Here is a 72,089-nt window from a genome sequence, read left to right on the forward strand (position 1 = left end):
AGAGGGCGGAGTCGAGGATGATCCCCAGGTTGTGTGCGTGGTCGGTGGGTTCTGGAGCTGTACCTAGCACTGTTGGCCACCAGGAGTCGTCCCAGGCTGATGGAGTGGGGCTGAGGATGAGGACCTCCGTCTTGTCTGAGTTCAGCTTCAGCCTGCTGTCCTTCATCCATTCGGCGACGGCCTTCATTCCTCTGTGGAGGTTGATTTTGGCGGTGTGGGGGTCTTCGGTGAGGGATATGATCAGCTGGGTGTCGTCGGCGTAGGAGATGATGTTGAGGTTATGTTGTCGTGCGACGTGGGCGAGTGGTGCCATGTAGATATTGAATAGCGTCGGGCTGAGGGAAGATCCTTGTGGGACGCCGCAGATGATCTCGGTGGCCTTGGGGCGGAAGGGTGGGAGGCGGACGCTCTTGTTTCAGCCGGAGAGGAAGGATGTGGTCCAGGTCAGGGCCTTCTCTTGGATTCCGGCATTATGGAGGCGTGCTGTTAGGGTGCGGTGGCAGACCGTGTCGAAGGCTGCTGATAGGTCCAGAAGGATGAGGGTGACTGTTTCTCCTTTGTCCATCAGGATCCTGATGTCGTCGGTGGCGGCGATGAGGGCGGTCTCGGTGCTGTGGTTGCTGCGGAAGCCGGACTGGGATGGGTCCAAGATGTTGTAGTCTTCAAGGTAGCGGGTCAGCTGTCTGTTGACAATCTTCTCTGTGACTTTCTACAGGAAAGGGAGCAGAGATGGGCCGGAGGTTCTTGAGGTCCTTGGGGTCCGTCTTGGGTTTCTTCAGTAGGGCGTTGATCTCGGCGTGCTTCCAGCTCTCCGGGAAGGTTGCTGTCTCGAAGGAGGTGTTGATTGTTTTCCGGAGATGGGGTGCGATGGCTGTGCTGGCTTTCTTGAAGACGTGGTGGGGGCATGGGTCAGATGGGGATCCGGAGTGGATAGAGTACATGGTCTTGATGGTGTCTTCGTCACTGACGTTGGACCATTCGGTCAAGCGACCGGTGTGGGTGGAGGTTGCAGGGGTGGTGGCCTTGGTGGTGGGTGTGGGGGTGTCGGAGTTGAAGCTGTCGTGGATGTCAGTGATCTTGCGGTGAAAGAAGGTGGCCAGTGAGTCGCACAGGTCTTGTGATGGGGAATGTCGTTGGTGTTGAACCTGGGGTTGGAGAGTTCTTTCACGATGCTGAAGAGCTCTTTGGTGTTGTGTGCGTTGTTGTCTAGGCGGTCCTTGAAGGCGGTCCTCTTGGCGGTCCTGATAAGTTGGTGGTGTCTGCGGGTGGCGTTCTTGTGGGCTGCGTAGCTGTCTCGAGTTCGGTCGTGGAGCCATCTCTTCTCCAGCTTCCGACAGGAGCTCTTGGAGGTCCGGAGGTCTTTGGTGAACCATGCGGCTTTCTTGTTGGTGTGGTTGGTAGCGGAGGTCTTGAGTGGGGCGAGGGTGTTGGTGCAGTCGCTGATCCACTGTTTGAGGTTGATGGCTGCGGTGTCGGGATCGGTGGGGTCGGCGGGTGGTCTCAGGGCGAGGGTGGTGATCAGTTGGTACTTGGTGACCTTGCCCCAGCAGCGGCGTGGCAGCTGTTGGGTGCGGTGGTGTGTGGTGGGTTTCTTGAAGGTGAAGTGAACGCATCTGTGGTCGGTCCAGTGGGGTTCGGTGGTGTGGTTGAAGGCGACGTGGGGGCTTGCGGAGAAGATGGGGTCCAGTGTGTGTCCAGCGGCGTGGGTGGGTGCCGTCACAAGCTGTTTGAGTCTGAGGTTGTCAATCAAGGCGGTGGAGTTGGCGTCGTTGTTGTTCTCAAGGTTGAAGTTCAGGTCCCCGGGGAGGATGTAGTCCGTGGAGGCGAAGGCGTGGGTGCTGATGAGGTCGGTGATGGCGTCGCTGAACGGTGGTTGAGGTCCGGGTGGTCTGTAGACGAGTGTTCCTCCGGGGGTGGTGTTGGGGTCAGTGTGGATCTGGAAGTGCATGTGCTCGGCGGCGGTGAGGGTGTCGTCAGTGTTGGTCGAGACTCTCAGGGTGTCCTTGTGGACGATGGCGTTTCCCCCTCCCACTCCGTTGGTGCGGTCTCTGCGGGAGATCTTGTAGTCCTCGGGGATGGCTATGGCGATGTCTGGTGCCCAGGTGGCGTTCAGCCAGGTCTCCGTCAGGAAGGCGACGTCAGCGGTGGTTGAGTCTAGGAGGTCCCAGAGTTCGATGGCGGTTTTGCGCGCGGAGCGGGTGTTGAGGAGGATGCACCGGAGGTGGTTGGGTTCTCTGGTTGATGGTTTGGCGGGCTGGATGCTGGTGAAGCTGCAGTTCCGGCAGGTGAAGGGCCCTTGGGTGTGCTTCGGGGTGGCCCGGTAGCAGGAGTGGTCTTGTCCGGTGTTGAGTGCGTGGAGGGTGCTGGGGTTGTAGTGCAGTCTGATGTTTTGGCAGCTTCGGGGTCCAGGGGTTCTGGCGCTGGGCGCGGCTCAGGCGCGGACGGGCGCAGACGGGCTTGTCTTTGGCGCGCCTTCGGCGTACAATCCGCGCGTCCGCTGCACGTCCGGGCGGCGGACGCCATTTAAGGGGTGGGAGGAGGCACGGCTGGGAGGCGGGATCGGGGCGGCGAGGGGGCGTGGCCACGGGGAAATGGTGGGAAGCGAGTGGCACAGAAGGCAAGAGGGAGGGGTGGGGGGCGGCGGAGTGCTGTGGTGGTAAATTTAACAACAGAAAAACAAAAATGGCAAAAGTAACAACAGTTGTAGAACAGGCAATGAGAAACAATCAAACCCACAAGCAGAGCGCTGGCGAGGCTCAGGGGGCTCGAACCCTGCAGGAGGCAGCAGCAGAGCCGAGCGCGATCAGAAAGAGCAGCCAGTGGCAATGGGCGTGACTCAGCCCTTGGACAAGGTCGAGGTCACCCAGAAGACCGGGGGAAGCCGCTTTTAAGAGGCGGGAGCGGGGCAGCGAGGGGGCATGGCCGCGCGGAAGCGGCAGGAAGCGAGCGGCACAGAAGGCAAGAGGCGGGGGTGGGGGGGGTGGCGGAGGTCTGTGGCAGTAAATTTAACAACAGAAAAATGAAAAAGGCAAAAGTAACAACAGTTGTAGAACAGGCAATGAGAAACAATCAAACCCCCAAGCAGAGCGCTGGCGAGACTCAGGGGGCTCGAACCCTGCAGGAGGCAGCAGTAGAGCCGAGCGCGATCAGAAGGAGCAGCTGGTGGCAATGGGAGTGACTCAGCCCTTGGACAAGGTCGAGGTCACCCAGAAGACGACGGCGAGGGGGCGTGGCCGCGGGGAAGCGACAGGAAGCGAATGGCCAGAAGGCAAGTGGGGACAGGGGGGGGGGGGCGTTGTGGAGGGCTGTGGCAGTAAATTTAACAACAGAAAAACGAAAATGACAAAAGTAACAACAGTTGTAGAACAGGCAATGAGAAACAATCAAACCCACAAGCAGAGAGCTGGCGAGGCTCAGGGGGCTCGAACCCTGCAGGAGGCAGCAGCAGAGCCGAGCGTGATTAGAAGGAGCAGCAGGTGTCAATGGGAGTGACTCTGCTCTTGGACAAGGTCGAGGTGAGTCTCTTGCTCACATTGCCACTGGATTCAAGCTAGTCTGGATGATGAGGGATGCTACCCTGAAACCGGTACCAGGATGTTTGTTTTCGGTCCAGTGAGAACTTGGCTTGGCAGTTCAGGCTGAACTGTTCCCATGAGGAATAGGGCCAAGACTGATTTGCACATGGATGGGTCTGAACTGGGGTGGTGGAGTGAGCTAAAGAACGATGATGGATTCAACCCAGATCTGTGACTTGGGGTGAGTATCAGAAAAGCATCAGCGCTCCGTCCATCATTTCCTTGTGTTTGCTTTGTTCTCTCTAAGTTGGCAGGGTATGCCCAGATATGGGTACTGGATTCAAGCTAGCCATGCTGATGAGGGATGCTACCCCAAAACTGAGTTCAAGGATGCTTGTTTCCAGTCCAGGGAAGACCTGGCTTGACATTTCGGGATGGACTGTTTCCATAAGAAATAGTGCCAAGACTGATTTGCATATGGCTGGTTGTGAACTGGGAGGCGAAGTGAGCTAAGAATAATGATTGATTAAAACCAGATCTGTGCCTGGGGGTGAGTGACTGAAAAGTTTCAGCACTCCGGCCATCATCTCTGTGTGTTTGCTTTGGTCATCCTAAGTTGTCAGGGCATGCCCAGACGTGGGTCTCTTGCTCACTTTGCTACTGGATTCAAGCTAGCATGGCTGATGTTATGTTATATGTTATAAAATATTTTGTAGCGCGCTCTGCTACTGCAAAGTATCCTGGCGCGATATGTGAGATTAACCAGAGGCACCAATCCAAGGGAGAAATTAAATACTGAGATTAAATAGATGGGTTTTGAGCCCTTTTTTGAATCCCGCCAGTGTGGGTGCTGTTCTCAAAGAAAGCGGCAGGGATGGGGGTGTTACCCCGAAACCGGTCCCAGGATGCTTGTTTCCGGTCGACAGAAGACCTGGCTTGGCAGTTCAGGCTGGACTGTTCCCATGAGGGAATAGGTTTAAGACTGATTTGCATATGGCTGGGTCTGAACTGGGGTGAAAAAGTGAGCTAAAGAACAATGATGGATTCAACCCAGATCTGTGACTAGGGGTGAGTGTCTGAAAAGTTTCAGCACTTTGTCCATCATCTCCTTGTGTTTGTGTGGCACCCTTGTAGAACAGCAGGCGTCCGCACCAGTCTGGGGTGACCTGCCTCATGTCCTTGAGTCGGTGCGGCACTCTTCCCCATGCGCCCGCACCATTAAAATGCTGGTCTTCCTGCTTAGGAAGTGTTTAAAAAAATGCACCCTGACGTCCCACAACGCACTGCGCATACGTGTCGGCCACCATTTTAGCTATTTAGGAAAAGTGGGGTTTCCTTAATGAGAGTGGCCACTTTATGCGTTGGGCAGACTTGTTGCGAAGACCGTTGGCAGTTGTAGTGCCCTCATTTGCAAGAATTCTTTATCATGGAAAGCTGCCTTTTCATTGACTTGTTGTCATTTGGTTATCTAGTCAGTCTTAGACGAAGTGTTTGCTCAGATGCAGGTTAACCCTATTACCTCTCATATGATTGATACTTCACTCTAGCAAAATGTCTGATAAACAGTTAGATGACAAAATTGATGGAAAGTTGGAAGATATGAAAAATAGGGCAATAGAGAAATTGATGGGGTTGCTGGATGACACCATCAATAGAAGCTAGAGGCATTTACCAGGAAAGAGAAGTGCTTTGATACCTCTGATTAGCCCCATTGCCCTGGATGGGTAGATAAGACCCAAATAAAAAGAGCTTCAGGCGACAGTCCTTCTGAAAAAGTGAAGAAGTCATGGGTATCATGGGAGGATTTGATACCGGAGAGAGCCGGTGATGGAATCAGTTCTACTGGCACTGAGGATGGGTAAGGAAAAGGCCAAATTGTCCCAATATCTATTAATAGCGACAATGAGGTTTATGAACCTGAAATTGACCTTTCTTATTCCTCTGAATTCGACTTTGACCATGAAGATATTGAGGTCAGAAGAAAAGGGACATCAGAAGAGGCATCCAAGTCCTCAGGATCGTAGATGGGCATTGTTGACCCACTTGGTGAGGATATGCTCGATCCCCTTCTGATTAAGCACCCCTTGTCCCCATAGTAGGCACCTTCACAGTATGTCGCTGAGTACATTACATTTTGGTTGAGAAGGGAGATCCCCAAGAAGGTGAGATCTCACCTTAGATAAGAGTGCCCAACAAAGTCACAGTGACCCCTGAATTGGACCCTAAGGTGGCACTATTTATTAACAAGGGGTTACGGACCCTAGAAAAGGGCTTGAGAGGGGCTTGCAATTATCCCAAGATCACCTACTAGACATCATTGGACCTTTGACCAAGATGTTTGAAATGGCAGAGGTTGCCTACCATAATGAGGCTTTAGTTGATCCCAAAGAATTGCGCCAGTGATCTTAAAGAGCTGTCTGCCTCCTGGGAAATTCAAACACAACCCTCTTTAACGAGAGGATAAAGAGCATCATCCCTAAAATCGAACTCTAAATTGATTGAGTCAGCAAGAAAGGAAGGGGGCCCTTCCTCATAGGGCCATCACTTCGGAAATGACTTCATTAAAGACATGGTTATGTACGAAGAGGTTTTCAGCTCGATACAAAAATCCCAAAGGATATTAAGAGAGCATTTCAGCACAAGGTTTTTGTTAGGGCCGGTAGAATGAGGGGATGGTTCCTAGACCGACTTCAGCCTTCATTCTGACCCTTTATGGGACTTGGCAGCAGATTCGCCCAGATGAGCTTTGGGTCCTGCCAAGGCTTCTACCGCCAGAGATTCCGTGGCAGGGCCTCCGCAGGAGATCGGAGGCAAAGAGGATTTTCCGGAGGTAAGAGCTTTGAGAAACTCTTCAGATACCCCTTTAAGGTTGGGGGCAGGTTGGCCCAGTTTTGGATAAGGGTGATGCAGGAACCTTTGGTCCTGGATACTCTCAGGGAAGACAAGCTGAGGTTCATAGATACTCTGGTTCAAATGAAAAGTCCCCAGGAAATAACATTCTCACTGGAAGATTAAAAATTGGTTACACAGGAGGTAGAGGACTTGCTGGCAAAAGGGACTATCTGGGAGGGCTCCGGCTCTGTGGTAGGTTTCGTCAACAATATTTGTATGGTCGAAAAGAAAGACAAAGGAATGAACCAGTGATAAATTTGGAGGAGCTAAACGCATGGGTGGTCTATCGCCACTTCAAAATGGAGTGGGCCTGAGCGGTAAATTCCGTTCCGCTTGCGTAATTTGCAGAATTTGGGAAATTTCGTGTTCACGCTTTCAAAATGCATGTTCGCGAGATATTTTCCCCCGAGCACGCAAACAGCATTTGCAAACAAGATAAAAACATCGCAAACGGGCACAACAAGCAATTCCGCGTGTTAACGGAACTCTGCATGCTCGCTGAGTTTTTTTACCGTTTCGCGGAGCTTTGCATAGCGCGAGTATGCAAATTCCGCCCACTTCTAAAATGGATGGGGGTTACTTGTTAAGGGACATTCTCAGAAAAGGTTACTTGCTAACAAGACTAGATCTCAAGGATGCATATTTGACTATCCCGATTTGGACTCAACATCAGAGGTACCTTTGCTTTACTTGGAAGGGCTAGTTTTGCAAGTTTTGTAGTTTCCCCTTTGGCCTCTCCTGAGCACCTTGGTGCTGTACCAAAGTCCTATGCCCAGTAGGGGGTTGGCTCCAGGCAAGGGGAGTAAGGCTTATAATTTACCTGGATGATATTCTAATAAAGGGGTAGTCCAGGGAACTTATGTTGAAACACACCGATTGGACGATTCAGTTACTAGAGAAGGTAGGCTTTATTATAAACCTGAAGAAGTCTTGCTTAGTACCAGGTCACGACACACAGGGGCATATTTACAATAAAGTGGCGAAGTGTGTTTTTAAGCCAAGACGGCTATCAACACGCTTCGTCACTTTAGAAACACAGGGCTGCTCCATATATACTAGAATATGGCGCAGCCCTGCGTTTCCCCTTGTGCTGGCGCTAATTTTAGCTGCCTAGCGCCAATGCAGGCACACTTGTACCATAGTGCAAGGGTGCCTGTGTTAAGGTGAAGATTATTTATGTGCAGGAGGGTCCCCCTTATAAACATAAACAATCTTTAAAAGCCATTTTGTAACTTCTATGTGTGCTGCTTAATGCACCTCACATAGAAGTTGCAAAATGGCATTTTTTATAAAGGGGAACGGTCCTGCACATAAACAATTTTAGGTAATTTGCTGTTTCTATGTGTTCTTCACAAGGCAGCACACATGGAAACAGCAAAAACAAGGAGAAACAAAGTATTTCTCCTCGTTTCGCCTGTTTAAGACCAGGTTTTCCCTGGTCTTAATGTTGGTGCTGCCTCCTATTTACGCTGCCCTTGTAAATAGGAGGTAACATCAAAATCAATAGGTGTTTTGGTGGAACGCCCACTGCAACACCCATTTCCCTCCCCTTTCACGCTAAATACAGCATGAAAGGGTGCCTTATTTGCAAGGCAGCATTAAGCCATGTTAAGAGGCTTAACCCTGCCTTGTAAATAAGGCAAGGCCCCTATCGCCATCAAAACATCCCTGAAAGTGACGCTGTGTGGCGATAGGGGCTTGTAAAAATGCTACCTAGGGAAAAGTACCCAAAGTATTGCAAAGAGTTAAAGAAGGTGTTAAAGAAAGAGGAGATATCATTGCGGGTTTTAGCAAGGATTCCGGGCCTGTTATCTTCCACAATTCAGCCAACATTCCCAGGCCCCCTGTACTACTGGGCTCCCCAAAGACTCAAAACAAGGTGCCTATGAACCAATCAGTCGTAGTCACAAATGCTGTCTTTAGATCAGTAATCAAGGAAGGAGCTGTTATGGTGGCTTATGAAAGCAGAAGCATGGAACTGAAGGACCATATTCGGGGAGCAGCCGAACTGGTGATAGAATCGGATATGAGTTTTTAATAGGACGGGGAGAAAGATGTAGGAAATCTTCCACCGGGGGTCGCTGGACAGCTCAAGAAAGGAAGGTAACCATCAACTGCTTAGAATTGTTAACAGGTTCATTTGCGGTACGCTGCTTTACTCAGGGAATGATGAGATGCTGTGTGATGTTGGGATGTTAACATTGGAACCTCATGAGGCACAGCCGGGAGTAGGAGCTATTTTACTCGCATAATTTTTAAAGTTTATTGGTTTATTGTGATAATGTGTTTTTAAGCACTTACTTGCCCTTTCCTATTCCTGAGCGGCTTGGCACAGAGGGCGTCGCACAGCGGATCCAGCGCTGACGCGGGGAGTCTCCCTCAAACTTTCTCGCCGCCATTGCCCACGCCCAGCCACGGGACACGCCCACGCTGAGGCCACACCCCCTGCAATCGCTACTCAAAGCTCGCTGACTACGAGCGCACTACTTAACATTGGAACCTCCTGAGGCACAGCCGGGAGTAGGAGCTATTTTACTCGCATAATTTTAAAGTTTATTGTGATAACGTGTTTTTAAGCACTTACTTGCCCTTTCCTATTCCTGAGCGGCTTGGCACAGAGGGCCCCGCACAGCGGATCCAGCGCTGACACGGGGAGTCTCCCTCAAACTTTCTCGCCGCCATTGCCCACGCCCAGCCACGGGACACGCCCACGCTGAGGCCACGCCCCCTGCAATCGCTACTTAAAGCGCGCTTACTACGAGCGCCATACTTAACATTGGAACCTCCTGAGGCACAGCCGGGAGTAGGAGCTATTTTACTCGCATAATTTTTAAAGTTTATTGTGATAACGTGTTTTTAAGCACTTACTTGCCCTTTCCTATTCCTGAGCGGCTTGGCACAGAGGGCCTCGCACAGCGGATCTAACGCTGATGCGGGGAGTCTCCCTCAAACTTTCTCGCCGCCATTGCCCACGCCCAGCCACGGGACATGCCCACGCTGAGGCCACGCCCCCTCCCTCTCCCCTACTATAAACATGTGCATTTACCGGAGGCGCAGCGGACGAGCGCAGCGGGCGCGACGATTGCGCGCCGAAGGCGCGCTTAAGGCAAGCTCGTCTGCGCTCGTCCGCGCCGAGTCCGGGCCTGGGGCCATACCCCCTATATTCCAGTCGCAGGAGCTTAAGCAGTATAGTGCCGAAACCCTGCACAGCCTCAGACCCCCTACCACAGACTGCTCTGTGCACCCCTACTATGCGGAAGATATTCCACAAATTTGTCCTAAATGCAAATCTTCCCTTAAACCGAAACCGGCCCCAGACCTAACTCATGAGTACTCTATGTTCCTGCTAAATTGCAGATCCCTGCCCAAACATATATCGGAACTTGCACTACTACTCGAAGATCGCAAGCCGGATATAGCATTTTTGACGGAAAAGTGGCTTGCCACAGACTCCGATCCTGCCCTAGCAACCGCCCTCCCTCCAGGCTTTCAAATCATTCGGCAGGACCGACCTGTGGGGAGAGGAGGAGGCATAGCAATAATTTATAGTGAACAATTTCATTGTCGAGTTATCGCAGAAACCATCCCTGACTGTGAGAGCCTAGCCTTCAGTATCGAACTTTCCCCTAACCTTTGCCTTTCAGGAACGCTAATCTACCGCCCCCCAGGCCCCCCTAAGCAGTTCCATAACCAGCTCCCCCCGATTATGGCTGACCGCGTTAGCACCTCCTCCAATTTCACTCTGTTAGGAGATTTTAACTTTCACTTCGACGCCGCATCAGATCACACAGTCACTACCCTGTCAGATGACTTAGCTGCTCTGCAACTTACTCAACACGTTAAAACGCCAACTCACGTTAAAGGCCATTTGCTGGACCGCGTGTTCAGCAACTGCGCAGACTTGGTAACTGGACCTTCTGTTCCCCTCCCTTGGACGGATCATTTTCTTGTGCCCCTCACCTGGACCGTACTTAAGCCCCCTCCAACCGGGCCTACGACAAGACTCGGCAGAGCCTGGTCTCGTCTTCCAGTTGATGAATGGTCCTTTAATCTTGTTAGCAACCAACCTCCCCAGAATGAGGACCCCTGTCTAGCCAATCAGGCCTATGAAAATTGGATCACGCAAACTCTTGATGCTACCCTCCCTAAAAGTAAAATCACGCTGAAACGCCCCCAGAAATCCGCTCCCTGGTATTCAGAGGCTCTCAGGGAAAAGAAACGCCAATGCAGAAAAACAGAAAGACGATGGCGTTCAGATTACTCTCCAGGAAATAAAATTCTCTACCGAGAGTCAATCAATGATTACAAAGCTGAAATCAAAGCTGCCCAAACCGCATATTTTTCGAACAGAATCATTCTTGCCAAATCAAAACCGAAAGAAATCTTTCAGATTGTAAAAAAACTCACCAAACCCCCACCCAGTCTGCACGATACCAAATCCATAGCCCACTGCAATAATGTAGCAGAGTTTTTTCATCAAAAGGTAAACAAAATTTACTCATCTTTCCCCCCTCTACCACCACCCCCCCTGACCAAACCAACACAGCCTTGGCAAACCTCTCTTCTCAACCACTACCCACTTTGGATCACTTCCCCCTTCTTGATCCGGTATCCCTAGAAACTACAGCCCGAAAAGTGAAATCGGGATCCCCCGATGACCCAGCTCCGCCAGATGTCCTAATGTCAGCATCCCAGATCATACTGCCAACTATCATGGACGTCCTAAACGCATCCATCACCTCCGGCATTGTCCCGCCTGGGTGGAAACGGGCTATGGTCCGAGCACTATTGAAAAAGCCCAATCTGGACCCCTCCGACTTTGGCAACTATCGGCCCATTTCCCTACTCCCCTGGGTGAGTAAAGTCCTGGAAAGATTTATCAACCTCCATTTGATAAATTTCCTAGAAAGCAATCAACTATTAGACCCCACCCAGACAGGGTTCAGACCCAAACACGGAACCGAAGCCGCCCTTCTCATGGTCACCGAGGAATCCAGAAAAATCCTGGATCAGGGAGGATCAGTGGCAGTGATCCTCCTTGATCTCAGTGCGGCATTTGACACGGTCAGCCACGACATCTTGCTGAACCGTCTGTCTAGTGTCGGAATCAAGGATAAGGCTTGGCTCTGGTTCCAATCCTTCCTGATGGACCGCTCCTTCCGAGTTTTCGATGGGGAGTCAGTGTCCACCAGCAGACCATTAAAGTGCGGGGTTCCACAGGGTTCCTCTTTAAGCCTGGCACTTTTCAACGACTATATGAGGCCATTGGCTGAGGTCGTCCGTCCTTTTGGGGTTAAGATCATTTCTTACGCGGACGACACTCAGCTGGTGGTCTCATTGGCACAGGAAGCCGGCACGCCAACATCAGGCGGACTCAGGGAGTGCCTAGTGGAGGTAAAGAGATGGATGTCTTCATCATCTCTCAAACTAAATGGAGACAAAACGGAGCTTATGCTCCTGGGACCCTCCGACCCCAGTTTCTTCAACTCACTATGGCCCCCCTGTCTAGGCACCCCTCCAGCACCTAAGGACAACATCAAGAGCCTCGGGGTGTGGCTAGACAGCTCCCTCTCATTTAACACCCAGGCCACAAAACTCTCGGCCACCTGTTTTGGCCTAGTTAGAATGTTAAAAAACATTCTGCCAATTCTTCCTTTTGAGGCCAAACAGGTGGTTGTTCAGGCCCTCATACAGTCTCGCCTTGACTTCAATAACGTTCTCTATCTCGGCGCCCCTGAGTACACCCTACGCAGACTGCAGACAGTGCAGAACTGTGCGGCTCGCACACTGCTCCAGCTTCCCCGCAGGCAATCAGTAAGATCTGGACTGATTAGCCTGCACTGGCTGCCAGTGCGTCAGCGAATCCTTTTTAAGGCCATGTGTATCGCCCATCAGGCCTTCTGGGACTCGGGTCCTATGATCACCCGCGACTTAGTCACTCATTATCATCCCAGCAGAAACCTCCGATCAATCCAGGCCTTTATGGCCTCGACCCCAAGAATAAAAAAATCTAGGTCTGGCGGCAGGACGTTCACCTACATTGCCTCCAGGACCTGGAACACCCTCCCCCTTCATCTCAGAGCTGACCCCAACCTTTCCTCCTTCCGCAAGCAGTTAAAAACATTCCTATTTCACTCCCCTCAGTAAATTTCCCTGTTGATTTAGCCATTCTTTCAGGCTACCTCTGCCGGTTCCTCAGCGCTTGGACGCCCCTGGGCAACAATTCGCGCTCTACAAATCCACCAAATACAAATACAAATACAAATGTTCCGCAAGGACAACATGTCAGCAATAAGGTATGTCAGCAAGATGGATGGACCTCATTCCAGGGGTCTTGCAGACTTAGCAATGAATCTTTGGGGCTACTGTCTGAGCTAATGAATACCTGTTGTGGCAGAACATATTCCTGGGTTAAGCAATGGTGTGGCAGACTAGTTTTCATAGAATTCCGGGGACTCCAGCAACTTGAGATTGAACAGGGAGGTCTTTCTCACTATTCAGGAGAGGTGGAGTCCCTTTGGAGTGGACCTCTTTGCAGAGAAGTTGAACATGCAGTTGACGAAATTCTTCAGCTGGAATCCATACCAGCAGGCTTGTGGAGTAAGATTCTATTCTGCTGGATTGGAAGGGTAAAGTACCCTATCCCTTCCTGCCGTTTGCCATGCTGCCAAGAGTCCTTCTGCAAACAGGCAGATGCAGGGAAACACTAGTGGTGACAACCCCACTTCGGAGATCACAGGTTTGGTTTCCAATAGACTTTACTATCCTAGTACCAACTTTCAGGGCTGTAATGCTGGGACCAAGTGGAGAATTTCATCCTCTAGTGGAACAGTGTCAACTTGTGCTGATGGCTTGGAGGATTTGAGGAAACTGTGGGAAATCCCAGGGTTTTCAGAAGATGCTTTCCGGCTCATTTCAGAGTCAAGAGTCTCTGAAACAAGGAAAGCAGATCGACTGGTTTGGAATAAATGGGTTTGTTGGTGTGTTTGATGGGATTTTGATCCTGTTTCAACTGATTTAGTGCATGTAATGAACTACCTAACAGAGTTGTTTAGATCATGTTTATTCTACAGAACAGTGAATGTCTATAGGTCAGCTATAGCAGACGGACACTGTAGGAGAGTAGGATCTACTTACTATGGTTTCCCCCACTTTTTGCTGATGTTTCACTGTTTTTCGTCTTTAGTCTGGGTGGGGCCCTGCTAACCAGGACCCCAGCCTAGCTGCTTCCTCTCTAAATCGATTGAATGTACATTAGGTACACTCCCGATTGGTTACTGGGGTACCCTTGCGAATCCCTAGTATATGGTACCTTAGGTACTAAGGGCATAGGTACCCCAGAGGCCTACCAGGGGCTGATTATGCTACCATGGGAAGCCTTCCAGAATGGCACCACAGGTCTGCTACTGCAGCCTGGGTAAGGTGGTGCATGCACCCCTTACTGAGATATAGGTTACCTATATCTACCTTTATCACTGACACATATAAACCTATAAGTAACTTCTATGGCAGGCCTTATCAATCCTGAAGGCAGAGTGCTTGGTTTTGTTTGAGAGGGTGCCCATGCATGCGCAGGACCCCTCTGCAGTTTTCGGAATCTATTCACTGAGGCTGTTCTGTGATGCAGCCAGACCATGTACGCTTACGTGCATTATAACCTCGCGGTAAATGCTAACTTTGGAATGGCTGCATGGAAACATGTCGTGTTTGGTGTCAAACACTTTGCAATCCTACCCCCCTCCAGTCCTGGCGGTGGGGGTAGAATTCCACCCTTCTAGAGGGAGAGACATGTACACCCTGACCTAACTGGTAACAGTTAAAAAGAGCCCCATCATCACAAAACGGATGCCTCAGCCACAGACACGGGTCTGGCCTCCTGCTGCTGGATGAAACTCTGGCAGGGGAGGCCTGGACAATAGGTTTCCTGTCACAGGGAGGTGTAACCACCTCCCAGACAGGCTTTAGTGTATTGGGGCTGGGTGGGTGCATTCATAGAATGCTTTTCAGACAGTGCTGGGGCACACTTGGTGTCCCTGTGCATATCCCAATTCTAACTGGTTGCAGGTGCACTCAGCCCCTGCTCTGGCATGAAACTGGACAAAGGGAAAGGGGTGTAGCCCGCCCCCTCCCTGAATCCTCCCATAGGTGGGTCCCCAGAGTATGTCCAACCCCCTAACTTAGTATAAGTATGGGACCCCAGTGCTTAGGACTTCAGATTACACCTGGACGAAACTCTGCAACATATTTCCTGTAACTTCAACATTCTACATCGACTAGAAGATGGAAGAAACTCCCTTGGGGTCAAGGAGTGACCCCTCTGTTCAAACAGGCACCAAAGAATCATTTTGCCGGTCTACATTTCCAAGGCTCCCGCCAGATACCAATGGATTTGCGACTCAGGACATAGACTTCCAGACTTCACAGAGGCCAACACGAGATCCCAACAAAGCTGAGATCCGTAGCCCTCAAGCGTTCCGTGGCACCGGAACTCCTGGACACCGTGCACCTTTGCTAGTGTATCAACTTCCCAAGTTTTTCCGAAGTTGTGCATTGGGCTACTTGTAGTCCAAGCCCTGAGCACCATCTGCACTGAAGATTGTTGGCCTACACTCCACGAGTGTTCCATGAGCCCGCTTCTAGCATTTCTGCTTGAGGCCCCTTTGCGATCCCTGGTCCATCAACTGGTGGGTCTCCACAAAGGTAACTCTTCTGTTATCTGGGCTTTCCTGGTTGCTCCAGACGTTCCCTGAGTCCCCTCCAAAGGGTGAGTCCCTCAGACCTTGCTGGTCTGCACCGAAGCCAATCGTTGCTTTCTTCCTGGGTTACTGTTGCCAAGGCTTGTTTGGTCCAATCCAGAAACCAATACTGCAGCACTCGACATCTATTGTGGGACAGCTCGAATCCAGCTCCTGGTTATCCTCAACACCTCCTGGTCCTTGTGGCTGAAGAGTCAAACTTCACCTTCTTCACCTGAAATCACCCGACATTGGTTGGCATCTTCTCATCGCCTTCCTGGTCACTGGCTAGTGACCCAGACTCTGTCCCCTCTGCTCTCAGGTTCTTCAGATCTCCGATCCACCCTTGGATCTACCCGGACACTTTCGACTTGGTCGCCTGCAGCACTTTTCAGCAGCTAACCATTGAAATCGACGACAAAACGGAAAAAACACTCATGCACCGGGCTTCCCTGGGTGAGATAACTCAAGTACTCTGGTGCTCCCGTGGGTGTTGACTCTAGAACCTCCTAGTTCTAAAGGGGTTTTCTCCAAGTCCTCTTCTAAGTGTCCTTAATCTGTAATTTTCCAACCACGACTTGCCCCATAGAAGTTAATGGTGATTTGCGGCTGTGTTTAGACACTGCACGCGTCCCCCGTGGGTCCCCTGTGTCACTACCTTGGGTGGTTCCCGGTGGCCCCAGCGGTTCTAAAGTCTCTAGGCCTTCGTTTATGTCAGTCGTGGTTCTTATAACACTTTCTTAGTATATGATTTGGTACGCCCCTAGGGATCAACATATATTGTGCTAATTTACTGTTTGCTAAATAAGTTTACTGAATGTACTTTTGCCTCTAGCCTCATAAAGAGACTAGGGTATGTGTTTAGAATAAATACATATATTTTATATATACCTGGTGTGGTTCTCCTTTCATTTGGTCATTCATGAGATTATAGACTGGTAAAACAAGCTGCTTTACATTCCTTCAAGACTTAGCCTGAAGGCTGCTCTCCACGGCTACCACTAGGATAGTTTTCTATATAGGTTGTCTTTAAAACTACCATCAATAAGGGTCGTTTGGACTGGTGCAAGGTGCCAAGTAGAATAGTGGACAGCATATGCCCGGCCAACTTCTCACAGACACTGTTTGGCAGATGGCATATTTGTTGGCCAGAACTTATTGGACAATCATGCTTAGCATGCAAGTTGTAAACCCACCTTTTGCGAACTATACTTCCTTGTTGGATGTTAGGGATGTTTTTCAGGTTTTAGAGAAGTGGGGTGAGAACTCTACTCTATTGTGGAAAAACACATTTCTTACAACTTGATGGTCTTACTCTGACTGGTGTCATTTAGGCGGACTTCGGACGTAAGAGCTTTGGATGTTACCAGCAAAGCATATCAACCTGAGAGAGTCTATTGTTACATTAAAAGGAGGACAAAGACATTGTCTGCAACTATTCTCTATGCTTACTTTGAGGGGAATCAAAGGCTTTGGGTGGTTAAGTGTCTGAAAGAGTACAAGAAAAGAACGGAAGGTTTGAGGAATGTTGTTGCGCAATTGTTAATTTCACACAGATGGCCTCATAGAGCGATGTGTTCCCCACACCTTGGCAAGATGGGTGAAAGATGTAATGAGAGAGGCTGGTATGGATGTCTATAGATTTGGAGCGCATCCCCTTAATGGTGCGTCAGTGTCAAAAGCTTTTGTCTTAGGGGCTGGATTGCAAGAGCGGCAGATTTGTCCCATGATAATATGTTTAAAAATTGCTATTTCAGACTTTTTGCAATGCAAGTTATAATGTCTTAACATCACTATAAACCTGCATAATGTTAGCCTCCATGTCCTGACATAAAATGTAGATTTTTCACAGTGTGATGGGCAGAAAATCTGGATTTTATTAGAGACAGGGAGGTTAATATTATACCAATACATAGATACCCACCCAGATGGAGTAAATGGAAATTATTTGTATTTTCATTCAGATTACTAGGAGCCCGGATAATATCTGGTGTAACTTTTGGGGAACATTCGCCTTTGGAGTTTAATTCATTGTTTGGATTTATCTTGTTCGCAACGCTGGAGAAAGGAAAATGGCTGCATGTTGATGTATTTACACTTTACTGGAATGATTAGAAAAGATTGAAAACACCATGAATAATGCTAAAGAATTGTTTGCCATAGTCTTACAACTCAGTCAAGTGCAAGTCCACAAAGAAAATTCACCGGATCAAGCCTTCTGTGATACCTTAGCTTCCAAAGGGTGATTTTAAGATTGATCCATAGATTATGGACTTACTTCATAGCCCATGAGATATTGATAGTTATACCCAAACCCCCTACCTCTTTTCTTTCCACAGTGATCGACACAGACTGTAAGGGCACTCGGATTATTCAGGTGACTGCAAGCACTTGTTTTACATTTACTTGTGTCACTCTTTTCACTTCACTTATTATTAGTTCACGTTGTGCAGTAGCTCTAATTGTTTAGTTCTGGTCCTGATGAATGCAAGGACGTAATAGTCCCTATATTGCAGAAACATGTCGACCACCCTTACCTCAGGCAGTCTACATAATTAGACTGCTTAAGGTCGCACATATTTTTAATCTTGGTATTTAAGGCACACATAGAATAAATATTATCTTGTGCTTTTTCTAAACCAATTTTAATACACATTTTGTCTTGGTTTTCTTTCTCACTCACTTTTTCTTGCACTGCACACCCCAGTCCCATTTCTTAGTCCACTCATTAACATCGAGTGGTAGACCACACTGTTAGTGTCTACACTTTCTGAGGGACCCCTTTTCCACCGGGTTGACCTCTGATTGTGGCACTGATTTTCTCAGACGGGTGGTCCGGATAAAATCCCAAATGATGAAGGGCGGATCCGTATGGTGACTGATGGGTAATTTCCTCATCCTTTGAGAGCCTCCTGTGCCTTAACAATTTAGAGGTGCGGGTGCCTTGGGTAACTTCTTTATACTTCTGGGCGCTTTTTTTGAGACCCTCTGGTACCTTTTGTTGTTTATACCTTAGCTTCCACCTTTTGCAATAAGGTTCGCTGCATATATGATAAATTTACTAAGGTCCCAAATCTTGGTGCAGGAAGCCTGGATCCCTATGCTTCCATGAACCCCAGCAGTCCTGACTTTGCGTATCCTTCTGAGTTTCTACCTATAACACAGGAGCAGGTCACTAAACTGATTTCCATCACCAAATCTGGCTCACCGCTGGACCCTTGTCCTCCTAAGATTATTCTCCCTGCAATCAAGCCAATAGAAGAACATCTCACAGAAGTATTCAATTTAGTTCCTAAAACTGGCATTTTCCCCCAAAATAGAAAAAGACCTCAATTCTTCCACTACCAAAAAAATCAATTTGGATAAATCTGACCCAAGCAACTATCGTCCCATTGCCCGTTCGCCGTTACCTGCACAAATTCTGGAAAAATATGTTAACCTAGTATTATCCTATTTTATCCTTAATAATAACATATTGGATCCATCACAATACTTTTTCCGACATGGTCATAGCATCGAGATTGCACTAATCATGGCGTCTGAAGAAATTAGGCACTCTGTAGATAAGGGAGGCATGGCTGCATTGATCTTGCTGGATCTTTCGGCAGCGTTTGATAAGGTGGACCATGGCCTCCGACTACATCGCCTGCAAGAGATAGGGATTACTGGTACTGCACTATCATTGTTTAAAACTTTCCTCTCGGACCGGGAACAATTTATTGAGATGGACGGTCTCAGTTCTCAGAGCTTCAATCTTCCCTGTGGGGTTACACAGGGTTCGTCTTTAAGCCCGACTCTTTTTAATCTCTACGTAGTCCCCCTGGCCAGGCTTATCAAATCCTACGGATTTGCTTTGGTGTAATACGCTGACGACACCCAGATTATATTATTCATCTCAGATGACTTCCGAAACACAGCCCAGAACTTTCATGCCTGTATGGGACAGGTGAGCAGATGGATGTCAGAGAACTGCCTTAAGCTAAACTCTAATAAGACAGAGGTTCTCCTTTTTGGCAGAGAAGTCTCTTTCTGATCTTCCGACTGGTGGCCCACGGAACTAGGCCCTGTCCCCTCACCAGTCGCCAAGGTAAAAAACATGGGCATCATCTTTGACACCACTCTGTAATTTTCCCACCAGGTAAATGCAATAACCTCAGCTGCCTGCTTTTCTCTGAAGATCCTGAGGAAAGTCTTCCTCTCATCCATTAGTCCTGCAGAAAACTGTGGATTTCGGCCTTAGTTCTATCAAGGCTGGGCTATTGCAATGGCCTTTTGATTGGAGTTAACAAAGCCCTCCTAGTTAAATTGCAGGTTATACCGAACTCAGCAGCTCGTTTGCTTTTTGGACTGCCAAAATACTCTTCTGCCCTTAATACCCTACACTGGCTACCAATAGAACAAGCATTTACAATGCAATGGTTTCGCCTTTGGAAAAGTTAGAGCTATTGGCATTGTAAATGACAAATTTTGTATTTATGTGTTTGTTTTGAAAACAGATAAATAAATGGCATTGTCATTTACATTGCCATTAGCTTAATCTCTCGCAAATGTGAGACTTATTGTACCCTACGGACGAGCTCAGCAGACAGCAATTACTACCACACACACACACCCAGAGCGACACACACACACACACACACCCGGAGCCAGCCACACACACCCAGAGCCACACACACACACACACACACACACACCCAGAGCCACACACACACACCCAGAGCCACACGCACACACACCCAGAGACACACACACACACCCAGAGCCACACACACACACCCAGAGCCACACACACACACCCAGAGCCACACACACCCACCCAGAGCCACACACACACACTTTGCTCTTCTGAAACGTTGGCATGTATGGTAGTGAGCTGTGTGTGGTGAGCTGTGTGTGGTGTGGTGTGTGTGGCGAACGCCAGGCGAAACCTAAAAACCACAATCCTTCAGTGCAGGAAGTGATGACAGTGAAGGCCAAGCCAATGGAAGCCCTGAGAAAGAACAGCGATCATACAGAGTGTAATTCAGGGTAGTAGTGAACCTGCTACGTTAAACGATGTTTTAGTGAGAGGCAGGCTATTCAAAGAGCACCTTAAGGACGACCAACACATTGGAAACGCAGAAAGGAGAGGCAGCTAAATCGTGCCAACCTAACACTGCTAATACATCAAGACACAAACATTGCATTCTAGACGTAAGCTTTTAATAGCGATAAAAATTAGAAATGTATTACATTTTCAGAAAACAATACCCCAGATAGATAATTCAAGCGCTTCAACTTGATCTCACGCTGTGACAACCTGGCAGTATGGACCCAATACCGGTACACATCAAGTGTGGCAACCACCGATTATGTGCCAGCCTTATTTACTGTAGGGGAAAGACACTTAAAGACAAGGGGAAAGACGGCTGGGCAAAAACTTACCAACGAAGCATCAGTGCAGAGAATGGAACCACGAGTGGCATCAAGCAATAGCTCCACAAAATAAAGTGATTATCTACTTATGCTCGTAACCCTTACGTTAAAACCGTGATGTCAATTAATAAAATGAAGCTCTAAAAAAGTAACCTAAACAACTTGTACCTTCACGGTTGCATGTACAGCCATCAACGTACCACCTCAAATAACAATAGAATAAAGATCCCAGCCCAGAAGAAGATAATACACACATCAGATTCACTCTTCAATACAGAACACTGTAGTGCTTCTCCAAGCAGAACGGTCACTAACGAAAGCGACAGACAAAAGATGCAATCACTGGGGAAAAGGTGAAGAGATGTCAAAAGGAGGGGGGGCGTTGAGTATGGATGGACCTATGTGCACCTGCAGGCATTCAGCCCGACAACAGGAGTGGGCAGCGGTGCTGAGAAGCCATTCACACGAAATGTCGCTGACCACAGTTTTGAAAGCGTAGCTACAAGTTTCTCGCCCATACAGTGCTGCATGAGATCATAATTCAAATCCTAATGCTACATAGCCCAAACTGCTACAGATTGACCTTTTTCTGTGCCTTTTCCCCTGGCGCATGCACTGTATGACGCTATTTAACCTATACAAGTCCAAAAGTTCATGTAAGCGAGAAGAGACAACATAAGAGCAGAGAAATCTCTCTACAGCATAACAAGAAAAGAGCAGTTTGCTCTTGACTGCAAAGTAGCGCTATAATAACCACCCAACATTAAACATGAAGTTCACCCCAATAACTACATGACAGTAAGAACATGGGGACTTGGCGACAAAAGAAGGCATGTTGGTACAGATACATTTCAAATTCAGGAAGAGTGAAATACAAAGGGGAAGAAACCACATTAGTACAGGACACAATCACTCCATGGTTACAGAAAATGTAAGTATATCCATATGAAAAAAGTGCAATGATCAATAAGGAACAACCACAGTAGAGAAAGTTCAACTACATCATAGGAGAAGCACTACTAAATGCAGCGCACCTATGTATGTGAACGGAGAAGACTATGAGCGCCCACATGTGCACCAGGAAGGCCCACATATGCAAGAGGAAGAGCGTGTATGCAGGCGTCAATCCATGCAACGGGGAGCATACATGCCAATACAAAGAGGATAGCACACTATATACAATCAGGGTGCGCATGCCTACCCCAAGCAAACAACAGTGCCAGGCAGCGAATGCACTCCACATACAATAAGGAGCGCTATTTTCTTCAAGGGAGAGATGGGTGTACAACTAAGTGCAGAGATGGAAAGTGCAGCTGACTGCAAGGGGAGGGAGGCGCAAGTGCGAAACTCACGGAATTGGAAAGAGATGCAAGTGTTAAACTCACAACACTCACATATGCGCATGCAAGCACGACCCATCACAGAAGATGCATTGTAGAAATTACATTTTATTTATTTTCCTAAACATCATACCTATTAAATTGCTTACTTATAACAGCTGCTAAGTAGCACAGCTTTGTAACACCCAAAAAAGGGCCTCTCACTGTTTTCAGTCGACTCCCTCTAAAAATCGGGACATGGGCCAAAATCTGTCGGGACTGCTGGTGGATAACCGGTACTGTCCGGGATGTCTGGTCACCCTTCTTTCATAGGAGCTTCCCAAACCGGACTGGGTGGGGGGTTACAACATGTAAAAAAAAAATACACGAGACTCTAGTATACAGAATGCGTAAATACGTATACTTAGGAGAGATGGAGTCTCAATAAAAGCAGAGTTTCGGCTAGGAAAAGTTCATCTCGAGGAAAAACAGATGCAAGGAACAGGCAAGTGAGGCGGCGAGTCGGTGACGCTGTGTCCCCTCTACATCCTCCATGCCTCTACCTCTTAAACTGTGCTTCAAACCCTTTATCATATATTACCCCAAGTCCCCGCCGACCTTTATTTCGCACTTACACTCCCAGAGTCGCGGGGTTCAGCGTCTTGCCGGCGGGTGGAGGTGCATCCTGAAAGCCCAAAGCTTGAAGCTGCAGCCACCGGTACCGGCTGTGCCATGGCTGGGCTCCGCTCCAACTCATCCTGAGTTCTGGGGTCAAAGCCCAGGCGGAGCTGCGGGTCCAGTGCAGCGCAGGCCCATCACGGGGACAGCAACAAGGGAGTCAGAGGGGAGGTTAGCGGTAGGAACGGGCACTACTTCCAGCTGGGAATCAAAGTCCCGCCATGCGGATCATGCAGGCTCGGTGCTAGTCGGGCGACTCAGTCTTTGTTTTGCCGGATTTCTGCTGTGTGACACGCTCGCACGGTGAAACCGCGCCGTGACCCGCTGCCCCCGCCCTTCCCCATGCGCAGTCAATGATGGCCCCTGCCCCTACTCACTCACCTAGACTGGAGCAGTCGATGCCTCGGTCCGGGGTCTCCCCCACCCCCTTATACACGCTGAAGAGCCAGGAGCCCTGGAGGTCCTGGAAGCTGCAGTTAGCCGGTGTGTCGGGCAGGGAGAGCCCCGGCACCAAGAGGAGCAGCAGCGGCAGGAGGCAGGGGGGCGGGAGAGGACACGAACGGCGGGAGGGGGGCGGGAGAGGACACGAACGGCGGGAGGGGGGCGGGAGAGGACACGGACGGCGGGAGGGGGCGGGAGGGGGGCGGGAGAGGACACGGACGGCGGGAGGGGGCGGGAGGGGGGCGGGAGAGGACACGGACGGCGGGAGGGGGCGGGAGAGGACACGGACGGCGGGAAACGTGCACAGGACAGCGAGGGGGGTGGAAAGGCACACGGAGGGGGCGGGAATGGACAGCGCATCTGAATTCACTTTCAGTGAAAGGGGAGGGAACGGGAAAAAACGTAACTCCGCCCTGGGAAAAAATCTCCGGAACGCCCCCGAATCTGGTCCAGCCTTGATGGACAGATCCGGCACTCAATGGCTAGCCTCCATTTATGGAGCTAGCCAATGAGAGCCGGGGGACGTTCCAGAAGTCCTTATTGTCGACATAGGATTTCACCTGCGCTGAAAAGCTGCGCAGAGCGCAGCTTTCGGCAGGCGAAATCCAAAAACGGATCAATTTTAAAGCACTCTGCATTGCCTTTAGAGCATTGCACAATCAGGGTCCTGCATATCTGATTGACAACTTTCGCTGGTATACACCAACAAGAAGGCTGCGGTCCTCTTCATTTATGTTGGTTGAGGTGCCCAAAGCTAGGCTGTCTAACTGGGGTGATAAATCGTTTTAAATATCACTACCAGACTGTGGAATCAGTTGCCTCTCTCTCTTAAAAATTCCCCGGATCTGTTCTCTTTTAGGAATGGTCTAAAGACATGGCTCTTTAAGGCATAGCATTAGTACAATTCAGTCACTGTAATCATTCAGCACTTTTTTTTACCTCATGGCTGCTGGAGAGGGCCGTCAAGTGCCTAGACGCCTACGAGTATTAGTTGCGCTATATAAATATATAAATAAAGAAAATAAAGAAATAAATAAATGTTTTAGAAGTAATAAATTCTTTCTTATGTTGCTGATGTGAGCGGCCAATAAAAGGAGTTTGGCATAATTTTAGCCTCATTGTCTTTAATAAAATCCAGATTTTCTGACAACCAGAACACACATTGTGCTGTTTGTCACAACGGGTCTTTTTCAGCTGACACACAGCCAGGTGCTACAATAGCCCTAAAAAGAACTGCCCTAAAAAGAATACATTAATATGATGACTATCTCTGCCCTGGTTGAAACAATGCAAGTCTCCAGTGATTGTCAATGGTCTAAAGAACTTATGCACATCAAATGCATCAATGAGTAATTTGCCCGCACCCCATCCATCCCTCCCACTACTCCCACCCCCAGAGACACATCCAATAATACCCATGTTCAGCAAACTACTGGTGGGGGCCCAGTTATTTGAGGAGGGTGAAGTGCGTTCCCCACAGGACGCTTTTACTCACAAGCATAGTGGTACATGAGGAGTAAGACTCTGAATTAAAGAACTCACCCTAATTCAAGACCAAAAAAACAAGCAACTTATTTGTTAGTTTTGTGTAGGGAAAGCCAACCAGTGCCAGATGACTGTACCTGTCATCCCATGAATCCTGAAAGCACAGACCAAGTCCAAATAAAAATAGAAGAAGGAAAAATTAGTGATGTGAATTACTCACTTCACCAAAAGAAAGGCTGTCACAACCTTATCACACCTTCCTTTACAATCATAGATGAGATAAAATCTTAGCAATGTATGTTATACATGTATTTAAATATAACATTCACAGCTAAAATGTTCCATATATAAACCACATGTAGGAATCTAATAGGTTTACGGTTATGTTTTTTATTGATACTCTGAAGAGGCCTCCTAACTATTTCAGCACAATTATCCCAAATGGAAAGGTGAAAGAACATTTGAGTAATTTTACTCATGTAAATGACATGCATCTTTTACACGTTTTAAGGAGTTAGCCAGGGCAGTTTTCAATAAGTAAAGGAAATGTTCTGCCTTTATAATGCTTGGATGCTTAATGTATGAGAAAGGAGAGACAGCTTTGAATGTCTTCCTTATTTGTCTCTGACACCCCACGTTAATTTCCTTTAGAAATGCTGATCGTTCTTTCCCACCATATCTTTGTGAGAAGAGGCACTTGGCAATACATGTGCCTTGCACATGTTCAGCCAGTAAACTATGTGAAAGGTCCTGGACCAACCCCTGGACACTTATAAAATATTAGTGGGGCCCAATACATCCATATAACCTGGTGCCTATGGACAAATCCCTTTTTCTGGGGGTACACTGCTCAAGGGTGTGTTTTTTTTTATCACAGAATGTGTGATACAAGTCCAAGAAGTTATCTAAATCACAGATTGAATGAAGGGCACCAGCACTCACAAGTTCGTCTTCCTGACTTTGTCCAACAGTACAATGGACCAAACAGCTGCGCATATTTCAACATTGCCCATGGTAAGAGCCAGGCATCTGCTGGGATTGCTGTCGGAAAACCAATTTACTCAGTACCTTGTTAACGAGTAGTGCCTAATGCTCTGTTCTCTTCATTATGCACTGATAGGCACTGTTTGTAGGATCCAGGGAGGGGAAAGTCGATGGAGTCAACCACCTCCAGAATTCAAAGCCTTGAACCCACCGCAGCTTTGGTATGTTCTCCCGCGATCCTCAATATTCTAAGAAAACAAGGAGTGATCTTAAAATTTGACACCATTACTGGGTTATGGGCCCCAAGATGAAAAAAACTGAGCTAACACATAATTGCTAGTCTGATCATTACACACAGTTCTTTCATAAACTATGTCATAAACGACTTCAGGCAACAGAGGAGCACCAACGTTTTTAATAATGAAACAAACCGAACAGAGCCGGACTGGGAACCAAAACTGGCCCTGGCAAAGAGCTCAGCCGGACCCCTTGGAGTGGCCGAGCTGTTTGCCAGGGCAGGTTTTGGCCGATTTTGTTACCGGGACCGATTTTGCAGCTATGCTGCAAAAATGGACCTGTAACAAAAACGGTCCCCAGGAGCCCAAAATTGGCCCCCACCCTAGCGGCCCACTGGGGAAACGCCCGGTGCCCGCTAAGGCCAGTCCGGCCCTGAAACCGAATATTTGCCATAGTGGTATTGGATCAACACCAAAGCATAACCCACTTTCACTCATCTTCTCCACTCACCAAAGAAACAAAACCAATTGCTCACGCTAGTTATAAGTTTGTTCATGTGTGTGTCTTAACACCAAAAACACCAAGCGGAGGGAGGAGGGTCCAAGGGAAAATGTAGAGACCAGCACAGATACTTTCTCTACGAAACTCAAAAACACACTAAATTATCAGTGGGTCTAATATGTTACTAACCGACTTAGGGCATCTTGCAAACAAGTGGATAGTGCCTACTTTAACACAGGGGAGTCCCAATTAAAGCACGGAATCCCATCACTCACCAAGGTGACATGCTTCATAATCTGGGATCTCCTTGCGGCTGTAACTCGTAGTACAGCCGAAGACTACAACCCCCTCACTGTGAAAGAGGAGCTCATGGGATGGTTTTAAGCAATTGCTAGGATATACTAAAATCCACCAGATGATGAGCTAAAGTAATTTATCAAGTGATGGGCGCAGTGCTCTAGTGAACAAGTAGTGAATGTGAAGTAAAACTAACTACCATGAGAAAAAATTATTTAATATATATATCTCTTGGTGTCAGGATTAAAAACAGTGCTCAAGCAGTTTGGAAAAAATAACTGCAACTATCCAGTTAGAGGGTTGGCCTACATGTTTCAGCTATTGTGACCTTTAGTATGTCTAGCCTTTCTCAGGACCAAAAAGTTAAAACTACTGCATGTTAAGTGAAAAAAAGTGTGTAAAAACAAATAAGTGTAACTGAATAACCGAAACAGATACACCCAATTACACCAATTGTCTCAGTTGGAGGAACATGGTGTGGTGTTCAAACCCGTATTGTACTAGTAAGGAACCTCAACTCACCTGGCCACAGCTCAGGACGTGAGGCTCTCCGTCGGTACCCCTGGCTTCACCAAGCCGTAGTCAACTACGTGTGTTTACACACTTTGTTTTCACTTTCAAATATCAGCTTAAAATATATTTCTATAATATATTGTTTTGTTCAAAATATCATCTTGACAGTTTCTGAAACAAAAGCATATCACCATTAATTACTAAAAGTGAATTTTGAATAAATGATACTTTATCCTCCGAAAGTTACTAAAAAACAGCACATGGGTCCCGATTCCTCTATTCACCACGCACCCAAAAGTACTATTGTCACACAAGAACAAATTCTGCCTTTTATGCCCATTTTAACATCATCATCATCTTCATCATAACTTACCAGAGATGAAAATCATATCGTAGAGGTATTTTAAGCACCATTTTCATATGAGTAACTTGCATTAAATGAAGAATGGCCACTAAAAGTGGAGGATAATAAAACCATTGTGAAAATGCTGCCTTAGGACTCAGGACTCAATTAGGCCATGAACATGCAGACTATGTAAAGAATGGGTCAGTATTATGTGAAGGCTGGCCTGAATGATACAAAGAATGGTAAAAAAAAAACATGGATTGACTACTAAAATGTAAGAGCTAGCCACAAGGCGGCGAAGAATACCTATTCTATGATGGGAAGCCATTACGCTCATGAAAGCCTGAATGTGTTAAAGATGGCCCATAATATGTCATGGATGGGTCACAATTGTTCCAAGTATAGCAAGCATGTTACTAAGAATTACAACAATATGTCATCATCATCAAAAATACTTTATTTAGCTGGAGGCCATAAAAACACAATAAAAATACATTTAATCAATAGAATGAAATAAGACAGATATAAAATTAGAGAAATACACAAGTCCCATAGAGCTGCCTCATGATGAGTGCAGCTTTGATAACATTCAAAACAGCATAGCATATGTCGGAGAGGTTAATTTCTGAAATATAATAAACCTGCATGATGTAATTGAATATTAGCCGCATGAAGATGAGGTACCAAAAAACGTCTGCGCGGGACACTGCATATTGTGCAAAATAACATAAGGTGGCTCATGTTTTGGGTTGAGATACATTACTATAATATGTAGGAAGCAAATCAAACCATCGGACCTGTATTGGGAAAGCAACTAAAAAGTGCAAAGTGCTGGATCTAAAACGGGTTGGATTAAATCTATATTGATAATTTCGGATAAGAGTCTGAAACAGTTCAGGCCCTACGGAGACGTGGCGAAGCCTTCTTGGGGCCAGCTTCACCACACACATAGGGCAGAGTGCTCAATCACTGTCCTCAGTGAGTCTGCTTTTAAATTGCGCCCCCTAGCCTTATATGTTAGGAATATTTATATCATAATATCTTTAGAAACTGTATCTAAGACGCTGGTGCTATCATAATACTGGGGACATCCATGTCAGTAAGAGTATGTTTCAAATATAGAAACCTTGGAATTCGTAGTACATTATTATCGGCCAAGCAGTCAATCAAAATAGCTTTTGAAAGTCCTAATGCTGGTTGGTGCCAGATTTTATGCCACAATCTATTAGGGGCCAGTCCAATCAGATCATCCAGGTAATTCATCCCTACTACAGCATGACAAATGATGTTTGATGTGGTCCTTAAGACTGTCAGGAGCATACGTAGAAAGCTGTCTTCAATTCTCTGAAGTAAAGGAGAGGTAGCATGTCCCCAAGGACGAGCTCCATATAAAGCCACTGCAGAACATTTGCCTTATTAATGTAAATAAGTTCCTTCACAGGTCTGTGGTGGAGTCTTGATGAAAATCTAAAGACTACGCCAACATCTCCCTGAAATTGCAAAGACCTAACATGGAGTGGGTCAAGCCACTTTAGCTCTTCATCAAGGGCATACCCAAATAATTATAATTTTTAACCATATATATCAATGAGAACCCAATCTCGTGTGTATTGACGATAGTTTGCCTAGGACCTGAGACCATAGTGTAAGACTTGGACATATTTACCCTTAAGTAAAGCAGATTAATTAAGGAGGCAAACCCATCCAGCAAAAACAGTTGCTGTTCTTGCAATAAGAATGGCATTGTCATCATATAGGAAGACAGGGATAGGTTCCGTCCCAATGTGGGGCAAATCCTTGTCACAGGTCGCTAGGTTGTAATCAAGACCATTGAAATAAAGTAAAGAAAGGTAAGGGGCCAAGTTACCCTTCTTGGACTCAAGGTCTCGGTTACCATTAAGCTAAGAAAAATCTGAATGTTGGAAAGAATAACTATTATATCTCAAGGATTAGCCACTAGTTTGCTAAGGATAGCCAAAATGTCACTTTGCATGCCCACTATATGTCAAAATTAAGAAGTCATTATGCCAGGGAAACCCAGACCCAGAATGTTACCATGGATGATCATAACATTTCAAGGATGGGACACTATTATTCTACAGACAGCCAAAGAGTCATCCAAAGTGCTCACATATTTAAATTGTCAAAACATGTTCCAATTAGTCGAGGCACAGAATGCATTTTGCCAGGAATGCTCACAATATTTCAAGTCCTGATACTGTTAAGCAAGGAATAACTCACATATATCATGGATATGCCACCATTCTGCCATGCACAGCCAAAATGTTGTCAAGAATGGCCCGTATATACCAAGGAAAGGTCACAATCTGTCATGGCCACAAGGTCATTATTCCAGGTATGAAATATGCCATAATAACCATTGACCCATGATTCCCCCTACCAGTCATACACACTCACACATGCACATGCACACACATTCACACAAGCATACCTTGTGCCTGTTCCCACTCATTCTCTTTCTATTTACCTCTCAAGAGATGGTGGGGATTTCGCCCACCACCCCTCCTTGGCCATTTTACCAACCCTTCCCTCCTGGCTCAGCAGCATCCTCTAACGTAGTAAGCAGTGGAAACTAGGAGAAGGGAGCTGTGGGTCCCACAGTTAAACCATGTAGCGCTAGGCCTCCCACGGCTCAAGATATAGAGGTGCACGCACCTGCATTCCTCTATTTCTTTAGCCTTCAGGTGCATTAACCGAGTAGTCATTAGGCTGGCAGGCCAGAGTGTGCCGGGGGAAGACTGGAAAAAACTGTGGGCAGGCAGCAGTTAGGGCAGGCTGATCCAAATTACTCTTTTTCTGCTCTGACTCTCTCAGATCTAACCTTCTCTTATTTCATTTCTCTCTGAAGGCTCAACAGATGAGAAGAGAAGAGAATAAATGGGCTTTGGAGAACTGGTAATGGGGATGATGTTGCAACACTTTCAACAGTGCCTTCTTGATCTCACCACTGGTTCACAGGCACATGCATAAACCGATCATGTAGCATTCGCCATAATAAAAGGCATGCGCATTACATGCACAGTGTTTGTCCATACACTGCTCTGCTGCTCTTCTCCTGCTATGCTCTGCAGAGGAAGGGCAGCAGATCAGTATGAAAATCCGCAACTCTTGAGCTTTCAAGAGGAGCTAAAAGAAATACAGCTGTTTGATGGAGCACAGTAAAATGTTGCAATAAAAGGGAGAATGGAGGCACATTTAGTTTGTCCTTCCTACCTCTCGGACGCGTTTCTGGTAAGCCCAGAGTTGTGGATGATATATATATGGTAGGGATTTGCTGGTACCAGACTCACCCTAGGTTTCGAAGTGACTGCTGGATAATTTAGGTCGGTGTCCAACCATCCCACAATGGTCCCTATTGGACTTATAGCTATCCACAATATTTCTGAACTATATATTGGAATTGAATTCTTATCATTCTAACTGGAGAAGATGAGGTATACTTAATGCCAGATGTGATTAAGGGAGAGAGGAGCTCATGACTTAGTGGGGAGTCTAGATCACATCAGATGTATGGCTCGCTTCTGCTTAGAGTGATGGTGTACCAAGGCCATGTTAGTGCATTCCAGCAGTTGTTTTAATAACTAGAAGAATAGAAAGTGCTTTCAGCTTGTTTGCCTCAATATCTGTTAGTGGGAACATCAATTGTTTTAGTCTTAATCTTCTCTTGAAGACAGGACTCGTGGCTGTGGGTCTCAGAGGGTGAATGGCAATGGTCTCTCATGCTTGAGCCTCATCCTGGCTTCAATAAGACAGTTTCATGCCCAAGTCGCCTGCCCTGGCTCTAACATTCAACAATGTATTTGTGTTGTGTAGACTCTCTAAATAGAGAAAGGTGAATTAAAGAGCTGTCAGAATGGGGGTGGGGAGGTGGCTGGTGAAAGATGATGGCAGTTGCTTACAACTGGTAACCTGTACCTGCAGATATCTTGTTCCAATATCATCAAAAGGGTACATAACAGTGTTTGTTTGACTGTGCAACCAACGATTAAGGGAATATTCCTGCTACCTGACCTTGGATGCATGCAAATTCTGCTGCAGCGCATTGCGGGCCTATTAGTTCATGAGAGGCAAGATGGTGTTGACAACCTCTACAGAGGAGTATTGAGTGAGTTGGACAGGGTGAAGTTTGAATCAGACTGTCCAGGGCCATCCGGTGAAGCTCAACGGTCTGTCTCCCCCTGCTTGATGAAAAAATAACTGCCATGAAGAAATGGTGAAGGAAGATGGGCTTGGCACAATGGGGTCCAAGCTGATTGTAAGCACCAGGGCCCAGGAGTGGTGATGGAGAAGCCGTACAGAACAGCTGGCAAGTATATTGAATAGTGTACCCTAAGAGGAAGGGGAGTGGGGGAATAGCGTTAGAGGAGGGGAACATTTAATTGGTACCACATATGGAGTGGCCAAGAGAAGCAGTGTTGGTCAACATCAGCGTGCATTATTGAGTGAGGCACACTGTCCTAGAGAAGATAACAGTGACTTCATCCCCCCCAAATATTTAGCGGTGGTGGCAGGAGGAGATAAGAATATGGTTGACATGAGGCATTAATAATAGGTGACCCAACTGGTATGTGGAGCTCTTTTGTCCTATTCCGACCCTGTTCAAGAAAATGTGGACCACATCTGAGTTATTTCTGGAATATTCCCCCCCCCAACCATTACACCTGAATAGAAGGAAACCCTAGATTTTCCACGGACACTGAAGGAAATACAGGGAGCAATACAGAACCTAACTAGATTAAAAACAAACGGGGATATTCTCAAGAATGTGTGAGAACTAACAACCAACGCGACGCCACAAAAATGCGAAACACGAACGCATAAAAAGCTGCGATGAGGCCAATTGTGATACAAAAATCAGTGAAAACCAGGGACAGGCCTGCAATTCACACGCGTCAAATGGGAAAAATCACCATAAAAATAGAAAAAAACAGACAAACAAATGCCAAACAACAGCGAAGCAGAATGGATGTTGCTGGAGCAAGTACGGAGGAGAACCAGAACCCCACAAGCCCCCCGGAGAACCTGCCTGGGACCTCGGGGTCAGGGAAGGCCAAGGAGAAGAAGAGTAGGAAGAAGCGATTCAGTCCGCAGGAAAACAGGATCCTGATAACGGAGGTGGCAGAACACCATTAACAACTGTTTGTCACCTCCACTGTGTCATTGGCAACAAAAAATGAACTATGGCAGTCCATCGTGGACAAGGTGAATGCAGTGGGAGTGCTGAAGAGGACAATGGAAGAGGTCAAGAGGCGCTGGAATGATGTCAAGCGCAAAACCAAGCTGAAACTCGCCAACAACTGGAAGGCAGCAATGCAGACTGGAGGTGGGACTCCTGCGCCTCTGGAGGAGCTGGACGATATGGAGAAAATGGTGTCCACAGTCATCAGTGGGGAGACGGTGGCAGGAGTTGGGGGACCAGACACTGCTCAACATGATCGGACACAACAGCACCAGGGTGAGTAAATGCCAGGGACTGGGGGGACGAGGGGGATGGGCACAATGGCACACATGCACAATTGAGCTGAGCACATCTGCGGACAAACCATGTCCCAGCCCCCAACTCCCACCAAGAGACCAATGTACCCAAGTATGCAACATCTCAGCACTGTATAAGCACAGAAGTCAAAGGCCTTCTGGTGCATGAAATAGAGAAGGGGCAGCAAAATCAGAGCTGCAGGGGCGACTCTCCCGAAATTCAGCACACACACATACCATACAGAGCACATCAACACTGACAACAATGTGGTACAAAACGCAACAAAGCCACAACAGAACACAGGACACAACTGGTGCCGACTGGGTGTAGACAAATGTGAGTTGATAATGTACAAGTACAAACACACACATGTCATGTTGTTGAAATGTCCACTGTCCCCCGTCAAATAGGCAGCACCTCCCAAACAGCCACAATGTACACAGTCATGCAGTCTGTATGAAAACGTGTACAATGTGACAACATACATGTGGACACATTGTTAAACTGCATCTCCCCTTAACATTGCAGAGGGAGAATCAACACCTCTGCAGAGCAGCCCGAACATCTCTTCTCTGATGACGAAGAAGACCACCACTTCTTCGACTTCGATGCCCTCCAGCTTGTGGACAGCCTCCGCAGCCCACTTCCAAGAGCTGGGCAGCCCAGTTGCATCGATGGGACCCCACCCCCTGCACTGACCACACAGCAGGCAGCACCTACCACCACAGCTGCTTCCCAGGACACCCACGACCAACACATGGCCTTCCAACGCTGTGTGTTGGGGTGCCGGGAGAATCTGACGGAACAGGCGCGGGTGGGCTTCGACCGCATGGCAGGCAAACTAGATGCCATACGGGGGTCTCCCATCAGGGACCACTCACAGTCCCTAACGGACATCGAAAGTCACTGCACTCCGACGGACCATGGCTGACATCGCTGGAGCCCTGACTCAGAGAATAAAACAACTGTCCAGTCTGATGAGGTTACGTAGTTTTCGGCCCCGCTTCGCTACAGCCGCCATTTTGCGCTTAGTCGCCATTTTATGTTGCCTCACTCAGGCAGCACGGCTAACGCGAAAAAATGGTCTTTCTGTCACTTTCAGCTGCTCGATGTTTTTCTCGTTGAAGAACAACCTTTGTCCTTGTGTGCGATACTGATGTCAGGGTCCGGCCGAGTTCGCAAAGCCATGTCTAGACTGATTAATCCATGACTTACTCCACTGTTTGGGTCCCACCATTCTTCTCTACCTTATCTTATTTAACTGGCCTTCACTATTCTCTTTGTGTGTTCTCTTGTTACATAGCTCTTCTTTTGAAGCATTCTACACATGTTTTGCCACCTGCAAATTGAATTACGGGCACTAGTGTTGATTAACCTGATGGGAGGAGAGCACACAGGGTCTGAAAGGAGGGTGTGTTTTAGACATCCGATAGCTTGTTTTCGAACTATTCCTATTTGTCAGTTTTTTGTATATTGGGAGTTGTCATTGTAAACTTGTGTTGTATAATAGACTGTGCGCCACAGATTGAAGTGGCAGTCTCTTGAGAACCTACCTGTGTGGTACTTCTTAGATAACTGTGCTTAGCTGCAGCTAATAAAACTACTTTTCTACGCCTAACAGAGTGTCTCGTGTCTCTGTCGGTCGAGGCAGGTGAACTCGGAGATCTTAGGCGTGCCTTGCGTCGCCTGGCCCATAAGGCCAGGTTCTCCAATTGGCGGCCCAACGTGTGGGCGACTACAGCGGTAGTAGTTTTTGCCCGAGAGTCGTGAGGAGCTTCGCAAGAAAATTCCGGAGGATTTCGCGAACCACGTGAGCGACCCCTGCATGTCGAAGTGGACCGAAGGTCTTTTGAAGCGTGGCTACTCTTTCCCGACGGCTGCTGACTACTGCTACCCTGACTGTCGCCCTGCCTTGGCCCTTTGGTGATGATTGGTATCGCGAGACGTTAGACGGACATCTGTTGGCGTGAGAAAAGCATTTAGTTAAGTATTTGTGGGTAGCGCCCTCTCTCTTTGTTTTTGTATTTTGTTATTCGATTAGCGCGCTAACCGAAGCCAAGGTGTAAGTACGTTTGTGCTGTGACTCTATTGTCCGAAAATCCCTTGACGTTTGTAAGGAAGTCCAGTTTGTTCCGAAATGCCTGGATTTAGTAAGTTTAAGAAATGTTGTTGTTTTGGTTGTTCTACGGATTCCCGACTAGAGGATTCTTGTCCGGTTCCTCCAGTTGGAACTCCTACTTACGAACTTTACTGAAAGCACGGTCTGGGTCCTATAGTTTTTAAGAAACATGGATCCGATACACTAAGAAAGACGGTGTTTTGCAGTGGCCACAAAATGGGTCCTTTGAGCCAGATATATTAGATAATTTGGAAACAATTTTATTCAAGAGAAAAGCCCGGCCGGCAATGTTTGACTCCTTTCGCCTATGGCGCAAGGAAGCCAAACAGAAAGAAATTAAGCAAATGAAGAAAGATAAGAAAGAGCAGAGTATGTCGATTCTACAGGCTGCACAACAATTTAAAAATGACGAAGCTGATCAGGTGATTGAGGTGTCAAAAAGACAACATCGTATGGCAATAGATAGATGCTATCCTGTATTGCCTACGGGATCAAAGAGTAAAGCTTCTGATGATGATTTTTTTATGTCCCACTTGTTGACATTACCTCCGCCTTATGTGTTAGGTGCTAATGCACCGCCATTGCAGCCTGTTGTTAATCCAGCTGCTGTAATTCCTGCACAGTTGCCTGTCCCTGTGATTCCACCTCCACCCCCTTTGCCAGCGACATCGCTACCCCAATCTCCTGTGCCTCAGCCTTCTCCATCTGCCGTTTCCTTTGCTACAGATTCTTCTTCTGTTTTACAAAATACATTGTCCCCCGTTTTAGTGTCAGATTCCCCTGCAGCTCGACGGCGTTTAGTCGACACTGTTTCAGGTCTTTTGTCGCCTTTTCTTGGACCTCTTTTCTTCTCTCCTGCCTCGTCTAGGAGGCAATCGCGTAGTCAGTTTCCAGATTTGGAAGAACGGACTAAATTAGATTCCCTTGCTTATAATTGGATTATGAGTCGTGTACAGTATAGTATACGTGATATTTTAGATACTTTTCTGCAATGGAACGCGCCCACACAGAGATACGTATTTGATGTTATGTGCAAAACTCTGATTAAAGAATGGGGAGACGTAGATCTAGACTCACCTCCTCAGGATTTATTCAAAATACAGGATCAATTTGATAAGGGACTTATTGTGGGTCCTGCTGTAGAGCATGCTATTCAGAAGCTTGTTGCTTTTCGATCTACCCTTTTCTCTCAAAGTTCTCTTGAGCCCGATCCCGCGGTTCGTCGTACGACGGCGCAATATCCAATGCGAGAAGTCCCTCCAATATGGAGAGATGAGGTTCCACAAGCAGGTAATGTTCCCGGTTTTCCTGCTAATTTTCAGCGTATATGGGTACATGACCCTTGGAAAAGGTCAGAAGTATTGGCACTCAAACAGTCTTTACCGGACCCTCATAAGAATCCTGCGGGATATTATAAAGAGCTGTCTCAGGCTGTTGACGCTTGTATTATGAATTTGGCAGATATTGACTTACTTATGGTGACTATAGTCCCACAAGCAATATGGACCAAGATTCGTAGACAGGATCATGCGGCAGCTTTAGGTGGTGATTGGGCTGCCATTACTGCTGCGGATGCAGGACAAGTTGGTGGTGCCACACCGGATGTCTTGATTACGGAATTACCTGAAAAAATAATAGATTTGATGAAAACTTTGATGCCTGCGGTGCGCGTTAACTGGGATAAGTTAGCGGCGTGTAAGCAAAAGACGGATGAAAGTGTCTCCGACTTCTTTACTCGGTTCGAGGAGACTTTCATCGACCATAGTGGGCAAGATATGAGTACTGAAGGTGGCCAACGTTTGTTCATAGACAAATTTGTTTTTAATTTACTTCCAGAATTATCACATAAATTAAAGCAATCGGAGAGTTCGTGGGCTGTCTCTTCCACTGCCCAGATATTGGCTACTGCTCAATATTATGAGAATAGGGATAAGGAAGATAAGGAAAAAGCGGAGAAAAAGACTAAAGACTTAAAAACGAAGGTCCTTCTACAACAAGCTTATCCCCCTCGTTCTGCTCAACCCCCATTTCCACAGCCCCCACAGTTTCAGAGGTTGTTGCAGAAGCCAGTACCCTCAGTTCCACGAGCTCCATTGGGCCCTAACCAGTGTGCTTACTGTACAGAAGATGGTCATTTTAAGAATACTTGTCCAATTTTATTACAGCGGTATGGTGGATCTTTAGCGCCACGGGGTCGTGGTGATTCTCGATCCATATCCAGAGGTAGGGGTCGTGGTGCGTCGACTCAGGAACGACGTCCCTCTCCCCCTCAGGACTCTACAAATTATTTTGATCAGCAGAATTCTCAATCTGCACAATACTACAATGATGACTATTGTTTCCATTATGAGGATGTTGCTTTTCATACTAGCTAGGACAGCCATAAACAAAGTAAGGGAGTCATATCAGTTCCAGCAGATCAGGAAGGACCTTTGTTAGAAGGGGCGATCTCCGAGGGCCAGGTTGTGCTCACCCGGGCACCCCAAGATCCACCTCTCCCACAGAACTTGCCGAGTCTTGATTGGGAGGTCCTCCCCGGGGAGGACTTCGGGTCTAGGATCGTACACACTGAGCTCACACCACACTACGAACAGACACCACACCGTTGGATTCTAGTAACAAGTTCTTTATATAAGCAGAAAACGAAGGAAGCACTCTTATATACACAGTGGTCAAGGGACCATAAAGTCTTGGAGGATTCGGGAAGGGGGAAGCGGGACAGTCTTTTAGTCTCTGGGTCAGTACGAGGTGTACCCTATGCACAGCTCTCAATCCTCGAGCCAGGGGGTACGGGATGACCGTCGTACTGGCTGCCTCACCTTCGTCGAGTCGGCTCGGTCGTGATGGTGACCTCGATGGTCCAGCCGGACCAGAGTACTCCTCGAGCCGCGACGAGGTCAGCAGGGCTCGATCTGGAGAGGTTCGTGAGAGCCGCGACAGCGTCAGCAGGGCTCAGGTGGTCTTAGCGAGGTCGAGCCGCGACAGCGTCAGCAGGGCTTCGATGGTTACAAGTTCAGCTTGAGCCGCGACAGCGTCAGCAGGGCTCCGATGGTTACAAGTTCAGCTTGAGCCGCGTCAGCGGGGCTCCGATGGTTGCACGTTCAGCTTGAGCCGCGACAGCGTCAGCAGGGCTCCGAGGTTCCAGATGAGTTCTTCTTAGGGTCAGCCGCGATCAGATCAGCAGGGCTTCAGGTCCAAGATACAACTGCCCGCTAGTTGTCGGGCGGGCCCAGTTATAGTCCGTCTCCTCTTTGATCTCCGGACCCTCGCAGGCGGAGGTCTCATGCCCTGGGGGCTGGTCGTTGGCGAGGTCCGGCGGTTGGCTCTTTGATCCCTTTGAAAGATGGGTCCGGGAAGTCCCAGACGCCCAGCGGGTCTGGAGCCAGCCCTCGGGGAGGCCAGAGGGGGGATCGAAACTGGCCCACAGGGGAGGGCCAAAGGTGTGACAGAAACCAGCCCCTCAGGGGAGGCCGGAGGTGCCATCGAAACTCCCTGGCTTATCTCACTCGGGAGCCCTTTACCCCCCAGCCGGGACTGGCGCGCCTTTGGAGACTGGGTTTCGCTGGGGCCGGGGTCACGCTAGGCCCAGGGAGACAGGGATGTCGGGAAGGGAAGATGGCGTCCGGGCCTTGTGGGGCATGCAAGGTTAGGCGCTCGGAGCCGGGAGTGGAGCGGGGAAGGCAGGCCTGGTCGAGGTTCTAGGGGGATCTAGGCTTAACTGGGGTAGGACGCCCAGGCTCGGGTTGCAGGCTGCACTAACGGGGGGCTGCGCAGGGGACTCGGGGTACAGGCCTACGCTCACAGGGTGTGGAGGGACAGAGGCGGACCACGCCACGAGGCCGGGTCCAACAACCTTATGTTAATGTTATGGCATTAGGTGTTACAGAACCATTTCTCTTGGATACTGGTGCTATGAGAAGTTCCATAATGCATTCTAAACTCCCTGGGGCACCTTTGTCTGGCTTAACAAAGGTTTCTGTGGGATTCTCTGGCGCCCCAGTTTCAAATCTTATCTCTTGTCCTTTGCCCATCTCTGTTGGTCCATACGATTTGGAAGCTCCACTCCTTTTAACGACAGGATGCGGAGAAACATTATTGGGTTTGGACCTACTGAAACGTTTACATGCTACACTGTATTGTTCACCCTCTGGTGTGCACCTCACTTTAGGTGATAAGTTGACTTCTCCAATGTATGTATCTAAAGAACAGCTACCACCCGAGTTGCGTTCACTTCCTGCTACACTTTGGGCTGTGGGTCCAAATGATGTTGGCTTATTGCAAATTGCACCATATATGATTACTGTTAAAGACAATGTTAAGATGCCACGTGTTCCCCAATATAAAATATCCAGTGATGGTGAGAGAGCCTTGTTGGCCATTGTTCATGATTTGGTCCAAAAGGGTGTGGTTGAAGAGACTAGAGGAAATGTTTGCAATAGTCCTGTTTTGCCTATTCTTAAACATACTGATCCCTCTCAGCCACCTGTGTACCGTTTCGTAATTGATCTTCGAGAGGTCAACAAAATTGTTGTCCCTCAATTCCCTGTTGTGCCAGATATAACAGCTTTGCTTACTATGATTCCTGCTTCAGCAGTTTGGTTCTCGGTGATCGATCTTAAGAATGCTTTCTTTAGCATTCCTATTGCTGAAGAAAGTAGGGATCTCTTTGGCTTCTCTCTCGGAGGCCGAAGCTTCCGGTTTAAGCGTGCACCCCAAGGCTATTGTGAAAGTCCTTCAATATACAGTCAAGCTTTGAAATCTCAACTTGACACCTTTTCTTTGCCCTCAGGTGCCACTCTTATCCAATATGTGGATGATTTATTGATCGCTGCTGACTCAGAAAATGTTTGTAAAGCAGCAACTGTATCGCTCTTACGACATTTGTCTGATTTACATCATAAAGTGTCGTCTTCCAAGTTACAATATTGCCGACAAGAAGTTACCTATTTAGGTCATCTCTTGTCGAAGGAGGGAAGGCGATTCACTCCAGAACGTATTCATGCAATTGCACGAATGCCTGTACCGTCCACACAAAGAGAAGTGTGTGCTTTCTTAGGCATTACCTTTTACTGTAGACAGTGGATTACAAATTTTTCTCTTCTTGCTAAACCTCTGTTGGCACTTACACTTAAAGATACGCCCCAGCCTCTGCCTTGGACTGATGAATGTCAAAAGAGTTTTACAGATTTACGTACTGCCTTGTGTTCTGCTCCTGTGTTGGGTACTCCAGACTACAGTAAACCTTTCACACTCTATGTCCATGAAAGGGAAGGTTGCGCATTATCAGTACTGACGCAACAATTCGGCGACAAACAAAGGCCGTGTGCCTATTTTTCTGCAACATTAGATCCGGTAGCTAAGGCATTACCTAGTTGCCTCAGAGCAACAGCAGCAGCGGCAATTTCAATCTGCTGGACTAGTGCTAGATCATACTCTTAATGTTATGGTGCCACATGCAGTAGATACTCTTCTTAACAGGACGAAAACTCAGCACTTAACGAGTGCTCGCTTGTCTGGATATGAGTTGACACTTTTAGCTAGTCATATATACATAAAAAGATGTAATGTTCTGAATCCAGCAACATTGTTGCCTACTTTGGATGCAAACCACGTACAAGATCAGCATGATTATTTTGTTCGCACTGAAGAAGAAACGAAGGGTCGAATAGACCTCAAGGATACACCACTTGTGGATCCGGATGGGATCCTATGGGTAGATGGGTCATGTTTCAGGCTTACCAATGGCGAAACCACAGCTGCTTATGCAGTAACGGCTTTGTACACAGTGGTAGAAACTGCACGCATTCCGCACAACTCAGTGCAAGCTGCAGAATTGATTGCTTTGACAAGAGCATGTGTGTTGGCGAAAGGGAAAAGAGTGACGGTCTATACTGACAGCCAATATGCATTTGGCGTCGCCCTTAGTTTTGGTCATTTGTGGAGGGAAAGAGGATTCTTTACCTCCCACGGCACCAAGATACAGCATGGTCAGTTGGTAACTGACCTTCTTGAATCACTTGCCCTTCCTACTCAAATAGCGATTGTGAAGTGCAGCGCACACAAAAAGATTTCTGATGACGTGGGTCGAGGAAATGCATTTGCAGATGAGATAGTGAAGGAAACAGCGAGGAATGTTGAAAGTCGCATGCATGTTGCGGGCCCTGCTAGATGGGTTGCAGAAGCTGGTATGTGTGAAGACACAGTGGAAAGTGTGAAAGCAATCCAGAAGGAGGCCACTGAGAATGAATTAAGTACGTGGAGAGAAATTACGGGAATGTTGGATAATACGGGATGTTGGACGGAATTGTCAGAGCATCAACGATGGTTGTTACCAGATGCGTATGTACTGCCTGTAGTTACTATGGCTCATGGACCAGTCCATATTAATGCACGGGGTATATGTAAGCTTCTAGCTCCAGTATGGCAGAATGATGGTATCCCTAAATGTGCAGCAAATGTGGTAAAACATTGCATTGTTTGTTTGATGCACAATCCAGGAAAGGGAACTCCAACTCCAGCAGGTCATTTTGCACCCCCTACGTACCCATTCGAGGTACTGCAAATAGACTACATCCATATGGAACGTTTCAATAATCTCAAGTACGTCCTGGTGGTGGTTTGTGCCTTTTCCAGATGGATAGAGGCCTACCCCCTAAAGGACAACACTGCCTTGTCCACTGCAAAAATACCTTTGAAAGAATTCTTCCCGAGATTTGGTTTGCCGCGCATTGTCTGGAGTGACAATGGGAGTGAGTTTGTAGGTCAAATTATGCAAAAGGTGTGTGTGGGTCTAGGCACTAGACAGAAATTCCATGCGGCAAACCATCCTCAGTCAGCAGGTCTGGTAGAGTGCTATAATGGCACTCTCAAACTTAAGTTAGCAAAGATTCAAGCCAGCACGGGCCTTTCTTGGCCCGATGCTTTGCCTCTAGCACTCCTTTCTACTAGAACTACTGTTCATTCTCGTTTGGGGCTTAGCCCATACGAGATTGTGTTCGGACGCCCAGCTAATGTCTGGGGAGTCCCCAGACCCAAAAAGTACTCAGATATTCCATACCCACTGTTGGTTGACTATTTGCATGATCTCACCACTAAATTGCATGTTATTCGTCAACAGGTACAAAACGCTTTACCAGAGGCCTCTTCAGATCCCGGACACACCATCCAGCCTGGGGACTGGATGTGCCTGAAAAACTTCCAGCGGAAAAAGAACTTGGAACCTCGCTGGGGGCCTCCGAGACAAGTCCTACTCACGACTCGTACAGCTGTCAAAGTCCTGGGAAAGAAGAACTGGATCCACGGTGTGCACTGCAAAAGGGTACCATTGCCTTTACCTTATGACCAATGGGTCAGAGAAGGTGTTGGTGATAGTGAATTTGAGAAGGTACCCCGCTTTGTACCGTTCAGCAGTGCACACCTGGATTGGACTAGCTCAGAGAAAGAGGACGATGATGTCTTACAGGAAGCTGTACCCGTTCATCTGAGACTCAACACTACAGATCCCAAACATTTGTTCCAGGACCAGACAACGCCTGGAAAGAGACAATATAATTTGAGGAAAAGATCCCCTAAAGACAATTAATGTTGACTTTCTTTTAATTCTGTTAATGAAGAAAAGTTTTTACTTCCCTTATCCATCAAGTTGCAGGGTCACGGTAGGAGTCTTGAGCTGTGACCTGAATAGTGACTAGGTCAACAGGACTTGCAGTGTCATAGGACGGCTAACAATCACAGCCAAGTGATTAAGGAAGATTATTGTGAGCAACGCCTTTAGAGTAATGGATAGTACAGGGAAAGGAAGTGATATTAAAATGATGAAGAGAGCTCATTATAAGAAATTATTATTTGGTCATTGTGGCGTAGCACTATGTATTTTAGTATGTTTATGTAGTGTATTAGCATGCATAGGATGGCTTATTCACGTCCTGCAGTTAGTACCTGTTCCCGTTTCTGTCCCTCTAACTCCCTCTACTACTGTTTCACCGCATAAATTTTACTCACTCCCAGATCACGAGCAAATGAGAAGAATGGAATATCTTCACAATTCGTTCATTCAACTGTTACACCAGCATCAATTGATAGTAAATGTTACTGATTGTTGGGTATGTGGTCTCATACCACATAATACACAAAGAGGGATGCCGTATCTAGTCCTCCCCTTTTCATATGAAGGTTCTGCTTGGGCCTATCTGGCTATGTTTTCCAATGCATACCAGAACTTACTTCGATACCCTTCTGGTGGATCCTATATTGGTGGAGTGGATTTCAGTCACAGTTCCTTGATAAAGGGCATTGTGACTATGGCAAAGATTGCTGACATCATCAAGATTCCCAAAGACGAAAAGAGAGCGTATGATGGGTGGAATATAACTCGTTATACTCTCAGTCTCACTGACAAGCTCAAGCAACAGAGTTCTACGCCGATTTGGGTATTACCCCAAAGAGGTCGTTTGTGCTTGCAAATAAATGGCCAGAATACCAAAACTAAGCAAGAGAGGAGCAACTGCTCCCACACTTATGCCTATACTCCTTCTACACCCGCACCACTAGTGGCATCACAAGGTACATATTTCATCTGTCATGACAAAGCTTATAATGGCTTCCCACACATTTCTCGGGAACGTGTTATTTAGCTTTTCTCCTCCCTCCTACATACACTGCTTGTGCAGATTATCACAGAAAGAGAGTTGCTAGAGGAGTAGTAGATTCGGAAGATACAGCAGGGCAAGAAGGAGGGGATTTTCTAAAAGGATTTCTTCCCTTTTGGGGTCCGATGGCCAATAGTAAAAATATCAGACAGTTGATCCGTGTGGTTGATGCCACAATCAATGTAACTTCTGGAGCATTAAAGAATTTGACTGCTGAGCTTCAGGGGGATCAACTTATGACTTTACAGAATAGAATGGTTTTAGACGTACAACTTGCAGATAAAGGAGGAGTTTGTAAACTAATTGGGTCTAGTTGTTGCATTTATATTCCTGACAACGCCCCTACAGTATACCAAGCCATCTCTAAGCTACATGTCATCTCTGAGTCTATTCATCAAGATACTGGAGATTGGTCTGTGATGGGAAGGTTTTGGGGACTACTGTCAAATTGGGGATGGAAAGTGCTAACTTTCCTTGGAATGATTTTAGCACTCGTCTTTTCTTGTTGTCTTTGTCTACAGTGTGGTCCAGCCGTTTGTGGACTCTGTGCCACAATCTGTGTCTCCAAACCAGTAGCACAGCAGACAGAACATATTAAGATGATGGTGCAACAACATCTCAGTGACCTCATGACCATCGATATTGACTCAGACTAACATGGGTTCCTTTGTGCATTGCCTGAGTATGGCAAAAGGAGGGTCTGAGGTTACGTAGTTTTCGGCCCCGCTTCGCTACAGCCGCCATTTTGCACTTAGTCGCCATTTTATGTTGCCTCACTCAGGCAGCACGGCTAACGTGGAAAATGGTCTTTCTGCCACTTTCAGCTGCTCGATGTTTTTCTCGTTGAAGAACAACCTTTGTCCTTGTGTGCGATACTGATGTCAGGGTCCGGCCGAGTTCGCAAAGCCATGTCTAGACTGATTAATCCATGACTTACTCCACTGTTTGGGTCCCACCATTCTTCTCTACCTTATCTTATTTAACTGGCCTTCACTATTCTCTTCGTGTGTTCTCTTGTTACATAGCTCTTCTTTTGAAGCATTCTACACATGTTTTGCCACCTGCAAATTGAATTACGGGCACTAGTGTTGATTAACCTGATGGGAGGAGAGCACACGGGGTCTGAAAGGAGGGTGTGTTTTAGACATCCGATAGCTTGTTTTCGAACTATTCCTATTTGTCAGTTTTGTGTATATTGGGAGTTGTCATTGTAAACTTGTGTTGTATAATAGACTGTGCGCCACAGATTGAAGTGGCAGTCTCTTGAGAACCTACCTGTGTGGTACTTCTTAGATAACTGTGCTTAGCTGCAGCTAATAAAACTACTTTTCTACGCCTAACAGAGTGTCTCGTGTCTCTGTCGGTCGAGGCAGGTGAACTCGGAGATCTTAGGCGTGCCCTGCGCCGCCTGGCCCATAAGGCCGGGTTCTCCACTGAGTGGCTCTAGCGCTGTCACACGGAAGTTGGGAAACATGCGGAGGTTAATGAAGACCATGGAGCGGCCGAATGCGGAAAGAGTGGCTGCCACGGCTTAGGGTATATGCTGCGCTTTATAAATGCTAATAAATAAAATAAATAAATAAATACAACAGCGAGTGGTAGCTGGGTTCCTCAATGACCTCAAGACCATCCTCATGGCATTGCTGCCACAAGGCCTGGAGCTGATGCATGCTGCTGCTACCACTATATCCACATCTTCGCCCCCTAAAGTGTCAGTGCCACACAGTGCGGCAGACATTCCACCTCCGGCCCCTGAGGTTTCACTGCCACAAATTGCAGGAGGCAGAACACCACCACTCACACGTGAGGCACATGCAGCAGCAGTGGACGAAGATGCGGATGAACCTGCCTTCATGGTACGAAGGACGCAGTAGCATTCTTTTCCGCCATATGGCCTGTTTCTGCTTGGTTCTGCCCTCTGCATCATAACCTTCTACTGAAGCACTGATGCACTTTGCGACACTCACCTTGGACCTCAACGTGGACTGTCATATTCTGTTTGATAGCAATGACACAGCAATCACACTGCGGACTGAACTCTTCCTCTTCCTTAGGACTTGCCATTCCCTGAAGGACGCAGGGGGGTTTTGCACGGCCCGGTACTGCTCCAGATACAACACTCCACTGAATGTGCATTAAACATTCCAAACACACAGATGTGTTATGTCTATGGTCTTTCAAGTGTGGAAGTATGGATGAATGTAGACTCATGTCGTAAAACTTGGGTCACAGGGTGACACATTGCCAAATGCTTTCTGGGTGGCGCAGACACAACAACAGGGACACACACATTAGTTACTTCCTTGTCCAACCCCGTACCAAACCACGCCCAGAGCCCCGGAGTCATTGTTCACACCCATTCTCTGGACTGGCATACGCCAGCCCACACTGCTTGTGCTCACAGGGGGGGGCGGCAACACTACATGTCCCAGGTATATCCTTGTAGTGATCTGCTGATCACAGGTCTAGTTGTCAGCATGCCACAGCCACTCCCTCAGGGCTGGTGTACACTCACACCACACCCATCCTGAATACACACGTAACAGGACATTGGACTCTGCCAATAAAACGGGCCGGGCGCACGTGCTTAACGCCATTTCCAAACTCCCTCTGGGTGTATCCATGTGGTGGTCATGTAGGCATGAGGGCCCAGGGCTCTGCAATATCACATTCTTCCAGCCCGGAGGTGACATGATGGCATCCGCACCACAATACCCAATCATACAGGGTCCATGACTTGCGGGGCACAGACTTGGTGGCACTGGATAAACTGTGGCCGGCCAAGGCACACTGCCACTGGACAATGACTTTCGGTGCACTGAGGTAAGGGCACCTTAAGGGCTGAGTGGGTGTGCAGCCTGCGATGCTGCCCTGTCCCGGCAGTCTGGACTGCTCAGGATTTGTGTGCCTTGCTGGACCGCAGTGTAGGCTAGAGCCAGCTGGCAATGCGGGCCCACCGCCATGTGGCGTCGCCTCCAGGATCACATAGTTAGTGGCACCTCAAGGGCTGAACGGGTGATGCCGGGTGCCATGGTATGTCCTCTGCCATGGAGAAATCAAGACCCAGATTCAAATGTGAGACCTGGTGGCCTGCGGAGCGGAGCTGCATGATGTGGAGGGTGCCATATTCAAGGACCCAGGACTTGGGACTTGCACTGGCACGTGGTGAGCCCTCATTGCGACACACTGGTGGCAGAAGGTGAGCAGTGAGGCCCAGGTGTGTAGGTGCCGGCATACACTGCTGGGCAGCGGGAGGGGCTGGGGTGCAGCTGCCTCGGTGTGCAGGGGCAGGCATGCATCGCTGGGCAGCGGGAGGGGCTGGGGTGCAGCTGCCTGGGTGCACAGGGGACAGACAAGAGATGCTGTTGTGTGCAATCGTATGTACTTTGCGATTCATGTATCTGGACTCTGTTTCAGATGAGGGATCTGATTCAGATGTGGGACCTGGTGAACTGCACTACATACCGGCATGTGGTTGGAGACACACTGGTGTCAGCAGGTGAGCAATGAGGCCTGGGTGCGCAGTGTCGGCACTCTCTCTCCCTGTCCTTTTCTTCTGTTATCTGTGTCTCTCCCCCCCTCTCTGTCCGTCTTTCTCTCTCTACCCTCTCTGCCTGTCTTTCTCTCTCCCTTTCTCTGTCCATCTTTCTCTCTCTCCCCCTCTCTGTCCTTCTTTTTCTCTCTCTCTCCCTCTCTTTCTCTTTCTGTATCTCTCTCCTTCACTCTCTCTGTCCTTTGATGAGCGCAAGTCACTCCTTCTCATCTGGATTTTTGTCTTGCAGGCTGTGACCTACAGATGTTCCCAAGGAGAGCCACCTTGTGTCTTCATTTCTGTTCTGTGTTTATTTGAATACATTTTCGATTGTTAATGCGAAGGTGATTGTGTGATGCTCATTTTCGTGATGACACATGCATGTCACCAAATGTGATTGTGCGACACCAAGCGGATCATTTGGTACATGTTTCGTGTAGTTGATGTGGCATGTCTTTCCGGGGTGGTGGCTGCCCAGGGAGGGGAGGTCCTGGGGTGGTGGCTGTGGGTGTTGTGGCCTGGTTTGGGCTCCCAGCCGCATGATTGTTGGCTCCGTGGCATCTGTTGCCCTTCAGGTGTGGCTGTGGGCTGGGCTCCCTTTTCTGGAGCAGGCTGTCGTCCGACTTTACACCAGGTCAGAGCAGATGTTAGTTTCCTGCTGCTAACACGCCTTATCGCCTGTTTCGGGTTCTTATCGGCGATCTGGCTGGTTGCTGAGAATGTTGCACAGTGGTGTAGTTGCGGCTTTTGGCACGGAAAAGCCTACTCTGTATCTCATTAGCGATAGTTGCGGAGGTCATCTGTGGCGATGTTTTTTGCGGCTGCTATCGCAGGTTAACCGGTGATATGGGCTGTTTGCACCAGCTTGTGAATAGGGTGCCACTTTGGCTGCGATAATGTGCCTGCCATTAACTCGGCGATAACACCTTGAGAATATGCCCGAAAGGGTTTAGATGGTCTGTCACCAGAGTTCTATGTCACATTTAAGGAACGACTGGGGACCAAACGCCTGGGAATGTGTAAGGAATCAAACCAGACAAATGTCTTACAACACTATACTAGGGAACAAACTATTGTGGTATTGCCAAAGCAGGGAAAGCACCTTCTTGACCTTAGACCATATCATCCCCTATCCCTCCTCAATCCTAAATATAAAGTATTAAACAAAGCCTTGTCAAATAGATTGCTTTCAATAGTACCTGTAATTATTCAGATGGACCAATATGCAGGCTCACACCTGGTCACAACACTCACATTAACTTGAGAATGAACTTCAGCATCAGGGTCGGACTGGCCGTGGCAGGCACCGGGCATTTCCCCGGTGGGCCGCCAGGTTGGGAGACGGTTTTGGGTCCCTGGGGGCCATTTTTGTTTCCGGGGCACGCAATTTTGGCCCCCTGTAACCAAATCGCCCGAAACCGGCCCTAGTAAACAGCTCAGCCCTCTTCCCCAGGGGGGGCGGCCGAGCTGTTTGCCAGGGCCGGTTTCGATTCCCGGTCTGGCCCTGTTCAACATATTAGATAGAGTTCCAGGAGGGACAGATACCTTTGGTCCATTCCATGGATATATTGAAGCATTCATACGGTGTGGTGGGAGTATCATTTTTCAGTTCTCTGGAAATTTGGAAAAAGAGAGGGATTTATAAAAATAAATAAAAGTTCTATATACTTGACCATTTGCTAGGGTCAGCAGAGGGTGTATAAAAATGTCTGATCACTGGTTAATTGGTGAGGTCATGAGGCAAGGAGCCCGTTTGTGCCCTCTTTCTTTGCCCTGGCCATAGCACCGTTGGATTGCTTGCTTCACTGCAGGACTCAAGAGCGGGGCATCAGTTAACGTATAGGCATCATATGTTGTCATTGTAATCTGATGAGGTCTTATCATATATACACTTAATTCCAAGCTAGGTACACCAGCGGTAATTAATTTTCTTCCCTGAGTTTGGACTAGCTTCTGGGTTTAAAGTAAACTTGGGAATATCCTGAGAGGTCCCAAGTGGTAGCCACAGGTCGACACTCCACTAGATGTGTACATATCTGGGCATACAAGTATACCAAGACGAGTTGAAGTTGGTTAGCAATGTGGGCAAAGTAAGTATTATCTTTAGATGGTCCCATTCTGGAAAAGACTACTACTGTCACCTCTGGGAAGAGTGGAGATAACCAAGACGATAATCCTACTGTGCTTTTTAAATAATTGTTCTGCCTTGCCCATAATAATTAAAAGCAAGACACAAGGTGATTGGCCAAAAATAAAATATTGTGCGGCCAAAACATGATGGTAAGAATATCGAAGACAAAAATATCGTGAAAGTAAGATTCTAAGGGTTAGCAAATTTCACTATGCTTAACTCCCCATATATGTACCATGAATATTATTGAGGGTTAAGTATTAATAGAGTCTGCCTTCTGGAGCAATGAGCATGGCTAGATACTGCTTGTGGAGATATTTAAAAAAGTTACGCAAACCAATTACCCTGAATGTCATCGAAATATATAATTGCACTGGCACTGGGGGCAGTGTGCATCCCAGCTTTGAACCATGTTTAACAAGAAAAGCAATTGGTGCAACACTATGTAACAATTCAATAAAATACATGTACATTCCCGTCCACTCAGCACCTTGATACGTGCTGGGCTTGTTTATTAGAAGTGATCCTCCTGGGACCAGGGGCTGAGTGGACGGGACTGTCCATTTTGGGCCGCCCTTAATTGTGTGGGACACTGTGCACTTATAACCATAAGTGTCTTGTAGAGCAATTACGATTGTTACTAAAAAGAATAAGTTGGCTACAACTGCTTCAAAGTGACCCAATTGTCCGGCTATTAGTTTGTACTTCACTGCTGATAAATTACGTCTTGTCTCAGATACAGCGGCTCATCTTATAATTGGACTCCACAAATGCCCTAAAGAAGTCCATTTGTAATGGACAAAATACACTGGCTGATCCACTCTACATGTTGCATGTCATGCTAGAACCAATTATGATTGAAAATAAAAGGAGAATTTGAAGAATACGACTCTGGATACATACTTTGTATTTTACTGAATTGTTACATAGTGGTGCACTGATTGCTTTTCATGTTAAACATTGTACAGTCCAGTTGAAGACCGCACCTTGACAGTGGGTGCTTATGATCGTGTGCACACAAACTTTGGGATACTTCCCTCTATTTACTGATTTTGGGGATAGTAGGTTAGATGCTAGCAGTTATGGGCCTCACTGTCAGATTGTTGTATTCCAGCAATGAACCATCTCTAACACAAGTAGAGGCTAGTACTCTGCTACACACTAGCTTCTCTTGCACACACCACACAGAACTGGTCAAAAGTACTTGATTTCTGTTAGCTTTTGGCATTCCAAGATGTCAAGCGATGTCGAGCACATATTGACATCTAGGGATGCTTCAACTCAAGTCAATTCTCATACCAGTAATTAATATTCACTGGAACCTTTATAGTGTTGTGCCATAAATATAATATACAAGGACTAATCAAATGAGGTTGCCCTCAAATGTTTATTTTGTGAATAGACAGTGTGTGTTTTAATGATGCATGAATTATATTCAATACATATTAATTTTGATTCTTATGTGACACATGAGCCTTGTTGGCTTAAATACTCCAAATGTAAAGTGATATGTAACAAAGTTGCAAAAAAATAAATAAGTTGTACTACACAACAATATGGAGCTCGTGACATTAAGAACAGATCCCTTTTAAACAGCTATGTGACATTTTTCCCCAGAAGAAAACTAGATCACACTAATACCATTTTTGTGTATCGCAACTTTTCTTGTGGCCATGTGATTACCCGTACTTTTAGATATCTCAAACACATATGGTCGTCAAAAAACATTAATGGGCAGAGTGGACTATGGCGTGTACCGTAATGCCTATAGGTCACCACTCATCTTTCCCAGCCGTCTTGCATCACAAAGAGCACATCATGCCTTTAACAACAAACTAGCACATTCAGGCCAGTCAAAGTGAGATGAGCACCCCACAGAGACAGAAATGACTGCAATTACTTAAGGGAAGATTGCCTCTCCCGCCAGACTGACTGAAAGAAAACCTAGCCCTGGTTATTGACTGATGAAGGAACTTGCCACCCCCTCATGGGGCCCGGAACCAAAGATCAACCCTTTTTCCGCAGGACTTTGTCCCGTGATGACAGGACATAATCGCTCTCTCAGCAGAAATGGCGAATATGCAAATTGAAAAACACAAATGCCCTTTACGAACACTTACCTATAACCACAGTATTCAGAAGGTCATTTAACTGCAATGGTATTTGTGACGCAAATGAACGACTAATACACAATATGCATCTTTTCTGTCCATTCAGGAGGAGCTGCGTTAGCCCATAAATATTTCGGTGTCATTTATGGAAAAGTGCCACATCTTTGCAGTAAAACAGCAATCCAAAACTTTTCAGTGCTCTCTCCTTGTTCGGACACCATGGATGCACCATATTTACCAGGGCCGGACTGGGAACCGAAACCGGCCCTGGCAAAGTGCTCGGCCGGCCCACTCTCCCCCCAGGGGGTTGGGGGGGGTGCGACCGCGCTCTTTGCTAGGGCCGGTTTTCGGCCGATTTTGTTACAGTGCCGTTTTTGCAGCTATGCTGCAAAAACCGACCCCGTAACAAAACCGGCCCCCTGGGGCCCAAAACCGGCCCTCCACCCTCGCGGCCGACCGGGGGATTGCCCGGTGCCTGCAACGGCCAGTCCGGGCCTGATATTTACTGTACGGCGCTCTATGTCGCAAGGGTACACAGTTACGTCAGGAGTCCTGACTTATCTGTTCGTGCAAAAATTACGCATTGCTGGAGTGTGTCTGGAAACAGACGCAACTCCAGCAATGTGTCATTTTACATGGGCCAAGCCCCATGTGAAAACGCATGTGTCACCCCTTACGCCTGCTTCAAGCAGGCGTAAGGATTTGACGCAGTGAGGCCGTCGAAGTAATGCAGTGAAATCTCATAGATTCCACTGCAGCACGTCTACAAGCATTTTCTTCACCGGAACGCCCACCCTATATACATTATACCTGTCGCAGGTATAATGTAACTCAGGGGTTTACAAAGTGACACATTTGCCTAGATGCATCACTTTGTAAATATGGCACAGTGTGGCAAAATCTTTACACTGCTGCAGTGTGTCAAAATGTGAAGGGGTAAGGGCCTCCTAAATAAGGCCATTCGGATTACATTATGCTGGTTGCTCACATCTTAGCTTTCTTGATTTAGTTGTTTTACACAGTGCTTAATTTGAGCCGGTGGTTTCTGGTGCTCAGTGCCAGTACTTAATCGTCAACACTGGCACTTGAGCACCAGTTAAGGACACATTCATTTTTGGTAGGCACAGGGAAATGAAGTGATTTGCCTAAAATTACAGGATTTTGTGCCAATGCCAAGACTCGAACCTGGTTCCCCAGCTCCGAAGTCGGCAGCTCTGGCCATTAAGACACACCTCCCCATTTGTAGGGTTTCATGGTTAGTAGTTGGTTCTGTGTTAGGCAGCACTAACTGAAGGAATTGGCTGCTTGTAGCTTCCTCCTGACGAGAGTCCTGGCGCTTATTATTTTATAAATTAAACACTGGTTTTACATAGAACTTACATCCCTCTTCAGAGTACTCGAGATACTGCAAACTTTCAGAGATGTCAAAACTAACAGTTATTTAGAGACACCATAATCTATATCATGCTTTACCTACAAAACAATGGTCTTTCATGGACATTACTGAAGGAAAGATCTTGAAAAGAATACTAAAGGTTTCTACATCAACATCGGTACAGGCTCTCAGACTGGAATTTGCACTAACAAGCTCATATGCCACAGCCGTGGCAAATGTCATTCGATGGGCATACAACATCTTGCATGCAAAGGAAGGAACATTGAGATTCTTGTTGAAGACAGAGATATTTAAAACAGATTCTCGACAACTTAACTTTTCCAAGAATATGTCTGAAGCATTTAAAATAGCGAACCTTACTAAAGATATTCTGTTATCATGGACAAAACCCCAGTTAAAACTTTTTTTGAAATGCTTTACCCCAAGATTAAGTTACGATCTCGATTTTATGCATTGTAGTAAGCTATCTACATATAAAACGTACATAGAGTCATTGGAATATAAGCAATTACGGCCATACTTGGGGCTTTGCCTTACACATGGAGCAAGAAGGTCCATAACTATGCTGCGCTTAGGCATCCTCCCTGTTTCCGCCTTTACATCCAAGTGGTCACCAGGAGATTCCCCTCTTTGTAAGCTCTGTCTAGGTGGTGATCAAGACATTGTGCACATCTTATTTGTTTGTCCACACGCAAGTGTAGTTAAAGCGCGGGCAAGATATCTTGAGCCGATATATCAGAAATGTAATATTACTACAGTAAACAACTTACTAGTATTATGTAAACAACCGACTGACGAATGGGTTTGCTATAATTTCTATAAATTTTTAAAATCTTTTTTAATATTATATTGATCTTTATGCTATTTTTTGTAAACTGTCTTTAAATTTGTGGTCCTCAGTTGAGTACCAAAGCAAATAAATTCTTTTTTTACTTTGACTTTGACTATATCATGCTTTAAGGGGTAGTAAACGCAGAGGTGTGATTTCCTGCCCTGACCCACAAAAGACCATGAATTCCTAAGTTATATTTCGGTGATTTGGTCTGAGGGTCCTCTGAGTACAAACAGTGTGCCCTGGAGTCTGGTCATTGCACAAGTGCTGCTAATGGGAATAAAATATTGATTGGGCTAATCTTAGGCCAAAGGTGGACTCTTACATAAGAATACATAAACGAACCATAACATAAGCCAACCATCCCCTTTCTCTCCCTGTGCTGCAGTTGCCACCTTCTCTTAAAATATGGTCTCAGTGTATACTCAACATTAGCTCACAGAGAAACCTGGTGTTCAGGGCCATGCCTACCCTTTAGCTATGCAAAAACAACAATTGATGGACAGAATGCAGAACAATGTCATACATTCACCCCAGTACAGAGATCTGGGCCTAAATCCATCGTTTTTTTGCAGGAAAGGCATGGCTTGGCAGTTCGGGCTGGACTGTTCCCATGAGGCACAGGGTCAAGGCTGATTTGCATATGGCCATGTCTGAACTGGGGTGGTGTGGAGTGCAAAAAAACGACGGATTTAGGCCCAGATCTCTGTACTGGGGTGAATGTATTACATTGTTCTTCATTCTGTTCATCACCTGTTGTTTTGCATTTACCCTTTAGCTATGGCATAATTTGTGGAGGTACATTTCAAAACCGTGGCCTAAAGCTTGAAGGAACCCTGGACAACCATGGCCTGCTATTGAAAAATCATTGAAAACCCCTGTTTATCAATCAAGAGAATGGTACAAGTATAAGGATCACTGCATCTATGTGCAAGCTTTACCCTGAATTTGTGACTCTAGCGTCTGTACTCAGCACATTGGCAGTAGAAATGAAGCTTTATAGCTCCAGAACATACAGATTACAGCCATAAATAAGACGACGCACTCTGTTGTTACCACTCAAGATTATAACCAGAAAATGATCTGCAGATGGCCCTGTTGTTGCAACATTCTTTGCAAGGCAAAGAAGCATAACCAACCCCTCTGGAGAGGATCAAGCCTCTGAGCAGGAGAACAAAGAGCAAGTATCAGTGGACTGAATCCTGCATGGGGGTTGTCTCAAACATCTAAGCCCAGAAACTAGGATAATTTTGCTGCCCATTTTACCAGAACTGCCAAAGGGAATCAGCGTTATGGATGGATTAAGGATTGAAACGAGATATCCCAAGTTTGAGTTTGATGGGCTTGCATCTCCCTGGTCAAACATACGCCTCATTCCTAAACCAACTGTTCTTTTGTAGGCAGTTCCCATTACCCTGATTTCGATTCCTGGGTGTATAAAGCTGTATTTTATCTTCACCTTGGTCTTAAGATATTGTCCCTTTTACTGAGTTAAGTGGTTCTGTATTCTGGAATCAATTATATTATTTCTGTAGCCTATATTGTTCCAGATCTATTGTGATATGTCATAGTGGCTGGGCCCCAAACCTAGGGCCTCATTTATGAGAAATGACGCATCGCTGCGTGAAAGCAGCGATGCGTCACTTCTCAATGCGCACTCCTTGCGACATGATTGATGCGTCATATTTACAGTATGACGCATCATATCGCAAGGAGTTACAGATACGTCAGTATTTCTGACGTATCTGTAAGCGTAAAAGTCACGCATAGCTGGAATGTGTCACAAAAGTGACGCAACTCCAGCAATGCGTCCTTTCACATGGGGAAAGCCCCATGTGAAAGGGCTTGCATCAGTCTTACGCCTGCTGTGAGGCAGGCGCAAGATTTTGACGCAACAGCGTCCTAAAAGTGACGCAGTGAAATCTCATAGATTTCACTGCGTCACTATTACGAGGCTTTTTGCGGGGGAACGCCCCCTCTGCATACATTATACCTGGCGCAGGTATAATGTAGCGTAGGGGTTTACAAAGTGACGCATCTGCTTAGATGCGTCACTTTGTAAATAGTGCGCAACAGGAGGCATGTTTTACGCCGCCGATGCGTCACAAAAAGTGACGCATCGGAAGCGCAAAACTGACGCAAGGCCTCATAAATGAGGCCCCTAAATCCCAGTTCCCCTGTCTAACCTGATGGACAGGTGGATCCAGGAGTTGGGAAAGGTCACATCCTTGCCCCTAAATACCAACAATCTTGACTGCAAAATTATCTTTGTAGATACAGACATATGAATTAATTACCCCTACCCCCATATACCTTTAGGTAGTAGTAAACTTCAACTAAATGTATCTTCTCCTGAACACTAGCTGCTAAGACCTAATGGGATACTAACTGGTTTCTAACTAAAATGCCTCTCATTACTTGAAAACCACACCACACAGACAAAGACTTTTTGTAGACATTCCCCTTGCATCCTGATCTATCCGGTCTTTTTGACTTAGGTAGGTTGCCCTGGTCCATTTGGAAGCTGGGCTTTTGGGTGCCTGGATTAAGGCAACATATTTTTATTTTCAGCTGCTGCATGTGTTGCAACATCCTGATATCCACGTTTACCACAATGACTGTGTCTATACTAAAAACCTTTGTAATGGTCCACAAACAAAAATCCTAAGGCTTTAAACCTGTGGCCTTGCATCCTAGATAGTGACTGCACAGTTTTCTATATATAAAATATTTACCCAAGTCAATATGCTTTATTTTATTGTGAATGTACATCTGCCTCAGAAGGTACTGAACATTGTATTATGGTGTCTGTTGGAAGTGGGGGTCCTTATCCCTCACTGCCGCCATATGATGTACACCAATTACTGAGAGTGATTTTGCACATACTCGTTTAATTTACATTAGGATCGAATACCACTGCTTTGCTGCCAAATGTTGGAAGTGGGGGTCCTTATCCCTCACCACCGCCACCAAATACTGGAGGCGGGAGTCCCTGTCCCACACCGCTGTTGCCAGGTGCGAGATTCGGACCCCTCGCTTCAACGTTAGGCTAAGTAAGGACACCATCTGAGATAGCCCTGCTCACCCCCTTAGTAGCTTGGCACGAGCAGCCAGGCTTATCTCCAAGGCACAAGTGTACAGTATGTGCAACCACACTCACAGCAACCCAATGATGTCACCACAAATAGACTCCACACGAGTTTTGGTACAAAACAATATTATCTTTATATAAGAAGATATACAAAATGACCACACAATACAAAACCAGCATATAATAGTGGGTAATATTCCTTCCGGTGGATTGGTAGGTTCTAATCCCAACCACGCTTCTAACCAACAGTTAGGCTTACTTCTAACTGCTTCCAAAAGGTTAGGCAGGTCGTATTGCTAGAATCACACACGTTGCAAAAGAAAAGAACTACTGCAATGCGTAACAATATACTCTAATACCGTGCAATAGAGAAACAATGCCATACATAGTGCCACAATCATGTACTTTGCAATAGAAGGAATAATGCAATGTGTATCACTACCAGCATGCCCTGTGCAAAGAAGAAACAAAGCAATGCGTCACGCTACCATCATGTACTGTGCAATGACGAAATAATGTAGTGCGCTACGTTATAATCATGTACTGTGCAATGAAGAAATAATGCAATGCGCCACGTTACAATCATGTACTCTGCAAGGAAAAAATAACGCAGTGCGTAGCGCACCAAGCATGTAGGTCATCAGGCACAAATAAGGTCAGGCGTCATATGACGGTTCAATAGTTTGTTAGCAGCAATAATGCAAAATGTAATACGACAGCTTAGGTGCTCCAGTACAGTTGCCCCCAACCAGGATCAATGATGACACAAAAGTACCGCTTCTCACTCCAGCCCCAGAACTGCCCCTCCTTGAGCCAGCATGGGCCTCGATCTGAGCCGAGGCAACAGGCATGTGCAGCTTTCAAAAGCGAGAGGCCGAGAGAGTGTCCCTCCAAGCCCGCACCCCACGTGGTGATCCACGTTACCTGGGGGCCGCGACCCCACTCTCCTCTCCTCCTTCAGCGACTTGGGCCTTGATCCAGAACTCCGTCAATGGGCACGGTGAGCTCAGGCCGGTGGCATAGCTCCTCTGGGGCTGCCGGTCCGGGTCGCTACTGTTTCACTCCAAGTGCCCAATGACCTGGCCCTCCTTCCCGCGGTCTCAGTGGACACTGAGACCCGCACTCAGCACTGTGGAAACTTACTTCCACAGAAGTGCCTGGGTAGTGCACACACTATCCAGGCACTCCCCTCCAGCGCCTCTGGTTGCACCTCAACACGCACTCTGCACGTCCGGTACTAGCCCCTTCTCTGGTGCACACGATGATCAGGTGCCAACGCCCTGACTACACCACGACACACACCCTGCGCGTTCGAGACTCACTTCTTCGCTTGGTGCACACAATGACCAGGCGCTCCTCCTCAATGCCTTAGCTGCACCATGACACACACCCTGCGCGTCCGAGACTCACTTTTACGCTCGGTGCACACAACGACCAGGCGCTCCTCACCAACGACACGCAAGCTGCATGCGCTGAAACACATTTGGTGTGTCAGCGAGCGCAGTGAAATCGTTTCATTTATTTACTTCCTTACATTACTCCAGTCGGCCTTGAGCCATCGTTTACTACCCCCTTCCTCCCTCACCCGCCCCACCACCTCGCAGCACTCCCTCTGCGGGCTGCTACTGCCTGGCACACCCAGTGCACATCACTAGGGACTTTACTAGTAAGGCAAACATACCAACCATGGCCAACGAATTACCATTACACTTTAAACAGGGAACAATTGTACTTTGACACAGATCAGCAGAGGCAAAGTACCCAAATCATCTAAATTGGCAACTCTATGTCAGGAAAACGGTCCAGGGGGAAAGCAAAAAAATTTAGGAAACTTTAGCCAAAAAGGCCAATTCCTACGCTGTCCATTAATTTAATTTCCCTACTTTCATCTTATACATAAAAAAAACTTTGGGCCATATGTACTAATATTTGGTCGCAAAATACTGTTCACAATCTTAAATGTTTTGCAATCAGATTTTAGTTGCAAAACATTGATACAATAGATTCAAATTTGGGATTTGGAAGGGATGGCTACAACACACATGTTCCAGATACCAAATTGGTAGCCATTTGAAAGCCAATTTTAAGAGTCAGAAAAGTTTTTCTGTCTCCCAAAATGGGTTTAGTAAATGGGAAAAATAATTTTATTGGTCACAAATATCAAAATTAGAGCGTTTCTCTTCACTATAGGAAAGTGCTGATGATGATAGAGCGAGCCATTTGGTGAAGAGCAATAGCTAACCAGCTCATGGTGGTCGCTTACGTGAGGCACTTATAATCTTTTCGAAAGTTTTTGAAAATGTATAGGTATTTGTCTCTGAAAGAGTTAGAAGATCACAAGGCATCATTCTTGGAAAGAATCACACCGTGATATTTGGTCTGACTCTGAGTTTCTGCTGGAGCATGACCGAGCCCTCTATATGACATTGGCTTGAGTTAAGTGTCTTGAGCGGGTTGTGTTGACTAGTACCAAGGGCTTGTTTGTGTTATTGGCTTTTTTAGTAGAGTGTGCCCTTGGTACTTTAGAGTCCCTCTGCAGCTCCTTTTTGTGTATGGACAACTCATAACTTCCCCCGTTAAAAGCAAACGTGCAAGACTCTGCAACACAATTGGACTTATATGTATCTAGGTTTACATGCTATCACGTGCTGAGAGTATATGCCCAATTAGTTCAGACATTTAAACCCTGGGTGGGTTTGGGATGATCTGCATATGGCTGATTCTCTTTTGTGATGATGCAAATTATCTAAACAATATTTGACTGCTGCTGAGAGGACATGAAAATCATGATAAAATGAGAGAGATGCATTTCTCTTGAGTATTCCACAAGGCAGTGATCTCCCTATGGTAACGTATAGGGAAATTTTGAAAAGCTAATTCAAAAAAAGATATAGTTGTAAGTTATATGCTAACTTAAATTAATTTTAAGTATGTATTTTTAATGAAGAGTATTTTTCTTTTAAATGTGACATTACTCTAAACTACATTTTAAACTGAACTTTTAAATAATTAAGTATTTCATATAAAATTATGTTTTTAAATTCTTTGTTTTAAAAAATAACCCCGATCGAAATTAAAATGATTATATTTGCTTATTATGTATTAACATTTTAATTTCCTGAAAGTTATGTATGGAATGAATTTATATGAATTTAAATGCATGAGGTACATTTATTTTTCATTGAAAAATGTTACTACAATTTTCTTTTTATGTTTGAAAAGCTTTATTTGAAAAATAGTAAGAGGAGGAAAAGGGGGAGAAATGGGAGAGGAAGAAAAAACGTACACATTGGTATAATGAGATAATGCATATTTACACAGGAATGTGAAAAAAGTCTTGATTAATAAATAGTTACAATAAGCCAACAAAGGTAAATAAGCGAAGAACAGAGAAGATAAACATTCAAGGAGGTTTAAAATTTTCAGAACTTAAACGGGATATATCTGCTAAAACTAGATTGTCTAAATAAGTAGTAAGAGGCAACCAAAAAAGATCTCTCTTAGCCATTGGCTTACAGGAGGAGGCAAAAGCAATGTCAAGGTGATGAGAATGGCAAAGATTATTCCACCAGTGTTAGTCAGAGAGTTTTGTAAGAGTTTTCCAGTTGAGAGAAATGTGTTGGCAAGCTAGGGCAATCATAAGGTCAAAGAGACCATGATTAGGGGAGGAAAGATCTAAGGAATCAGAGAGACTTCCAGAGAAGAGAAGAGGAATGGAATAGGGAATAGAAAGATTACACAAGCGAGGAATATAGGACCAGACTTTCTCCCAAAAGGTAGAAACCGAGGGTCAAAGAAAAAAAAGATGTATGAGATCAGCATCAGAAGAACCAAAGGTCCAACAGTTGGAGACAGTGGTTTGGGAAAATCTAGCAATAGAAACAGGGGTGAGATAAAGTTTATGGTAAAGAAAAAATATAGATTGAGTAAGAGAGGCAGATCAAGAGATTTTGAGAGAACAGGACCAGAGTTTGTCCCATAAGAGAATGCTCCATTTGCATCCCAGGTCCGATTCCCCAAAAAAAGCTCCCGTTTGTTTTTTGCACATTCTAAATTAGGAGCTGAGAAGTATTTATAGATAAGAGAAGCTTTGGGTAAAGAAAGAAGTATCTCAAGGAGAGAATTTTGAACTACATGAAGAGGGAAGAGATTAGTAAGTATCTAGAATGACTGCCATAAGAGTAGTGAATTTCTGTGAGAAGGATCGAGGACAATGAAATAAGGCTTGGAATCAGGGAAAGGAGCAAGGAGATAGCCCATCAAAAAGGTCTTTAACCCTAATTATCCCTTTTAATCTCCAAGTTTTCCCAAAAATGAGAATAAGGAAATGGTGCCATATTGGATATTCTAAGAAAGATTCTCTAGAAATGGGATTAGATTGCATCAAGGGTTTCAAAAGAGAGCAAGTGTGCTTAAACAAGGGAAGAGAAGTGAAAGGAGTTTTTAACAAAAAAAACATAATTTACTTTAGAGAGAAGGGTAATAATAAAGTTTGTTCAATGGACAGCCAGAGGGGAGTGAAGGGGAAAGGTTCGGAAAGGAGCCACTTCGAGGCCTGACCGGGGGAGAATGACTTAATATAGACGGGGACACTCACACGCCGAGGGCTTACCGGCGTTTTCCCAAGTTTGCTGCCAAGTCTGTTGTAGCTGTATCTGCTTTCTGCTACAGCTAGCCGCTCCCGCTGCGCGGGTGCCGCGTCGCAGTTTTGGAGAGTGAGGCTGTTGGGAGCACGTTTGCTCACAGCCCCAAGGAAGGACTCGAGGGAGCAGGGTCGCGCTCTACACACCTGCGCTGCCGCTGCAAGGACTCAACTAACCAGGAGCCCCTGCGCCTCGGCACACCTGCAGACCTCTTGCCCCTCCCATCCCTCGCTCTGAAGGTGTAAAGGAAGCAGATCCCTTTATCCCAGCGGGACACTCACACGCCGAGGGCTTACCGGCGTTTTCCCAAGTTTGCTGCCAAGTCTGTTGTAGCTGTATCTGCTTTCTGCTACAGCTAGCCGCACCCGCTGCGCGGGTGCCGCGTCGCAGTTTTGGAGAGTGAGGCTGTTGGGAGCACGTTTGCTCACAGCCCCAAGGAAGGACTCGAGGGAGCAGGGTCGCGCTCTACACACCTGCGCTGCCGCTGCAGGGACTCAACTAACCAGGAGCCCCTGCGCCTCGGCACACCTGCAGACCTCTTGCCCCTCCCATCCCTCGCTCTGAAGGTGTAAAGGAAGCAGATCCCTTTATCCCAGCGGGACACTCACACGCCGAGGGCTTACCGGCGTTTTCCCAAGTTTGCTGCCAAGTCTGTTGTAGCTGTATCTGCTTTCTGCTACAGCTAGCCGCACCCGCTGCGCGGGTGCCGCGTCGCATTTTTGGAGAGTGAGGCTGTTGGGAGCACGTTTGCTCACAGCCCCAAGGAAGGACTCGAGGGAGCAGGGTCGCGCTCTACACACCTGCGCTGCCGCTGCAGGGACTCAACTAACCAGGAGCCCCTGCGCCTCGGCACACCTGCAGACCTCTTGCCCCTCCCATCCCTCGCTTCACGCCCCCATAAAGGACTGCCCCTTCCCCGCTGTGCGGGAGCACGCGGGAGCATCGCGGGAGAAGCCCGGGACAAGGGCGGGACCATCCTAGGCCATCAAGGGCCAGAAGAGGCCGGGCAGGGCCACATCTCTTGGCTCCATAAAGTGGGTACGTAAATAACTGGAGTATGGCTTCAGGCACTAGAGCGAGTAAAACAAGGAAAGCTGCGGGAGACGTTGTCTTAGGTACTATGGACCAATTCATAACTCGAGCTGTCTCCATAGTGGAAAAGGAGATAATCCTGGCAGAACGAAGATTATCCCGGGATTCCATGGATTTATCTCACAAGCGTTCGTCCTTGGGCGCCCTTGCCCTAGCCCCCAGCCCTGTATATGTTTCTCCAACTCCACTGGTGATAATAGATTCCCCGAATATTGATGAGAGAGTGAGTAGGATTAGGGCAAGTCTAGAAAGGGTCACTACCACCGCACCAAGCATTGTTCTTGACCCAACACACTCTAGTTCACTCGTCCAAATTGACTATTCGCCGGGGGAGCAAAATCAGGATCTTGATTCTGAAATCAACAAAACTCTTAGCCCCCCTGCGTTGTCCAACGAAGCCTCAAACCCTCCCCTCGCAGTTGTACATACTGAAGTTAGCACTCCCACTGTAGTTGTTCATCAAAGCACCCCCGTAGGGGAACTAGCTTTAGGACTAGTCGCACAAAAGAGAAAGCGTCCTGCTAGCCCCCGTAGGGGGGGCTCTCAAAAGCCGCATAGTAAAGTAAGTAGGCATATTGTAACCAAAGGGGGTACCAGCACTAACCAGGTCCCACACCCTAAACCCTCTACAACCCACACTAGAGACATCGCGCCTGAGGACGCATTAGGTCCGTTGGCTTCTTTAGATACCACCATATTCCCACAAGTTGAGAGCATAATTAAGTCTGTGGTGATGCCTCTCGTAGACAAGATTGACAGTCTCACACGCAAACTAGCTACTCTTGAGCAGTCAATGCTGGATAACTTTTACGCTGTGAAATCACTGGTCAAATTCCACGGCAAGGCGCAGGTTGAAGAAAATGGAGGGTTAATGAGTGGCGCTGTCTCCCTAGCTCCCTCTGTCACCTTAGCTCTGCCTGAGTTAATATCTCGACAAAAGACGCCTGTACCAGGGAAGGCTCCCCAATTATTTCAACTTAATAGTGGAACCAGACCCGCCCCACAAACCCTTACTCTTGAGCCCAGTTTGAGTCGCCCAAGGAATAAATCTAGTACTCAGGTACCTAAAGCCCCCAAGGTTAACCTAGCCCCAAACCCTAAGTCCTTAGTGCCTATTTCTAAAGTAGCAGGAAATACACCGACCACATCGAATGGTAACATAACTCCATCTTTTTCCGTTCCTGCCAAACAGGCTGCGCCCAAACCCCCAGCGAAAACCGTAGCTAAATCTCCGGCTAAAACACCAAAAGATAGGGTAAGAAAGCACACTCCAAATGCTAGCCTCCCCCCTGGTTGTAAGCCGTACGTGGTAATTCTAACGGGGGTTCCGGAGCTTGAAGAGGGTTCTCGTGAGTTGTACTCGGATCTTAAACATAAGACGCTTTCCTGGCTCAAAGCTAATAGACCCCTCCCAGGGCATATCGATGGCAGAATAGCCTTCGTTCGCCGTGTGGGGTGGATTGGAAATAGACGTAAGGATTTAACTGGGGACTGCGTGCTGATCAATTTTAACGATCCTAGAGCAGCAGGTATGATTTGCAGTCAGCAGTCGCATTATAACTTCTGCCACATTCAAACTAGGGACCTGGGGTACTTTTATCATCCCCCTCCTTTAATGGGGTATAAGAATTTTTCTCAGGACGGGGGCAGAGTCGCATGGTTCCCGCATTACCCAACCTTGGATGTTAGAGCAAGGGCATGGACACCTACCCAAGCAGCCCCATCCCAGGGCTGGGGCTGGTGACTTGGTGATAAAGGGCTAATAAATGCCCCCTTCCTAAGGGCTATTGCACCATGCATAGCTGGGCGGGCACCCCTGTCTAACTTTTCTGTGCCCCAACCCACGCCCAACCCAATTACTCCCTCACTCTCAGACTATCGGACTGAGATTATTGAGTCTGTGGATGGAGTACAAGCTTCGGGTACACAGGGTGGGGAAGCAGGACGTGTTGAGCCCTTGTATCGTCCTACCCTGAAAGCCATCAGTTGGAATGTGGCAGGCTTAAATAACAAGCTGGATGTTCCGGACTGGGTGGCGCTCGTCGAGCCCCACTCAGTCTGTGCATTCCAAGAAACGTGGTGTGTGGAACCAAGGCACAGAGTGGGTCATGCCACCTTCTTTGTCCCGGCAGGTATTCCAGCATCGGGAAGAGGTCGCCCATTTGGAGGCCTCTTAGTCTGGGTAGATATATCTCTAGGTTGGAGAGTATACCACCATCCCCAAAAATCTCCGGACTTGATGCGCCTTACGGTAACATGCCCAAGGAAAGCTGAAAAGCTGGAGATTATTAATATTTACACACGCGGGGCTTCAGGGAGAGCTTTGTCACCAACTCTATTGGCTTTGGAGGTAGCCTTAGGGGAGTGCCGTGGAGACTCTCTAATTATGATCATGGGGGACCTTAATTGTACATTCGAGCCCCTGTTGACCGATGAATCTTTGGACTTGTATGACAAAGATTCAAGGAGAGGTGTCCCGTCACTTGATCTTCCAATTGTAAATAGATGGACCCCCAGAATTATTCAATTAAATTCCCTTACACTTGAGCACGGCCTGAGAGCAACTAACGGGAGAACACGCTCAGACCTAGCGGGGGCACACACATATAATAGGGTAGGTCACTCATCCAGGATAGATTATATCCTTTTAAACTTTCTTTTGTGGGCCCACATGAAGGATATGATAGTTCTACCTTCCCTGGATAGTGACCACAACGCACTTTCATTATCCTTAACATGTTGGTGGAGGGAGAGTGGCCCATCTTGTGGAGATCATGATATATCTGAGCTAAGGTCATCGGGAGGGGTGGTTCCCTCAAACTGCCTAAGACGCTTAAAATGGGACAAAGTGGCAATCGATGAAGAAAAACTTTCATGTATTAGAGCTATTACCACTGCAGCCTGTGAGCTTCTGGAAAATGAGCCTGTCAGCCCAAATAAAATCTCAGCAATGTTTAGCGAGGTCTCGACGTCGATTGGGGACCTATTCAAGGTAAAAAGAAAAAAGGGAAACAACAACTTTGATAAGCGACAGGGCAAATTTGGCTGGTACTCGACGGAGTGTCGCGCAGGAAAGAGAGCACTAATATTGGCAGTAAAAAGTGGAGACGCATCATTAATAGCCATCAAACGCAAGAGCTACAAATCCGAGTTAAAGGCAGCAAGGAGAGACTGGGAAGATGCATTTTGGCAGGAACTCCGTGTCGCCAGTGTAGAAAAAAAATGCAAAAGGTTTTTGGGACTTAATACGAAAGAAAAACAGACCCCTAGACACTGTCATCACATGCAATATAACTGAGGATCTGTGGTATTCACACTTCTCAAAACTGTATACAGCATCTGTAGCAGAAGCGATGGATTTTCCACTACCACAGATCTCTCGAAGTGATGGGAGTTACGAGGAAAGTCTGTTTACTAGGAAAGAAGCGGAAGGTGCTATAAAATCTCTTGTTCCGCGTAAAGCGGCTGGTCCCGATGGCCTTCCTGGCGACCTGCTTCGCGCAGACTTAGGTGATTGGGGTATGCTAATTGCATCAGTATTAAATGCGGCTATGGCAGGCGCCCCCCTGCCCGATTCATGGATGGCCGCCGAGGTGGTCCCCCTGCACAAGAAAGGCTCAAGAGACGACCCAGCAAACTACAGGCCGATTAGCCTGATAGATTGTTCACAAAAAGTAGCGGGCAAGGTCCTTTTAGCCAGAGTGCAGCAGTGGGCAGACGAAAATAAGATTCTCTCGGATTTCCAGGCTGGGTTCCGAGCTGGCACAGGAACAATAGAACAATCGTTAAGGCTGCTCATGATCCACTGGAAGGTCGTTACGATTGGGAAGGGTACCTTATATCTGGCCTTCATCGACCTTCGTACGGCCTTTGATTTGGTTCCCAGAAACAACCTATGGAAGGTTTTGTGTGACCTTGGCATGCCACCCTACTTGCTTCATTTGATCATGAGGTTCCATGAAAAGAACTATGCCCAAATACGCTGGGGGCCGAATGGACAAAAGACCCCAAGAATAGATGTGAATAGAGGTGTGCGGCAAGGTTGCGTACTTGCCCCAACTCTATTCTCTCTTTATGTAAATGGGGTGGTGGACTACTTGACCAGGATACCAGCAGATGCACCCCGCTTGGCAGGCCGTTTAATTCCCACTCTGCTTTTTGCGGACGATACTTTACTTCTGTCAAAATCCCCAATGGGCCTTCAGCAGCTTCTCTCTGGTTTTGACGATTTTTGCAAGCAGAGAGGACTCTGTATAAATACAGATAAAACAAAGTATCTTATTTTGAACCCCCCGCAAAAACTTGGCCCTCCTCCAACACTGGGGTCCGTTCCACTAGAAAGGACCAAGACGTTCGACTATCTGGGCATCCGGCTGGTGGACTCCATGAAATGGGACTATCACTTGACCAAAATGTTGCTGAGTTTGAAAAGAGTGACCGGGGCTCTGCTGAAAGAGCAGAGAGCAGCTTCCACAAAACCAATAGCAGCAGTAATGGACATTTACTCGGCCAGAGGCGTAAGTGCCGCTCTTTATGGGGCGGAACTCTGGGGAATGTCAAATATGAAAGAGCTTACTCGAGCTGAGAACATCTTCTTGAGAAGTTTGATGTCTCTCGGCCCGTCTGTCCCCATTCTGCCATTGCAATTGGACATGGGCTGTCGGGCGATTGAAGACCAAGCAAAGTTACGCCCCTTGCTTCTGTGGGCCCGCATCTGGAGAGTGCCTGAGCTCTCAAGTTATGCGGATGGCCTGCGGGAGATAATCAAATCTACAGGTTGGGCAAAAATAAAATGGCTGAGAGACATTAAAGCACTACTTGCCAATCTGGGGCTGGAAGAAGCATGGCATCAACAGACAGCCCCGCCCAAATCAATGTTAAAACAACTTTATTGGACATGGGTGGCAAACAAAAGAAACTCTTCTGCAACGATTTGCAAAACGACTAGAAATTTTGTGGAGTTCAAAGATGTCCCCATTAGAGAATTGTATTTGGATATTATCTCAGCCCCATGGGAAAGATCCCTGTATTTCAAATTTAGAATAGGTCTTCTCCCTGTAATGGAACCCACATGCCACTGGAAAATTCCTTACCAGACTGCTCCATGGTGCCCCTTCTGTCCACAGCGTCGTGAATCTGTCCCTCATTTGTTATTCGAGTGCCCTGCCTATAAGGTTCCACGGATGAAATGGTTAAAACCCATGTGTCTAACCTTGGGCACAAGACATTGCAATGTGGCACTAAGGATATTACTCTCAGACACTCGCACTTTTTTTGCATGCGCCACCTCGAAGTATCTTGGGTGGGCATGGCGGATTCGGTCAAAAAGACTTAGGCAAATTGTTTAATCATGTTTTATTTCCTTGGTCTGTTTCTTAAACATACCTCTTTTAGGTAATTTATATGATTCTCCCCCTAAAAATTATAGTAAAAATTGCTGATTTTTATCAGGCAAGGGGTTTTTACACTTTTTATGCTTCAAAAAGAATTTTATATGTATGTATGCTTTTTAAGATATTTTTATGTCGAAATAAAGCCTATTTGACTATGACTATTAATATAGACGAAAATCCGTACAGTTCACACCTCCATTAGACTTTGGTGTGCGAAGAGAAGATAAGGAGATACTAGCTTTTTTGTTCTTCCAAAGAAACTGAGAGACAAGAGTCGATTTGCTTAAAATAATAGGTGGGAATATGGACGGGGAGCATGGAGAGAGTATAAATCCATATAGGGGTGATCATCATTTTGATTGAGTTTAACTGACTCCACCAAGAGAGAAAAAGGGGGTTCCAAGAGGAGAGTAATTTGTCAATTGGCGATATATTGGCAGACATATTTAATTTAACAGAAGTAGCAACAGAATTGAAGAACCACATAGATAAATATTTGATTTTTGAACTATTCCATGCGAAACCAGTAGAGGAAAAAGAGTGAGGTAGACAAAATTCAGTAAGGAGGAGAATTTCAGTTTTATCTGAATTAATTATATAACCAGACACAAGCCAGAAGGAAGTAAATTCATGCAATAAAGGAGGAATTAGAGTTTCGGGCGCAGAAATAAAAAGTAGAATATCATCCGCATAAGCGAAAAGTTTCAAATGATGATCTCCATAGGAAAACCCTGAGATGGAATCATTATTGCGAATTGAGGAAAGGAAAGGTTTAAGAGCTAAGATAAAGAGGAGAGGAGAAAGAGGGCAACCTTGGCGGACTCCGTGTTGAAGAAGAAAATAAGATGAGATACAACCATTAACTAATACCGAGGCTCTAGGGGGTGAAATAGTAACGAGATAAGAGAGATTAATTTGGGACCAAAACCATGCCACTTCAAAGATGCAAATAAAAAGGACCAAACAACTCTGTCAGAATTGTTTCAGCATCGACAGAAATGGCTGCTAAAGAATCGGAAAGGGACGGAATTTTGTTTAAGACATTAAGGAAAAGACGAGAATTATCTGAAGTCAATCTACCCCTGACAAAACCACACTGCTCCTTCCCAATCAAATGGGGCATGAGGGGGTCTAGGCGTAAAGCAAGTGTTTTGGCAAATAGTATATAATCAATATTGACCAATGAAATCGGGCAATAGTTTTTCCAAACATAGGATCTCAACCCTCTTTATGTATAAGGCAAATTGTGGTGTCCTGAAAAGTGCCTTCTGTCTTACCAGCTAGAAAAAGGAATGGAAAAGATTAAAGGGCTTAGGAAGTAATACGTTAGAAAAGTGGAGGTACATTTCAACAGAGAATCCATTTGGGCCAGGAGTCTTACCTTTCTTTAAAGTATATAAGGCAGTGAATAATTCGTTAAGGGATAAATCTGTTTCAAGGTCAGAAAGATTAAGGTGAGAATTGGACGGAGTTAAAAGTTTTTAAGGGATGTTTGGATAAGGGAAGAAGAGGGAGGAGATTCTGGGGTATAAAGGTCCTTATAGAAGAGTTTAAATTCATCGAGAATATCCTGATCTTTGTGTATGAGAGAGCTATCTGAAGAGAGAATAGATTCAATTAAAGTCCGGTCTTTGAGTGTTTTAAGGTAATTCGCTAAAGGTTTACCTGCTTTATTACGACCGCCATAGTAGCAAGCTCTACTACGAAGAAGTATTGAGGATGCATAATCGGTTGAAGCCTTATTAAATGCTAATTTGGCACGGATCAAGTCTGTTGGGATCGTGTCCATCGAAGAAGTATAACATTTATGTTCTAAATTCTTAATATGTGCCAAGGTGGCTTTTTGTTGTTGAAGGAAACATTTCTTTCTTTTAATACAAAATCTATAATAAAGCCTCTCGCAGTGGCTTTAAAGGAATCCCATAACATATGGGGGAAAGTATTTGGGTCACAGTTAAGGTCAAAAAATTAATTGGCAAAAGAATTAAAAGAGGATGGAAGAAGGGGGTCAGTAAGAAGAGAATTATTAAAAGGCCAGCGGGAAGACCTGGGACGCGGAGGGAGCAAATCGAGATCTGTCGCAATTGGGGCATGATCAGAGATGACAATAGGTTCAATAGAGGAGGATATCAGATTTTGTAATAAAGATTGAGAAAGAAAAATATAGTCTAGACAGGAAAGAGAATTATGAGGAGGAGAGAAGAAAGAAAAGTCTAAAGTATCAGGATGGGAGAACCTCCAAGAGTCAGCAAGATGTGTCTGAGAGATAGTGTTAAGAAAATATTTATGAGTTTTGTGGGAGATGAAGCCGACTTGAGATTGGCGATCAAGAAAGGGGCCTACAATTTGAATGCAGTTGCCTCCTCGTATAAAAATATCATCTCTAAACTGTATACATTTCTGTGTAATCAGAGGCCAAAAAGTACAATCAGGCTGTGTAGGGCCATATATATTAAAAACAGTTAAAGAAACATTATTGATTAACAATTTAGCCAATAACCATCTACCCTCTGTATCTATTTTTTGCGATATGACTTTACAATTCAATGTCATATGGCATAATATTATAATACTATTTTTCTTATTAGTAGTAGGTGAGAATAAAACTGAGCCCGCTCATCTCCTTTTTAATTTTAACGCCTCAGTGTCTGTAAGATGACTTTCCTGTAAGAGAACTAAATCAGGGTTATAAGAGGCAAGATGGAAGAGTATTCTCTGCCTTTTAATCAGGTTAACAAAGCGTTTCACATTCCAGGAGATAACTCTGAATGTAAAATCATGGAAAATACATAAAGTACAAAATATGCATCACAAAAGAAATGAAAAATAAGAGGGGGAAGGAAGCAAAGTAAACAATATGAAAAGGAGAAATATAAGACCAATGAAGGAGAAAAGGGATTAGAAACAATAAGAAGGAAAGAGAGGAAGGGAAGGCAGAGTGAGAATAAAAGAAGACAGTACATGTCAAAACGATGACTGTAATACGTACCTTTAGGGAACAAGAGACAAAAATGAGAGGCAGCAAGGGACAACGGAAACAGCACACCCAACAGAAGGCAACACATCACACCAGGACAGCTATATTATAAACATGATCAGTAGCGGGAATATAGAACATGGATAAAATCTAGCAAATTACGTTGAACCTGTAAATGTAAATAAAGAACCCTATAAGAAACCGGAAACAAATAATGAAATCTGATAACATAATTTAGGCCATTACAAACCAGAAGTAGAGTAAGGAGAAGAAGAAATAGTGAGATAATGACGAACAAAGAGAGGAATAGCACGAACAACAAGGGGGGGGGGGCAAACATTACAGCAGGGTGTCTAGTAAAATAACAGAAATAGGAGGGGAGAATATGAAGAAGAATAAGATAAAGCCAACAATATGTCTGCAAAACTAACAAGGGAATATATGTACTAGAATTAGGAAAAACTATGGAGCCTAAAAAGCAGAAGTTACAATAACAACTTCAATACAATAGTACAATAAAAGAAGTACAAGAGTCAAGTTCCACAGGAGGAAGGAGCAGTTTCCATTGATGTAGAAGAGTGGGACTGGATAAATTTGCGAAGGTCAGCTGGATCTTCAAAGGTGAAAGATTTGTTGAGAAAGGTGACTTTAAAGAGGCAAGGATGAAACAAGCCGTATCGTGCACCTAAGGAGAGAAGAGCAGGACGAAGATCCAGAAACTCCTTTCGTCGTTTGGCAGTCATTGAATAAACATCCTGGGAAATAAATACTTTGGTTCTGTGCCAGGAAATATTCTTTTTGACTTTGGTGGCATTGAGTATCAACAGAAGGTCAGTGAATTGTAGAAATAATATATTTATCCTGCAAGGGTTGGAAGGCTCAGATGAAGAAGAAAGACGAGGACCCAGTCTATGAGCTCGTTGTATGTTCAATTTAGTTGTAGAGGGGAGGCCCAAAAACGGTGGTAGGAAATATGCAAAGTATGTGACAGGGTCGTCACCTTCAAGGCCTTCAGGAAGACCATGAATGCGAAGGTTCTAATTTTCCAAATCTTCAGTTGCTTTTTTCAGATATAAGCTTTCCTTATCCAACGAGGATATTTTAGAAGATGAGGCTTGCGCGTCAGTATGATGATGTTCCACCACAGTAATAAGGAACTCCATAGAATACCATTTATTATCTAATGGTTGTAAACAACAGTTTGTTTCCTCAATAAATGGATGAAGGCCGCATAACTCCTCCCAAACCATGTCCAAGGAGACCGGAGAA

Source organism: Lissotriton helveticus, chromosome 3_1, assembly GCF_964261635.1.
Source record: "Lissotriton helveticus chromosome 3_1, aLisHel1.1, whole genome shotgun sequence".
Taxonomy (NCBI): domain Eukaryota; kingdom Metazoa; phylum Chordata; class Amphibia; order Caudata; family Salamandridae; genus Lissotriton; species Lissotriton helveticus.